This window comes from Podarcis raffonei, chromosome 5, assembly GCF_027172205.1.
Source record: "Podarcis raffonei isolate rPodRaf1 chromosome 5, rPodRaf1.pri, whole genome shotgun sequence".
NCBI lineage: Eukaryota > Metazoa > Chordata > Lepidosauria > Squamata > Lacertidae > Podarcis > Podarcis raffonei.
The window spans coordinates 37959121-38031209 of NC_070606.1; the positions used below are offsets into that span (position 1 = coordinate 37959121).

General features: G+C 44.4%; 1 protein-coding gene across 2 annotated transcripts; it reads right to left on the reverse strand.

The window, feature by feature from the left end:
* Window positions 1-11346: 11346 nt before the first annotated feature.
* HTR7 (5-hydroxytryptamine receptor 7) lies at window positions 11347-55816 on the reverse strand. Of its 2 annotated transcripts, XM_053388680.1 has the most exons (4): window positions 54580-55816; window positions 22437-23186; window positions 16939-16963; window positions 11347-13825 (listed from the first exon to the last, which is right to left on the reverse strand). In XM_053388680.1, exons 1-3 carry the CDS (start codon window positions 55188-55190, stop codon window positions 16948-16950), a joined length of 1377 nt encoding a protein of 458 aa, XP_053244655.1. In that variant the 5' UTR covers window positions 55191-55816; the 3' UTR covers window positions 11347-13825; window positions 16939-16947. The 2 variants fall into 2 exon arrangements, with proteins under 2 accessions (XP_053244655.1, XP_053244654.1); XM_053388679.1 differs by lacking the exon at window positions 16939-16963 and having other exon boundaries at window positions 54580-55814.
* Window positions 55817-72089: the final 16273 nt, after the last annotated feature.

Below are 72089 nucleotides of genomic sequence, written 5' to 3' on the forward strand. Positions count from 1 at the left end.
CTTATATACCCAATCAACCAGCGCACTCTGTAGGTGAAGGCCTCCTGTAGAGACCATCTTATAAGGAGGTCCATTCTGCACTATGTAGGAATCAGGGCTTTAGGATTGTTCCACCTGCCCCTTGGAAGTTCCGTCCCCTTGAAGATGAGGAGGTGCTGTCTTTTCAGCACCCACTGAAGATTTTCCTCTTTCAATAAATTTTATAAGTTGAGATTTTTCACTGTGTGTATCTGTAATAGGCTTAATCTAAAGATGTCCTGAAAATATTTCTAAAATGCTTTTTTATTGTTTTATCTCTTGTTGTTTGCTGCTCTGGGATCCTTTGGGAGGAAAAGTGGGATCTAAGTTTAATAAATGAATAAAAAGAACAACAACAAATGCATATACTGGAGTAAATTGTCCACAAAAGTGCTCTTTCTTCCTGTGGTTCCAATTTCCATGCTTTTGAAAGGGACAAGATGGAAAGAGTAGACACAGGCACCCTTCAAAGCTGATGAGGCCCATGTGTATCTTATATATATACTGCAGGTCTACAGCCAAGGTTGAAATATCTGAACTCTGCTGAACTGAACTTCTTGGGAAGCTGTATCAGTGGGCGCAAAGTTGCTGGGAAAGAAACCTTTCTCAGTATTTTCGAATTCTCACTGGATCAAAACAATTTCCTGTATCTTGGATTCTGGCAAGTATGGGAGCTTTAAGCAAAGTGCACTCCATTCAGAACGCCTCGCCAATTAGAAGCCTTTCCCGTTCATCTAAATTAAAAATCACCCCAAGCCAGCATCCCCACACTTCCAAGTCACGTGCCAGCCACAAGGAGAGAATTATCAAATGATAGGCTTGCATTGCCAAGTCTCCAAAGTAATTACCTTTTGTTCATTTTTCTAATTAATGCCGTGGCCTTTCCGTGAGTTCAAGCCCTGTAAGCATATGCCTGGTGGAGCTCAACATTAGCCATGCCTACATTGCCAACCTACTTACCACCTGCGATAGGAAGCTGGGCTGTGCCAATTTAGTCCTTTGGTGCAGGTCCTGGAAGGAAAGAATTCGACAGACAAGTCACTCCCAGCGAGGTCCTTCCCCTCACAGTGCCAGCCCTCCTGCCTCTCTCAGTGAGCTCACTGTCTCACCCCTAATTCCACCTGTTGCTCCTCTGTCTTCTCGCAGTTGTTGCCAGGGAGGCAGCCAGAGAGCAGGCCGGTGGCAGGAACTGCTGTTTCTTTTCCTGCCCTTCACTGCGCTGTTGCTTACTTGCTTGCTCCATCTGAGCCCAAAGGGAAGGGCAGGTGAGAAATAATGATCAGTGGATCAATGTACATATTTTTCATGCCTGGAGAACTTTATTGCAAAATCCATAGAAATGTGTATTTCAGCGCAGAGCTATATTTTGGTTTGCATATTGCCTGGGGAAGTGAAAACCAGTTAGATGCATGTTAAGAATGTCCTCGCCTCTAGTTGGAAATCATGTGCAATGCTGACAACTGAAAGGGAGGGTGTTTTCATCCGTGGGTGTACGCCTCAGCAGGAGCCTAGCTACCCAATCTCTGGCAGTGGCCCTGACTACTGTCTGCTGTGTTTGGAGTGCCTTTTTCAACAAATTCTTATGCAGAGGCCTTTCCCAGCCCAACTTCCTGTAACCTTTTTAACTGTACTTGCTAAGAATGGAAGCATAACTTCTGGATAGCTCAGTTGGTTAGAGCATGGTGCAGGTAATGCCAAGGTTGCAGGTTCAATCCCCATCTGGAGTTGGACTAGATAAAGCATGTCACTGAGGACCACGCGGATGATCACACCCACAATCGACCTGTTGGATATGCATGGACTACATGATTCTCAGTATCACTTCAAAGTGGATGCAGACTGCAGACTACCATGTGATACACACAAAATGGTTGCATTCTTCACCACAGGATCACTCCACTTTCCCAGTGGTAAGATAGACCCACAGTATATGGGAAACATGGACGGGACACAGAGTGCCAGGTTTGGTCCTTACAGAGGTGGTTGAAGTTTGCAGAACAGTTGTTCAGGGGGCACAACGTCCCACAAAGACAGCTGAGAGCTGTTGTTGCTCGTGGCCCTCAAGCTGCCTGGCATAATGGCAACAGAGAGCAATGCACAGGCATGAGCCCTCAGCCAGGAAGTCCTGCCGTGTCTGAGGGGGGGGGTCCCAGGGATCCCCAGAACTGCCATGGCTGCTCTGCTGACACACTCTCTACCCGTCCCTGGTCACTTACTCAGCCTCCTCCTTGCCCTTACCATTGCCAGGTAAATTCCATTTGTTTCACTGCCTGGCATAACCAAAGCCATTTTCTGCTGCTGGGAAATGAACAAAGAAGGGCTCGTCCATTCTGTGAGATATGTCACTGCAGCCTTTTCTCTTGAGCTGGATGTGTCTCACCTCCTGGGGGGGGGAGCAGCTGGGGGAAGAAGTGACTGTCCCTTGAACTATCTCTGTGGTACAGGCAGAGACCATTTTAAGTGTGACCGCACACATTGTGCCGAACCTGGAAGTGACACAAAAACAGCACAGAATGGGGCAGGGACAGGGCAGAGGCAGAACAGGGTATTTGCAGGCCTTTTCAATAGTGTTTCAAATATACGTGATTTCACTTGAACATGTGGTGCCAGAGAATGTAACCCCTGCATAAATTAGGAGTTGTCTGTACTGGGAAACATGGGTGGTGGTCAAAGGTTGGGCCTTGCTTCCTCTGTGAGGCATCGCCCTCTCTCTGCCTACCAACCTTAGGAAGTCCCTGCCTTGTTACATTGTTTTAAATGCCAGCTAGAAACTTTTCCATTTCGTCAATGCATATAATTTTGTTATCTGTATTGGTTTTTTAAAATGGATACTGATTTTTAACAGTGTTTTAATTATTTGTGCATGTGTACTCACACTCTCATACACATATCATGTAGTTTTTAAGTCTTTCTAAATAAATAAATGTTGCTGAGGGTCTGCACTTGTATACGCTACTTCAAATGGTGAGTTCGGTATTGTAGCCATGGGCATTCATTTAACGCTTTTCACCACGTTTACTGAAGGATTTGGGAATTAATGCAATTCTTTTCTGTTGCAGGCTGATTATATTAAGCTGTTGCGCTAATTAGGGATAAAACTAAATGTTTCATTTGAATTTCAGTCAGGAAAAAGGAATTTTTTTATACAAACACACATACATATGCAAGGTCCCAAATCGGTTCTGTTTCTGCTCATTTTCTAATGCTCCAGCTCCCAAAGATGATGGATCATGAATTCCATTATATCAATTTCTGCCCAGAGCCCAGTTCTTGTCAAATTATATCTAATGGAATATCTTTTCTTTGATGAACCAGAACTTAACATGTACAGATAATGCTGAAATAATCTCTTTTTAAAATATATTTTATTTTTCTTCAGCTCTGAACATTCTATGCAATAAAGCTCAGACAAGCCCCCATCCTCAATCTATAATACGATGCTGAAATATTAGCTAGATGCTCGTATAAATATAGAATCGAGACTGGACTGAATTGCAAGTGTGAGAGAGACTTTTATGTAGCTTTCTTCTTCGTTTTCATTACAAATTAAATGGGCCTGTTCAGAAAACTCAAGGGAGGCTTGAGATCAGAGGTGTGAAAGGAACAGAACACAGAATAAATAATCCACCGTTAGCAGAAATGTAAGGTCCACAGAGTGCACATTTTCTTCCCCCTCCAGGTAGGCTGATGTCAATCGGGTAACCATGTATACAGCCGGCCACAATCCTGCAATCATAGCAACATGCTCCTGCCAGTGCCACAATCACAGGAATTGCTGCTAGTTGTATTCAGGGTCAACTAGGCAGGACAAAAAAATCCATAGCCAGGAATGGTGGGGTTAGGGTTGAACAAATCTTTCTCGTTTCCATTCTATGTCATTTCCCAATCTGTTCCTGCAGAGGACGCTGTGGCGATTGCCCTCCATGCCGTCCTTGCACATTTGGAGCAGCGGGGGGGTTATGCCAGACTGCTTTTTTTAGATTTCAGCTCGGCATTTAATACCATTCTACCACAGCGTCTGATGTCTAAACTGGAAGATCTGGGGCTTCCGTTATCACTTTGTGGGTAGATATTGGACTTTTTGTCAGACCGCTCCCAGAGGGTTCGGTTGGGCCCTTATACCTCTAAAATGCTTAAGACTAACATAGGAACACCACAGGGATGCGTACTCAGTCCGCTCCTTTATATTCTCTACACGTACGATTGTGTCGCTGCTCACCCTAGTAATAGGGTTGTCAAATTTGCAGATGACACAACCGTGATTGGGCTCATCCCTGAAAGGGAGGGTGAAACGGACTATAGAGATGAGGTGGAGCAGCTGACAGAGTGGTGCAGAGCTAACAACTTGCTCATAAATACAAGGAAGACAAAGGAGCTTGTGGTGGACTTCAGGAGACAGAAGAGCAATATCCAGCCACTTTTGATTGATGGGGTCTGTGTGGAGAGGGTAACAACGTTCAGATTTTTGGGCATTGAATTACAAGAGGATCTGTCCTGGAGTGTCAACACAAGGGGGCTTGTGAAGAAGGCGCAGCAGAGGACTTCCGGGTTGGCGCCATCGCCGAATGGCGGACTCCCTCCGAGCTCCGGAGGGAGCCTGCTCGGCAGGGGCTGGGTCCTACCGCATCGGCGACGCGGGGACCCTTAAAAACCACGGCCACGGAGGCCGTGGACATGGAGACTCGGCTGGCACTGCTAGCGCCCTCCCGACTCGTGAAGGAGCCTTTTTAAAGGCTACGGATCGGGTGCCGGGGAGAAGCGTGGTGCTTTGAGTCCTCTGCTATCCCTGCCGAGCGAAGCCGCATGCCATCCGGCGGAGAGCGCTGACTTCTTCCATTGAGAATTCGGATTTGTAACAACAACCCGTGAGTAATTTGGAAACCGGGTTTAAAAGGAGAAAAAAAGAATTTTTTTTTCGGATTTGATACGAGCGGGGGGGGGATCCAAAAAGGAAGTCAGTCCCCCTCCCTACTGTAAACCTTCCAAAACAAGGACTGGGAAACCAAGGTCCAAAAAGAATTGAATTGCTGATAAGAACTAAGAATTCCACGATGGGAAACTACAAGAACTGTGCTGGAGGAAGAATTGAGGGAGAAGGAAAACGTAACCCCCCCCCTGGGAACCGGGGTGATTGAGGAGAGAGCCTGGCGAAAAGCGAAGGAGATTTTGACAGCTGTCAAAGTAGCTGTCAAAGTCCGAAATTTAAAGAGGACTTGATTATGAGGACTTTGCTGGTTAATTTTGCTACAATTTGTTACAATTTGTCAAAACTTGGATATAAAATGGCGAAAACATGGATAACAATCGGACTTTTGGACTAGAGAAAACAAAGTTACAACAATCCCCCTAGAGGAGTTTCGGGACATTACAAAGAAGGTCGTAAGTGGAAAAATACCATTGGAATTCTACAGGACTGGTTATCTTCTGGGAAAGCTGCGAAACGGAAACAATATTGTGTCTACCGGGTGTTTAGCTAAACAATAGAATTTTCTATTGAAGAAAGGAAGGGACTGAACGTATGTTTTTGTTCCTGAATAACAATAATCCCTGCAGACCTACTAAACTTCTGAATTAGAACGTTTTGGCAGCGGAACAAGAGGAAACTGGACTACAACTTGGAAAGAACAATGGGGGGAGCTTTATTAAAGATTGGAAATTAAATGGTTTAAAAATAACTTTAAAAATAATTATAAAAAGAAAAAAGCCAGCAAGGAATCGGGGGGAAAATGTGATTTATGGACTTTAAGAATTCCAGGCAGACAATATGGATTAGTGGTCAGGGGGAAATTAAACCGGGGACGGGGGGGGGAGAACTAGAATCCAAAGGCTTGTCAACTATTTTTTGAATTGGCTTTTTTTCATTTACTATACTTTTTATTTCTTGTTTCTTATTTCTTTATTGTGTGAGGTGTCTTTATCACTAAAAAAAAAGGGAAATTGTGGAATGGAAAGGGGGTGGGCCCTGGGGAGAGAACTCTTGTCTTTTATTAAGGGTACTGGTGAGGACTGAATAATTTTAAATTTAAATTTGAATAATGGTTTAAACAAATTAAGTTTTAATTAGAACTGAGAACTTGTGGAGCCAACAATATGATAGGGGAATATGGTAGGGGTGGGGGAAGGAGGGAGTCCCGGAAAGAGGGTGTTTGAAAAGAAGGCTTTGAATGTATTCTATTCTTTTTCTTTCTGTATCTCTGAAAATCTTAATAAATATTATTTAAAAAAAAAAAATGAAGAAGGCGCAGCAGAGACTGTACTTTTTGAGAATTCTAAGGAAAAACCATCTTCCGCAGAAACTGCTGCTTGCCTTCTATCACTGTGCCATTGAGAGCGTGCTCACTTATGGCTTATGTGTGTGGTACGGAAGCTGTACTACCCAGGACAGGATGGGGTTGTGCAGAGTTGTTAAGGCAGCAGAGAGCATTGTTGGCTGCCCACTCTCCACCTTAGAGCAGATTTATGCCACAAGGTGCCATAGGAAGGCACTGGACATAGTAAAAGATCCATCGCATCCTGGTCACTGTCTCTTCGAGCTCCTGCCGTCGGGACGGAGATACAGGACGATGAAGACAAGAACGAGCCGTCTTAAGAACAGCTTCTTCTCCAGAGCGATCTCAGCCCTGAATGGGAAGCCTGGACTTTGAAAGTCATCTAATCTTCCTTGCTGTATTATACTGTATTGTTTTAATTAGTGTTTTTATGGAGCAGTCAAGTAATTTCGTTGTCCCTGAGAGGGGGCAATGACAATAAAGATATTTCTATTTCTATTTCTATTTCATTAATCTCAGAGTGCTTTGTTTTAGTGGTCTCAAGAAGGCATGTTCTAATTTACATCCAAGTGCATGTTTCAAAATAATATGTAAAATACAATACGATGCTGAGAACTGTGTCGCAACATTCGGAGTAGCACATCATCTGCCACCTTCTGATTTGAAAATTAGTCCGAGACGTGTGGATCAGTATTTGCATGTATGGCATTCACAAAGGTCAGATTCCTCAAGCGCTACTAGGTGGGGCTGCTCACATGGAAAAGGAAATGCCTTGTGTGAAGTAGCCCTAGAATCACCTCCTTCAGCCACATCAGGGCAAAGGCCATCAGTTCCCAAGGCTACTCTGCTACATCAGGTGTGCACTGATAGGCGCCTATTGGCATCATTCATTGCAGTATGGCCAATTCATTGCAACAGTGAGAAAGACAGTGCTGAGAACTTTGACAGCTAGTGTGGCGCAGTGGTTAGAGTGCTGGACTAAGACCTGGAAGACCAGAGTTCTGGTCCCCACTCAGCCATGAAGCTCAGTAGGTGACCTGGGGCTTGTTGTGGTCTCTCAGCCCGACCTACTCACAGGATTGTTTTGAAGATAAAATGGGGAGATGGAAAACCTTGAGCTGCTTGGAGGAAAGGCAGGATATAAATGTAATAAAGAAATAAAATATAAATCAATTGGTTTGCGAAACTGCCCAACTGAAGTAAAAGTGGAAGGATCACCACCAGTTATTGTTACTACTCAAGTTATGTGAACAGGCACACATTACTTTCCTGCCCAGAGTCCCTGGCATCCCAGTCTCACTCTTCCTCTTTAAAACAGAAAACCAGATTTATTTAAAATTATTTACACTTAAATTTACAACCCCTCCTTGTATATCTAAACAGTGTTGTGTTTAAAAAGTGGATATGTACTCATTCAGTTTAAGCGCTACTGGAATGTAGTGTTTCGTGGCTGCAAGTTGAAGCCCATGCTGGAATGCAAACTGCTTCCATTCAGTTGTTTATCCAATTTCATTTTCATCCAACCAGTAGCAAGCTCATTCTCCCCGTGCTGATCCTTAGGCAGTCAGAATGGCACCACCCATGCACAAGAGGGCTGCTACGAGCAAGCTCAAGGGAATCCTATTCACCACCTTCGAGCATTTTCCTGACATGTTCCCACATTCAGTGAAGGAGGCTTCCGTGGTGCTGTGGACCTTTCTGTTCAGCATCTGATCATCACTCTGCAAAGGCAGATCCCCAGACCACAGCCCAGCAGTAGGCTGCCCTTGTCATGCAAGGTGGAATCACCAAGTTATGGTCAAGTCTAGATTGGGTTCTGACAATATGAACCACAATTTTCTCCTCCTTTCAACAAAGTCTCCTGATTTCCTTCCTGCTCTGAAAACTTTTGTAGAATTTGGTGTCCTTCTCTGGATGTAGATTTCAGAGTTTAAAAAAAACCACAATTTTGTGAAGGACTACTCTTTTGTGTGTGCTTTATTTATAAGAAGATCCTAATCATTTCTTTAACAGAAGTGCTGCATCAAGCTCAGGAATGGGGATTGGTCCTCAAGGCATTGTTGGACTCAAACTCCCATCATTCCTGACCATTGTCCATGCTGGCTGGGAGGCTGATGGGAGTTGGAGTCCAACAATATCTGGAGGGCTATGCCTGAGCTGGATGTAGCACTTCTATTAAAGAAATTAATAAGACCCACCACAAGCGGTTGGCAAGGAGTAATCTTTCCGATTCCCTGTTTCCATGGCAATCTATAAAAAAGCTAGAGTGGAGCCAAACCGGGCCACTGAGTTTTGAGAATGTTTTTTGTGCACCTTTCAAATACTCATTTTGGCAAATTTTCAGAGGGTGCTCGAAAAGTTAGGGAAGTGTTTAGGGAAGGGGAAGGGGAAAGTAGCCCTGTTGCCTTGGCAACCGAGGCAATGAAATGAAGGTAATGCAGCAAAGCAAATAGTATTAGCTTGGGGCACTCAAGTGCAGAGAAGTTGAGGTGATGTTTTAAGTGGGTAGCAGGAATGTGCCCACAAGTCACATCTCTCCCAAGCCATCCTGCACCCTGGCCACCCCCGACAGCCATGTCTTTGGCAGATGAAAGTGGCACAAAGCTGTATATGCATCTGCCTCCTTTGCCCAATCAGAACTGTTGGGCTGCATGCACAGCATATATTGAGGGCACACACCAGCTACAAAGAATCAGGGGAACTATCATTTCCACTCACAGAGTTACAATTCCTAGCAGTTCCCAGAATTCCTTGGGTGCTTTAAATGTAAGGTGTGTTGAAAGTTTGGTAAATATAGTGCAGTGGTGTACAAAAAGAGTCTGGTAAGAGCCAGTGTAGTGTAGTGGTTAAGAGCAGTAGACTCGTAATCTGGTGAACCGGGTTCGTGTCTCCGCTCCTCCACATGCAGCTGCTGGGTGACCTTGGGCTAGTCACACTTCTTTGAAGTCTCTCAGCCCCACTCACCTCACAGAGTGTTTGTTGTGGGGGAGGAAGGGAAAGGAGAATGTTAGCCGCTTTGAGACCCCTTTGGGTAGTGATAAAGTGGGATATCAAATCCAAACTACTACTACTACTACTACTACTACTACTCTTCTTCTTCTTCTTCTTCTTCTTCTTCTTCTTCTTCTTCTTCTTCTTCTTCTTCTTTTCCGGTTGGAAGGATAAAGAAACATGAGGTTTATCAGCAAACAAAGCCATTCTGAGTACAGTAGTACCTTGGAAGTCAAACGGAATCCGTTCTGGAAGTCTGTTCGACTTCCAAAACATTCGGAAACCAAAACGTGGCTTTTGATTGGGTGCGGGAAGCTCCTGCAGCCAATTGGAAGCTACACCGGATGTTCGGCTTCCGAAAATCGTTCGAAAACCAGAACACTTACTTCCAGTTGTCAGTCGTTTGGGAGCTGAAACATAGGAGTTCCAAGGTGTTCGGCAGCCGAGGTACGACTGCACAGGCTTGTTCTGCTTGTGGCTGATATGGAGGCATGAGCGCATACTATCACCTACTGTAACTGGCTGGAACTGACTTGGAGAAAAAGCAGGAAGGAAGTAAAAGCCAGAAAAGTAGTTACTATGAGAGAAGGGATGAGTGAGGAGGAAAAACAGGTTCTCTTTTTGTATATTGCCCGTGACTGGTTCAGGTAACTTATTGCAAGTGCTGTTGCTTTACTCCCAGCATGTTGTGTACAAAGTCTCGATCAGCTAGACTTCCTTGACTGGTAGAGGAGCTATGTGTGCATAAGACCCATTTCACATTAACACTGAATGTGTGCAGCTACTGGTGGTATGGCTGGTAAGCACATTCCCCTTAGTTCCCCACATTAATTGACTGCAGGGGGCAATTTGGTGAACACCTCTATGGCCTCTCCATTGATCTCAGTGGGGTATATGCTTGAATGGACATTCTGATACACATCTAGTGTGCATTCTGGAACAACTAGAGCTACATCACGACTTAAGAACTAGGACAATATGTTGCCTCTTTTTTTTGCCTTTACTGGTAAAATTCCATTGGCTATGAAACTTTGTGCATCGCCAGGTTCACTTAATGTGGCCCAGTATTCTTAGGATCATGTAATAAAAGAGAAAGGAATGGCCCTGTTAAGTTTTTTAGTGTTTTTTTTAAGCTTTCACCAAAGCTGCAGAATGAGGGATACAAGCTTTGAACAAGTAGTACAAGTTCATTTTGCACCCCTTGAAAGGACACTGTTTTGCCTTGGAAATGAGGTAGAAATCCAACACAGCCGTGATGAAATTCTGCAATTACCTGCACTTCCTGAAAACAAACTGAATATTTTTGTTTGTTTGATCCAACAAGCTTTCTCAGGTGAATGAATAGGTCTCTGCTGTGGGTGTCCATTTTGTATTGCTTTTAAAATTCCACTTCTGTTGTTTTTAACTATATTTGACCATTTTCACTATATTTTGTTCATCACCTTGTGATATAGATGTAGAATGCAATTAACAACAACAACCAGATAGCTTTCCCTTTATTGGTGCTCTTTGAATGGTCAATGATAACCGTGACAGCTGTGCAAGGACCACTCTGTGCTGAATGACCATGGCACAGATCATTCTAGCGGTGTAGCCTTTTGATTTCCTCTTTCATAATACAATAGGGTCCCCACATTTAATCTTGAGTGTGGGAGCCCATTGCAAGAAGACTGTTCTGTTGTTGTTCTCAATCTGCCTGATCAGAGCTTTCCCATTCTCCTATATGGAAATATTAAGGCTGACAGACACTCATTCTATCACTCTCACATCATGGATTCCATTCAGATCCATCTGCAATGTAACCCATTCCTTTGAGGAAATCAGTCTGAATTAGCAAAAGGCATTCATTTATGTATGCAGGAACCAGCGCAATGAATGCTGATAATGAAGTATGGATTCATTCCTGGCAAGCTTTGACAGAATGTTGTCTGGGTAATATTATTTATTGTTATCACTACAAAGGACAGATGTGACCCTCGGTCTCATGAAGTTCAAGGCAACAAACATGGTTCTCTGTGAAAAAAGGTGTATCTACACATAAGAACAGGAAATACAGTACACAGAAAGCTGCTGAAATCATACCACCATTCATATAATTTATTAACACATTTTAGCACACCCCGAAATGACATTGAAATAGGATAACAGACACATAAATTAAGGGTTGCGTTGAATATATTGGGTTTTGCTTGTTGAATCATCTGCAACGAATTCACTGTAGCCCTATATTTTCCTAATATAGTCCAGTGATCCACTATCACCATTTAAATTACCTTCTATGTCAAAGAGAAATGATTTTCCTATTTTAGACCTGATGGCTGCTTTTGAGTAGATCTCATTTTTATCCTTTTGTCCCTTCTTCTTTAGCCAGACATTGGCCAAATACAGAGAATGAACCAATTCACACAGAACACGAACCTCCCTTGGTCCTCCTGCTGGCCACACAGCTTGCAGCTAAGCTACGGTGTGCCTTCCTAATTCAGGCTCATGGTACGTCTCCTCCAGACAAAACATGAGCTGTAAACCCAAGAACAAACCTTGGTCACAGCTCATCCTTGTCTGGAGCAAGACAAACCATGTGGTAAAATGCTAAGCCTAACCATGGCTTAGCTCACAGCGACACAGCAACAAGAGCTTGAGGAAGAGCGAAGTAGCCACAATCTTCCCAAGGAGTGTATGCGTTCAAGCTATGCCTTCGTTCTCTTGGCATTACATGTCAACCAGCTCAATATCAGTTGCACTAAAGCCCAAAGGAAATCAATGGGACATGTTAGCCAAGGGTCAAACTAGATACGATGTTAACTGCATCCAAGGAGTTAATGTGCATCTTTTAAACAATTTAAATAGCTGCCATGTCTTGGGTGGGTGGGTCATTGAGCTAGGTCAGAACCAGGATGCAAAGGAAGGGGTGGTTCAATTCCACCCCAGGCGTACCACAGTTCTGACAAAAATCTTTAAATGGAAACTTCCATCCCAGGGAAGCACTGAGGATAATTTCTTACAGGCCTGAGGTGTTGGTGAGTCCTAATTCTGTTCCCTCTGCAGCAGCTAATTAAATTTTTGAAGCATGCACTTTAATTTCTTTACACACAATTAAGATCTCTTTTTGCACTATGGTTGTAAGTCTAAGCATACTTACCTGGGAGTAAATCTGGACATCCTTTTGAGTAAACGATGGTTAGGGTTGTGCTGCATCTTCTCATCTGAGACAAGCTTGGCTAACCTTTTGTGCATTGGAGCCAGCCCAGAATATTTCGCACCTTGCAGTGGCAAGCATCTTCACAACCATAATCCTTTGCTTGGAAAACATTAACAACCCTGCAAAATACATTCTGTATCATAGTCCCTTCCTGGATATTCATAGCACTAGGAAACTGATATATCTAAACCGCTGCAAGTTTATTTCCCATTTGTATTTGCAGACCATGGACAGGTTAGCAAAGCATAGACTTCCAATAAAGCTTATATAATATAAATCTAGTGGTGTCTACACTTCCTATGATTCTCAGCAACAGGACGAGGAGCAAGTTGGAAAGGAAGTGAGCAAAAAAGGGGGCTGAGGTGGAATGTGCAAAAAATAAACTAAAGCTGTGTTGTTACCCTTCCTATTTTGTCTTCCTGGTCAGAAACAAGTTGTTAAAAAACTGTAACCAAGTGATCTTTATAATTTACATTGACTGATAAAGATGAAAGGTTGCACAGACTTATATCCAATGCAGCATTAAGCAACTGTCCCATCCCCACAAGGAGTTCCACTTGCATAATGGGACTTTCCCCTCTCTCCTCCCCCTGTGCAGCCCCTAAATCTGATCTGGGGTGTCCCTCAAATCTCCAGAGCAGATTTGAGGAAGGTGGGAGGGGAAATCTAATTACAAAAATGGAAATCCTGGTGCTGAGGGAGATGATGGCTACTTAGCATTGCACTGGATACAGGCCTCAGCCTCCAGTTCCCATCTACACTTTCTTCTGTTGCCACAGCTTTTCGATTATTTCTCCTTGCGAGTGAAATATTGATACCCAGGGTGAAATTTTGCCTGCTCTTGTTGAAAGGTTTATAAAAGGGGGTGCAAGAACAACTAACAAGGATAGTTGGCAAAGTCATAGGGTTGGCAGGACAAGTAGAGCGAGCCCCTCACAATAAGGCACACCTGAGAGGGACCTCCCTCGCCATTTCAGTCATGCATCCAACTGCTTATTGCCTATGCAATCTTGTCATCTTCTCTTCCCCCCACCCCCAAACAAAGAAAATGGTTTATTTGTACACAATGGTCATCGGTTCAGCTGCAGAAAAGAAAAGGTGATCAAAAGAGATGTCACTGTATTCTGCTGAAGTACATTTAATACAATATACCAAGCTCATTGACTTTCTTTACAGTATCCCCTTCCCAAGAAGACCCTGTGTGTTTCCTGAGCCCATCACAGTCTCCTTGCAGGTTGGATCTTCAACGCTGTTCCTTGCGCAGCAGTGCCTTATTCATTATATGACTGTTTCATCTGCATCCAGTCATAAGTCATGGCTCTTTTTTCTTGAGTAATCAGAGTTCCTCCTGTTTCAAGAAATAAAAACCACAGAAATATATCAAGATGAATGTTCTTTAACTTATAATCATAGTGTACAGAAGAAGATTCCCTGTCCCTTCGGGGAGTCCTATGACATGTCAAGGGTGGGCATGACAGGTCATAGGAGACTTTTAGGAACCGGCCCTTTGAAAGATGGAGGTCAAGTAGGATACAGACAGAATTTGGTCGGTTCAGAAAGCAAGGTGGGATCAACAGGAAGCCTTCTCAGAATTGTTCAAGAACAAGTGAAGTGATCTAAAGGTTAAATGGATAGGTGAGAGACCAATGCTTAGGAGACAGCTATCACTGCAGGTTCTGATCAGAAGTTCCCACTTGATGGATGTGTCCTTTCCTGATTGATTTCTGGGAGGCTGGGGACAATCACAACACAACACAAGTGGGGGTTATTGTCTAAGGTGAAAATCAGTCAATAGGGGTTTTCTGAGTGATGACTGCAAGGGAGAAAGGGAGGAGGAAGGACAGAGGATAGAGCTGCGATGCCCCTGACTCACCCTGCCAAACATCAGCTCAGAAATGTTGCAGGCCTCTACTTATCAATGGTCTCAACCCTCACGCAGACGGGGAGTTGCCTGTATATGTGTGTGTGTGTGTATATATTCTGGTCTCTTTGTCACATTTTTATGTGACCAAGACACAGAACTTAGTTGAGGGGCTAGGACGCTGATGAGGTAGGATTCTGTAGGTATCTTGGATAACAGTGGTTCCTAGGAATTTTTGTAAAACGAAAACAAGAAAGCAGACTACAGACTGAGAAAAGTTATGGAGAAAGGAAGCAAAATTGCTTAGAAACAATCTCCCCAAATCAGGCTTAAATCCAAAATATGTTGACTTAATTGAATTTACAGTTGTTTCCTAGGCCTCCTTCCCCCAGGAGACACACACACACACACAGAGAGAGAGAGAGAGAGAGAGAGAGAGAGAGAGAGAGAGAGAGTGTGTGTGTTATTATTCAGAAGGACTTTTCAGTGGCTGGGGGCAGGGCAAAATCAGATTCAGAGAGGAGGAGGAAATGGGAAACTTTCCTTCTGTGAATTTCAAGTTAATTCGCCTTAAGATCCACACCTCTCGTTGCTTCACAGCACGTCATTCATGATCAATAGATTAAGCCTTAACCTATTCAATGTGTCTTATTAGAAACACTCTGCTTCCACAAACTTCCTTAAATGTATCTTTGGATGCAACCCAGGAATACCAATTGTGTGTTTGCCCTGTAACGCTAATGAAAGGATTACCTTTTTCAGAGTAAAATGAGTGGGATTCGCCACCTCTATATTCAACATTATAATCAGAAATACAAAGAAATACATAAGTAAAACCAAAGAACACATGAATAAAACATTCTGTGAAATATCAATAAATAATAAAATAGAGCTATGTGATCAATCTTATGAGCCACAAAAACCTTCTGAAATAGATGGGTCTTCAGGAGATGTTTAATATTTTCCATTAAACCTGTTTTTCCTCCAACTGTACTCCAAGAATAGAAATACACCCATTTTGGGGTGGAATAAACATCTCAAGATGGGCATTTATTTAGGGAAAACAGTGGTCCTGGAAGCACCTCCTCTTTGCTAATTGCCCTGCTCCTATGCTAAGCTTGACAGTCACACGTTTGGAAACATGGGTTTGCTTGTGGCAACATGGAGTTCAGCTTTCTGGAAAGTTCCTGTATGGAAAGATTTCTAGCTAGGTTGGTGAGACGACTTCCTCCCACTGAAACTAAGTGCCAACACAGAGGTGTTGAAAATTATTCTTGTTCATCTAATAATAGCATGCAAATAGTGCCCAACAATTGTGGCTAGAGCTCAAAAGATATTTAAGGCTGTGATCCAAAACATGTTTGCAAGGGATGGATTAAGTCCCACCAGACACAGTGAAACTTTCTTCTGAGCAAATGAGCACTGAGGACTTATCCACACTTCTTGTCTCACTGCTTTCTGCCAGGGAAAACTGCTCTTTGCTGCTCAGCCAGAGCAAACAGCAATTCAGGTTTCCCCCAGATTGCCAGTTGTTCTGCTCTATCACGAAAGAGCAGCTTTTCCCTTGGAAAGGAGTAGGGCAAGGGGGAAACCTCTTGGGCAAGCCCTCAGTTGTATTGCAAGGCACTTAGGAACTGGAAGTACTTTTCTAGCTCTGCTTACTGACATACGTAAAGCAACACTGTCACAATAGTGAAAGAAGACAAAGGCCAAATCCTGCCACTTTCTCCAGCGCTGGTTAAAAAACAAACCCAAGATTGAGCTGAGTCAATATGGAGGAGTATTTGCAGTTTCATGTGCAACAATATTTTGCACATAGAATCCTCCCCCCCCCCCAAATGCGACAGAGGGGTATTTGTCCTCAAGACTACCAAGTATTCTGTCATTCAAGCCTACCAATGGTCCTTTGAAGGCGGAATTCATTTCTCTCTGCTAACTTTTTTGAGGAAACAGAGGAGATGGCATGCATTCTCTGACAGAGGGCAAGTGTTTCACTGCCCAACGCCCAGCAACTTGGATGTACAGAGATTCAGGATTTAGCCCTAAGGGTAGAACTACATGCTACACAGAAAATGGGGCTTCCTTTTCTCTCCATAAACATCTGGTTTAACATGTGCTGTGCCCACAAAGTCATTACAAAGTGCATTTCCTTCCATCAGCGGATAAGTTTTGAGTGGGCTGGAGAAATGCACACTGCAATGATGTAGGGATATGAGTTAAGTTGAATGAAATGTTAAAGCCAGAGGATGGAGGATGGGGACAAGAGTCAACCCAGGGATGGTGTGTTCAGCAGCAGCTCCATGTTCTTTGTAGTAGGGTGTAGTTTTGCCCTAAAGAACACAAACAAGCAGGCATATCAGCAGGGGGAAAACTCCATTACATACACACAGTATGTTCTTTGGTACCCTCATCAGTCTAAGCATCCTACTCTGGTGGGGAAGGGCCGGAGGTGATACATGACCAAGCACATTGGGTGAAGATTTGGAACAGGCGTCAGAATACAATGCACGCAGGGTTTGGCTTTCATTTTATTAGAAAATAGACAAGCTTAAGTTTTGAAATCAAAACGAAAATAGGCATTAGAAATGAAATTAACTAACCATGTGGTTTTATCCAAGGTCAAAACTAGTTTCAGAAGGAAGGAATAATAAATAATAAAGGTCAGTAAATGAAACAAGACAAAATGAACCAAAAAGTACTCTTTTTTTTTACCGTTTTATGTTAAGAATGACTGACCATCAGTAAGAACCATATGTTTGCCTGTTAGAAATTGAAATATGTTCCTGTACAAAGCTTATCATTCCAGAAAGAACAAGCGGTGCAGTTAGGTAACTTTGCATTACTTTACTTACTACTGAAAATGTGGTATAAGCCAGCCCTGCTGCCTTCGGAGCCTTGGAAATTTGCCCCAAAGTCTTCCCCTGATGGCACCACTGGCTGGAACAGGATTCCTGGCCTACTCTAGATCTCTTACAACTCTGCACATGTTTACTCAGAAGCAAAGTCTCACGGAGGCTGCCAGCTTATGCAGGGTTACTTATTTTCCAAGTAAAACCTGCATAGGGTTGGGCTGCAAGTTCAATGGGGCTTACTCCCAAGTAATGCATGCAAATGACTGCAATCTTTTACAAAGGACAGAAGCTGTCCCCTTGGGAAAGCCCTGGTCAGCGACCCAGGCCTGAGCCCCGCAGAATCAAACAGAGGAGGAGCCAAGCCTGTGACAGCCTCAGGAAGGCAGCACCTGTAGGTTACAAGCAGAACATTCTGGGTGTAAGGCTGAGAAATTTAAAAAGAGGCCACTGCAAATCTGGAAGAACGAGCCTTTCCCAAAACTACATGGGCAGCGGGGGAATCCCTCAGCTGCAGTTCTTCTGCACACCAGGATTGTCCACGTTTCCAAAAGAAATGATAGAAGGAGCTGCAATGTGGGCTGAAACAGATTCTTTTTCATACAACATAGGTTATTTAGTTTCCCTACTTTCCCCAAACTATCTTTGAAATAAACAGTTTGGCTTGTTTACCTAAAGAGCCAAAGCATGAACTCTGCAGGATAGTAGGCCCTGATGAAGCCTTAGATTAGCAGTACACGGAGGTCCAGCGGTCCGCCAACCCCGTGGCCAGAGGGGAAAAACAATTCCAGAGACTTCTTGGTCAGAGAAAAGAGATTTATTGAGATCTGCGCAGAGGCAGCCAGTGGAGTCCTCTCCAAAGACTGGCTACGCCCAATTTCACATTTGCAAACTTTCTTATACCTTGAAAACACCCTTCCCTCCCCAAGCTTCCCCAAAACCTTCTCCAATCAGCTGGCAAGTTTTAGCTTACTTCCTTATATGGCATATGGCTATCTAAACGCCCCTCCTTCCCTTGTTCGTGTGTTCTTCTCTTGCATTACTGCATCAGAGAGCATGTGCAGAGAGTACTGCAGTTTCTACTTAGCTGAGAGAAAAAACAGGAAATGGGCTTCCCTGCTAGCCAGCAGAAAGAGGAAGTAGCTCCCAGCTTGCAAAGCCTGTCTGCTAGCCGGCAGAAAGAGGAAGTGGGCCTCTTCCCAATTCAGCAAAGCAGGATAATATGCAATTTTAACAGAGCAATTTAGAAAAGAATTTATCAGAGCAGAACAATTTACTTAAATATAAAATACAGGGAATACCTTCCCTGTCCCTTCACTGATAAATCCTACCTTTAGGACCCACAATGAATTCTGAAGCTCGACAGGAGTCATTTAGCATTTTTAAAAAGAAAACAACCACCACGGTCTTCCCCCTTTCCTGCCAACAAGTGCCTCTGATAAAGCAACGGCTTCATCCATTTAATAAGCAAATCCTCAGCTCAGTGACTGCCTGCAGCAGATTTATTTCAAATCATTTGGCACGTCTCTTACCCTGAACAAATATGGAACACCATCTGTGGAGTGGAAAATCAAAAGCTATGCTTGCATGTGGTCTAAACAGCAATGTAAACAAATAGGTGAAGATACTTTGAAAAATGAACGTTAAGAATTTCACCAGCATCCCCACTTGCATCTACATACTTTCTAGGTGATCTTCCTCCATGATGCTAAGTTTTAGGGTGGTCTCAAATAACCCAGTGGTAGGGTGGTGGTTTTTTTAAAATCTTCAATTTTATGGCATGGGTAGGAAACCTTCAGCCTGTAGGGGCCTCTGTCTGGCACCCAGGACTCTCCCAAGGCCACCCCCCACTTCCTGGCCCTGCTCCACACCTTCCTCAATTGCTTTTGCCTAGTTGGAATGTTTTCCTGAACTGTGATAATGGCTCCTGCTTAACTGGAAGGAAATATGGAGGGGTGTGTGTGTAGAAACCTCTGGCTTTTGTACAGCTGGACTAGAGCCTACTGTGCGAGGGTAAGAGTCGTATCCATTGCTTCGCTCCTCTCTGCCTCTGACCCTACCCACCACTCGCATACAGAGCCCGGATGGTTGCCCACAAAGAAATGTGGTCAATGCACTGGAAAAGGTCCCAGAACCCTAGTTTTATGGTGTACTTCTCCCTGGTATCACTACAGATGAAGGATGGGCTAGAAACTCTTATTAATAATAAGCACACCAATAGATCACTGCTGAGGTGCACCCAGGATTGTGAGGCCTGAAGAGATTATGATGGTGCCTCTCCAAGCATTGCCAGTGGCTGTGGACTTTTGGTGACATGACAAAAGCACAAAGCAGGTGAGTGAATACAAAGGTGAGCCAAGCGAAATGTCTGTTGATTTAAAGTCCTCTTCCTCACCAGGACACAGTGGGGACCCCGCTGTGGCATGCCTCATTGCCTGGTCCATGTGGAGGAAGTGAGTGGGAAAATGGAAGGTGGTGGTCATCTGGCTATGGAGTGCTATAATAAGGCAAATTTGCTTGCTGAGTGGGATTGCAAACGAGTGGGATCATGGGAAGGTGGCTGATATCCACGATAGGAAGCTGGCCGATGTCTGGCAAAGGACCCAGCAGAAGCTGGCAGGTGTTGGTGGATGGAAGCCAGTGGAGTTCACATTCGGAAGCTGCTAGGTGCCGTAAGGCGGAAGCAGGCTGATGTTTGCAGATGTAAGCTTGGTTGAAGCTCATCTTCAGAAGTCCGTTGACAGAAGCCAGTGGTTATTTGTGAGTCAAAGCCAGAGTACTAATGTGAATGAGTGGAGCATGAAAGATGAGTGCATGAGTCCGTTGGCATTCTTCATGAAGTCAGCTGGCATGTGTTTGTTTGTTTGTGTGTTGAGGCAAATCATGCGTGTATGTGCTCAAAGGTGATGTGTGGAAGGAAAGTGGTGGATATTCATGAACAGATGAAACCTGTGGACGTTGGCAGGCTGAGTTTAGTGGCTGAAATTGCCAGGCAGAAGGCAACAGGAGTGCCCAGGGGATGCTGCTGGATGGTAGCCATGCCACTCATTGTTCCCGGGATCCCCCACCCGCACCCCACTTTCTAGGGATGTCCAAAGCAAATGAGGTTTTCTGAAGACCACCCATGAAAGCAATGCAGAAAAACTGCATGTCTTAAGGAAACCAACTTGTATTTCTAAATAGACATCCTTCTAAATACATATTAGTGTTTGAAATATTTATTAACCACCCTTCATCAAAATATTCCAGAGCAGTGCACAAAAGTATAAAATAAAACTAATGCAATAAAACAACAGTAAATAAATATATCAAAATACCACAATGCAAAAGCAAATTCCTCTGCCCCCACACCCCCAAGAAACACTACCTGGGCAAACCATAAAACAAAAATGATCTGAAAGCAACAACCCTGACATCACTCCTGCCATTGTTCATCATGTTCTGGTGCCTGGTATTACTTTCACTTGATAGCTTTCATGCCCCCAATAAGGGAGAGAGGGAGAGCACAATAACTCCCTTTCTTCAGAATTATGGCTGAGCGAGAGAGCACACAGGGCCAATTTTCCTACAAAGAAGCAGATGCTCTCAGGCAAAGTCCTGCCAATAGACCACCTGAGCAAACACCTGAACAGATCACACAGGCCTCATTCCCACTAACAGCAGAGGAGGGAGACATCCTGTTCCTTATCTACGCAACATGGACAGAGGGCTGTGCAGAGAAGTTGGTATGTGCAGTCAGGCTTTTGAGACCACTGTGCTACTGAACAGATTGTCCCCCAAAAGCAGGGTAGCACCAGAAATAGCCCAGCAGAGTACCAAGTTCTGCTGCCAAAAGGAAAAGAAAGAGAGAGAAAATGATATCCTAGTGCAGGTGTAAGTCAACGTCATAGCTCCAGATTTTTTGGACAACAACTCCCATCAGCCCTGAGTAGTATGGCCAATAATCAGGGATGGTGGGAGTTGTAGTCAGCAGCACTGGCTATCTATGCACCACTGCAAGTGTGCATGTTTTTGTACATGCCTAAAAGGGCCCACTAGATCACATCATATACAATAGGACTGTGGAACCTGTGGCCCTCCTGCTGAACTCCAACTCCCATCATCGGTTACTATTGGCCATGCTGCCTGGGGCTGATGGGAGATGGAGTCTATCACCATCTGGCGGACCAAAAGTTCCTCACCCCAGTTATACAATTCACCCAGTTGTCTATGTTTGTCGTTCCAATGATTTCAAATAATAGTAACGTACCAAAGCTCTCAAGACAGCACTGCTTCTTTTTGTTAGTTTCTCAACTTCAATAGAGGATCAGCAAGGATTTTGGTCAAGGTCCCAGGGTTGAAAGATGCATCTTTAGCAACAGTTAGCCTCAGCGGACCCTGCAATCCCAAATCCACTTATTGTTCTATAAAAAGTCTTTGGGACTGACTCAAAGTAAATAATGTTGAGATTCTGCTCATAGGCTGTGATCAGCAAAACTATTGTTTATTTGGGGTCCATCTGTCCTACGAAACTCTTATGCTTTCTAAACGCATTGTCAAGCTAAACTTCAAGAAACAGTGAAAAATAAGCCTAGAAGACATCAAGCAGGCATGCACCTAATCATTTGGACAAAATGCTGCATGGATCATTCACCAGATTTTGCTGGTAATCTGAGGAGTGCAGGAAATAACAATGGGAGCCAATCAATGGCAGCATCCAATCACAAAGCAGAGCTTTAAAAACAGCTATGTGCCCACAGCTATTAGGCCTGATGGCTAGTTTGTGGTTATGCTCTCCTGGAAAAAAAAGTATAAGCAGCTACCAAGTTTGGAGTAACACAGTTTTGTATAGCTACACACTAGAAGATCTTCAGACAGAAATCCTAAATTAAGATGCTCACTATCTTTAAAAAAACAACATCCCACCCTCTTCACATATGGCTGCTTTAATACAAAGAATTTTGGTAGTGGGGTATCCAAATACTATGATGATGCTAAGCACTCACACATGAACTTATTTAGTTGTTATTCTGTCTTTCTGGGGCAACTGTAGTTGGGTAGAAAAGGGAACTCTAATTCTTAGCATTCTCTCCAGATTCTTGAGGGGAAAGCTACAACAAACTGGGATAAGACTGACAGAAATTTTCAACTAAAAGAAAATAATCTGCAATCAGACACAATCATTCTTATCTGTATTTGGTGTTACTTGGAAGAGAAAGCTTACACAAAGAACCAGCAAATAAGTGTAATAAAAGGCAAAATGACCTTACAGAACAAACTCTGGCTTTTCAGCAAGCTTCAGGGCCTCGTGCATGCCTGCGGCCGATAGCTTACGGTTGATATTCCTATATCTGCATTGCAGCAGATTGCGATAGGTTGTCCTCAGGTCCCGATTGAAGAAGGCATATATAAAGGGGTTGATGAGAGAGTTTGCATAACCCAACCAGAGAAATGTCCTCTCGACCCACAGGGGGATACAACTGCAAGACGTCCCGCAGATAAAGGGTCTGGCGGTGGAAAGTATGAAAAACGGCAGCCAGCACACCGTAAACGCCCCGACAACAATCCCCAGGGTGGTGGCAGCTTTCTGCTCTCTTTTGAAGATGGAGATGTTCTTCCGCTCGTGCTTAAGCAGCCGCGAAAAATTTGTGCACTCTTCCGATTCCTTATGCAGTTTCGCGATGCCGTTCGCTGAAACGATCCCTTCATTTTCTTCAGGGCGGGGGAAACCGGCGAACTTATGTTTGGCCGCACTCTTCTTGGCGGCTTTGAAGATCTGGTAGTACATGAAAAGCATCACAGACATGGGAATGTAAAACGCCACCGCCGTGGAATAAATGGTGTAACCAAAGTCTTGGCTGATGAGGCAAACTTTGTCGTCGTTGATATTCTGAGCCCAGCCAAAGAGGGGCGGCAAAGTAATTGAAGCCGACAGCAGCCACACGCTCAGGATCATTTTAGCCATACACTTCCCATTCTGCCTGACGGGATAGGTGAGGGGCCTGGTGATTCCCAGGTACCTAGAAAGCAGAGAGAAAGCAGAGTTAGTGTGCCTTTCGTTAGTTACAAAGTTTGTGGGCAAAACCACTGCTGTTGTAACTTGCAGCAGGGAGCCCCACAGGCTAAACTGTAGCTAGTAATAAGAATTTGACCTGCAAACAAAAGATGAAACAAGGAGTTTGCATTTCATACCAGCATGGATCTTTAAAACACCCAATTTCTAGGGTAACTAGCAAGCAGGAGAGTAAAAGGTAATGCATGCACCAACCAGATTTTATTCTCTCTCTCTCTCTTGAAACAATTCCAGTTTTTGGTTTCTTTTGTGCAGCTTTTTAAGTGTGTTTTACAGCAACCCATCTTCAGGGGTTTGGCCTAATGGGAGTTGGGAGTTGCATGATGGGAAATGCCAAAATAGGACTGCAACTGTCCAGTACTGTATACCGCTCCATACTGGTTGGCCTTTAGGTCAAAGGATCAAGAGAAAGGCTTCCACAATGTAAAAACAGGCTGAACACTGTAGCAAGTGAGAGCATACAGAAATGCTGTCTTTTCCCATTTCTACTCAGAGGCTGATTGTCTTCATGGTCAGAGCCAAACTAGACATTCAATGGGCAGGTATTATTTTATTTTTTTAAAAAAAAATGCAAATAGCATGCACTGGGAAGGATGATAATTACCAGGTTCAGAGCAAACATGGGCGCAGGGTGGGAAAATATAAACCTTTTCTTCCCTGCCTTTGTCCCGAGGATAATCCTCCTTTGAAACTGGTTTTGCCTTGGGGGGGGGGGAATCTGCATTGGCACCAATAACTATTATTTTAGGCTCTACAGAGAGGGCTTCAGGATAGTGGTGGCCAGTAGTAGCCATTGGGACTGGTAAGGTGATTGGGAGAGAGGCCAAGAGGAGGTGGAGCCAGAGTGACTGACAGGCAACATTTGTTCCCATCCTTCTTCCTGCTAAGATAGACAAGGACAAAGCTGAGATGAAGGACAGCCAAGTGCCACTCCTTAGAAAAGTTGAAAGTAAGAAGGTAGGCAGGTGGGAGCTGGCTGAGGCTGGTGGGGCAATGCCAGATTCTCCCTGATGGATCAGTCTCCACTGGTTTTGATTCAGGAACAAAGATTGGGTCCGGTTTTCATTCCAAGTTTGGTTTGAGTTCATTCTCCCTAATGCTTCTGTGGGCTTCCCCCCCCCCAAAAAAAAACACCATTTCAAACCTTGCCTTTAAAAATTTGCATGTGGGTGGAGCGGGGGTTGGGGTGTGATTCTTCAAAGCAGAATAAAGCAACAGCTTCAATGAAAATGTTAGTCTTTGGTATTTATAAATGTTCTAAATGCGGCAAAATCAATTTCAAAGAGAGTTAAATGTTTTCATTCTGCTTAAATGAATAAAGGCATTTCGCAGCATTATTGAGTCACGCTTCTTATGGGGGCTATTTTGGAACACGCAGATTTCTTCCACGGTTTGATTAGCTTACAATGACTTGAAACAAAGGAGCATTCTGTGGTCATTTCACTGCATGAAAGGGCTGCTTGCTTTAATTCTCATATCAATGGTTTTTTGTTAAATAAAATGCGTCCAAGTGTTTTTAGATTCCATCCCAGACACAGGATTAAAAAGAAGCTTTACAAGATGGAAGAATTCATGAAGCTAACACCATTTATAATGCTACTCAGCATCGGGTGGGTAACCTGGCATCTTCCATCTACAACTACAAATCCCATAATCTCTGGCTGTTGTTCATGTTGGCTGTCGCTGATGGGAGTTGGAGTCCAACAGTATCTGAAAAGCCACAGGTAAGCCCTTCCCTGCTGTTAAAGAACAGGCAGCTTTTGGAATAGGGTAAGAATAAAACAAATGCTTATGTTTCACCTGCAGTTCCACATGTTTCTCGACAGTTTTGCCAAGACAGACTGATGGGACAGTTCAACAGTTTGGAATTATGTTCAGAGGGAAAGCAGTGCCCATCTGTCCCTGCAAAAACAACCAAGAATCTTGCGGCACTTCATAAGCTAAGCCAATGTGATGCCATCTAGATGTTTTTTGGGTTCCCATCCCAGCCAGTGGTCAGGAATGATGGAAATTGGGAGTCCAACAGCATTAGAAAATCACCAGGCGCCAGGCACATTTTGCACCTGGCTGAGCCTAGGGCTTGCCAATCGGAAGGTCAGTGGTTCGAATCTCCGCGACGGGGAGAGCTCCTGTTGTTCGGTCCCTGCTCCTGCCAACCTAGCAGTTCAAAAGCACGTCAAAGTGCAAGTAGATAAATAGGTACCGCTCTGGCAGGAAGGTGAATGGCGTTTCTGTGCACTGCTCTGGTTTTGCTAGAAGTGACTTAGTCATGCTGGCCACATGACCCGGAAAAACTGTCTGCAGACAAACGTTGGCTCCCTCGGCCAGTGAAACGAGATGAGCGCCACAACCCCAGAGTCGTTCGCGACTGGACTTAACTGTCAGGGGTCCTTTACCTTTATCAGCCACTTGACTCCAAGCGAAGATGCCCAGGGACCAGAATGGCACCCAATGTCTCCACCATCTGGAGGTGCATGCTTGGGAATCCTGGGATCTTGACTGTTTTCACACACTAGCAGCACATTAGATACATTAGAATTTGGCTTGGGGTAGTAAAATGTCCACCAATCCTTTATTTTTTAAGCTTCTGTTTAGGAAGGTTAATGAACATCTAGCCATTTCCTAACTGAGTTTTATTTTTTAATATAAGTGGCCAAGGGTTAAAAACGGTCCCATTTAAGGTCAATCATATGTATATTATAGATTTCTGAAGTGCCCACCAATGAAAGTTAATGCATTCAGGTATTTTTGAGAAATCGCACAAGCAACAGAGCGACGTGATTAAAATGCATTAGATTGAGAAAGACATGTCAGTGCAAAACTATATTGGTTCTACAAAATATGCTATTTGAAATTAAAATACATTAATCTACATAAAAATACATCAAACTAGTCCCACTAATACTTCTATTTCAGCTGCAAGATAAAAACAGCATCAATTTTGTATGCCTCAAACCATTCACCTCAATATATACATTCGATTAACCTTGAAAATTAAGATTCTTCTTTAACACAAAGTAAATAATTCAATTACCTACTCTGCAGGAAGTGTGGAGAATGGCTGAACAGAAATGTATACATGTATCAGTAGGCATAAGGACGAATTTTGATTTTTGTTTGCTTTTTGATAAGAATCTACCTCATTTGCAGTTATTGAACCAATATGTGAACTGAAACACCTCTATCCTTTGAAATTCACACTTTTCCAAATTTTGCAATGCAGTTTTCCTACCATACAGAAAGTACAGAAAATGCATATATTAGGGGGAAATGTGCAAATATTGGTGTGCATATATTGGTGGAAATAATATAGAAAAATGCATTATATATATATATATATATTGGAGAAAATTGCTTGCAAAAATACATTATGTTAATCAAAATTGCATACAAAGATATGTGTATTGGGGAAAATTTGCACTGAAACACTGTTGAATTTTCATTGGGGTAGGGGCTTGGGGGGGACCACAGATTGCTGCAGAAATGTAGAACACTGTGTTTAAGACTGGAAACATGACAACTTAAGAGAACTAAAACTAGCAGATTTGTACACCCCTATATACCAGCCCCTGTGCAGAAAATCACTGAGAGAGGATCTGCAACTTGGCACATTTTCCCCCCTCCTAAAGAATCATGGGAACTGTAGTTTACCCCTCACAGTCGCAATACAGTCGTACCTTGGAAGTCAAATGGAATCTGTTCCGGAAGTCCGTTCGACTTCCAAAACATTCAGAAACCAAGTGCAGCTTCTGATTGGCTGCTGGAAGTTCAAGCAGCCAATTGGAAGCCGCAGAAGCCCCATCGGATATTTGGCTTCCAAAAATATTTTGCAAATCAGAACAGTCACTTCCCGGTTTGCAGTGTTCGGGAGCCAAAACGTTCGAGAACTAAGCTGTTCAAAAACCAAGGTACAACTGTATATATTGATTTACAGTATTTACTTCATGAGCTTGAGAGGCACCTTTTTTCTTCTTTTCTTTACCAAAATCAGACTACTGCCCATACCATCACAAACATTACAGTGGTACCTTGGGTTAAGAACTTAATTCATTCCGGAGGTCCGTTCTTAACCTGAAACTGTTCTTAACCTGAAGCACCACTTTAGTTAATGGGGCCTCCCGCTGCCGCCGTGCCACTGCTGTGCCATTTCTGTTCTCATCCTGAAGCAAAGTTCTTAACCCGAGATACTATTTCTGGGTTAGCGGAGTCTGTAACCTAAAGCATCTGTAACCTGAGGTACCACTGTATGTTCTATGGGATGATGTGCTTCCTGGACTTAGGACGGTGCAGAGTCAGTGCAAGCATGACTACCTAGAAGTGTTCAAAGTGGAAATGTAGAGTGAAGCATACCAGAATTTGTCATCACTGCCTGGTTCTGAAGTCCAACCAGTGGAGAGAGACTCTTTTTTTTTTTTTTTTAAATAATATTTATTAAGATTTTCAGAGATACAGAAAGAAAAAGAATAGAATACATTCAAAGCCTTCTTTTCAAACACCCTCTTTCCGGGACTCCCTCCTTCCCCCACCCCTACCATATTCCCCTATCATATTGTTGGCTCCACAAGTTCTCAGTTCTAATTAAAACTTAATTTGTTTAAACCATTATTCAAATTTAAATTTAAAATTATTCAGTCCTCACCAGTACCCTTAATAAAAGACAAGAGTTCTCTCCCCAGGGCCCACCCCCTTTCCATTCCACAATTTCCCCTTTTTTTTTAGTGATAAAGACACCTCACACAATAAAGAAATAAGAAACAAGAAATAAAAAGTATAGTAAATGAAAAAAAGCCAATTCAAAAAATAGTTGACAAGCCTTTGGATTCTAGTTCTCCCCCCCCCGTCCCCGGTTTAATTTCCCCCTGACCACTAATCCATATTGTCTGCCTGGAATTCTTAAAGTCCATAAATCACATTTTCCCCCCGATTCCTTGCTGGCTTTTTTCTTTTTATAATTATTTTTAAAGTTATTTTTAAACCATTTAATTTCCAATCTTTAATAAAGCTCCCCCCATTGTTCTTTCCAAGTTGTAGTCCAGTTTCCTCTTGTTCCGCTGCCAAAACGTTCTAATTCAGAAGTTTAGTAGGTCTGCAGGGATTATTGTTATTCAGGAACAAAAACATACGTTCAGTCCCTTCCTTTCTTCAATAGAAAATTCTATTGTTTAGCTAAACACCCTGTAGACACAATATTGTTTCCGTTTCGCAGCTTTCCCAGAAGATAACCAGTCCTGTAGAATTCCAATGGTATTTTTCCACTTACGACCTTCTTTGTAATGTCCCGAAACTCCTCTAGGGGGATTGTTGTAACTTTGTTTTCTCTAGTCCAAAAGTCCGATTGTTATCCATGTTTTCGCCATTTTATATCCAAGTTTTGACAAATTGTAACAAATTGTAGCAAAATTAACCAGCAAAGTCCTCATAATCAAGTCCTCTTTAAATTTCGGACTTTGACAGCTACTTTGACAGCTGTCAAAATCTCCTTCGCTTTTCGCCAGGCTCTCTCCTCAATCACCCCGGTTCCCAGGGGGGGGGTTACGTTTTCCTTCTCCCTCAATTCTTCCTCCAGCACAGTTCTTGTAGTTTCCCATCGTGGAATTCTTAGTTCTTATCAGCAATTCAATTCTTTTTGGACCTTGGTTTCCCAGTCCTTGTTTTGGAAGGTTTACAGTAGGGAGGGGGACTGACTTCCTTTTTGGATCCCCCCCCCGCTCGTATCAAATCCGAAAAAAAAATTCTTTTTTTCTCCTTTTAAACCCGGTTTCCAAATTACTCACGGGTTGTTGTTACAAATCCGAATTCTCAATGGAAGAAGTCAGCGCTCTCCGCCGGATGGCATGCGGCTTCGCTCGGCAGGGATAGCAGAGGACTCAAAGCACCACGCTTCTCCCCGGCACCCGATCCGTAGCCTTTAAAAAGGCTCCTAGTGGAGAGAGACTCTTTGTTTAGGCAGCTGATAAAACCTGGACTGGAATACCTCCAGATTCTGATGCAATAAAACCAAAACGCTGTATCAAAGCAGGCCTTGCAAACATTACACATAGGGGAGCTTTTTTCCTCCAAATCTCTCAGTTTTAGCATCAACTCCACCATCAGTTTTTTTTCCTTTCCTAATTTTAATATGATCCGCGCTGATGTCTTTTTGTACTTCCTGTGTTCTTTTCTTTGTCCCTGTGATTGTCTTGAATTCTTTTTTAATGAGTCCCCTATCTTGCAAATGGCTTTTTAAAAGCCTTGTGTGTGTGTACATATATTTACTCCATTTATCTGTCATCCACACGCTTCTCATTTGGCTCCCCTACTGCTCATGGCTTTCTATTTTCCTTTTACCTCTCTGTATGTTTCCTTGGCTATTCATTTTCCTCATTTCCGTCTTCAGAAATAAGCGTTTCATCCCTTTCGAGATCCTTCTTCATTCCGCTTTCATTCAAAAGTCGTTTATAATCTGGCAGCGGAGGTGCTTTCACAGCAGGGTTTCTCCTTTGCCCTTTCTTTCCTCAGATGCCGAGTTTTGAAACCATTTACTTCTAACTCCCAATACGTCCGCTGCAAATAATTGCTGTGCCTCCTTTCCTTATCCTTTTTCTGTTTTCTGCACTAGTGAGCTTTTCCGACCCCTCTCTTAGTCATGCAGGTGCTTATCGGTTTTTCACCATTTTTCTTGGAATATATATTTGTACAGTGGTACCTTGGGTTACATACGCTTCAGGTTACATACGCTTCAGGTTACAGACTCCGCTAACCCAGAAGTATTGCTTCAGGTTAAGAACTTTGCTTCAGGATGAGAACAGAAATTGTGCTGTGGTGGCGCGGCGGCAGCAGGAGGCTCCATTAGCTAAAGTGGTGCTTCAGGTTAAGAACAGTTTCAAGTTAAGTACGGACCTCCGGAACAAAATAAGTACTTAACCCGAGGTACCACTGTATCTCTGTTTATCATGAAATGGAATAAAGAAAATTTTTTAAACCCTCTCATAATAGACACGTCTTCATCTTTGCCCATAGATTCCCCTGCTCTGGTCTACTTATTTCTCTGTTATTCTTACATAGGAGCATGAGAAGCTGAAAACGCTTCTGTTTGCAAACCAGGAAGTGACTTCTCCAGGTGACTCTTTTTTTCTTATCTCTGCAGCTGCAATCTTCTGGGTGATACAGACACCATTAGGCAGTTGAAGGTGCATGTGTACTCTGTCCCACCCTTCCTCCATGCAGCCCCGGGCACTGGCAACCCATGTTACGCCACTGGCATTGTACATACTGACTGACTGGGTTTCTGACAGGGTTCTCTCTGTGTCCTGCCTGGAGATGCCAGGGATTGAATCTGGAGCCTTCACCATCCAAAGCTGAGCTAGGACCCTTCCCTTTCAAAGCACAAAATTCTCCACCTGCTTTCCAGGCATTTCTTGTTCACCCTTCACCACAGGTGATACAGAATGGCTTCCCTTAAGTGACAAGAGAGAGGCGATCCAATTGTGGGTTCTGCCTTGTGACACTCATCAGGAGAAAGCAAGTGGATTGTAGCCCAAGTCAAACAAGATGCAGTTGCCAAGAGTAACATCCAACACTACAAGCACACACTCCTCGAGTCCTGAGCTGTTTGAACAGCTGCCTTTGTTTAGTAGATTGTTTCAGTGCAGTATGGTTTATTGTGAAATATATGCACACAAACAATGGCATAGACAGCACACACACATACACAGAGGATTATGACTGCAGTGGTGATATGACAGACATGTGTTTCGCCAGGAAAATAATGAAGAGGCTCCTGGCCAGCTTGGCTCAGGTTCCCCCAGCAGCACTGCAGTCAGCATGCCTTGTGTTCAATGAATATTCCTGGCCCCAAAAGCAATAAGTCTAGTATATAAACAGTGTGATGCACCAACTTAGATCTCTGGGACCTGCCGTCATTTTGTTGCTCTGTCTCCCTACTATCTTAAGCACTAGCCGCACCATCTGTTAAATGTAGCTGGCCAGGACGAACTCTGCTCCACCAGATAAAGCAGACGGTGGGGAAAACTAGGGCTCAGTTGAGGCAGAACCATTTCCCGACCCCTTTGTGAAGGGGAAAGGCTATGGCAGAACATGTCAATGATGAAACAGAGGCAATTTGCCTTCACACTCATGGGGCAAAGGAGGCAGGTGGAAACCATAGAAAGGAGGGACAAACCCTTTTCTCTCAGAAATGAAAGCTGGGTTTCGAAATCTCTCTTTCGCACGCGCGCGAACACACACACACACTGTCTCATAGTCCAAGGGTGGGGAACCTCTGGCACCCCACCCCACTGGGAAAGGCTTTCAAAGCACTGCTCAAGACAGTGCTTTGAAAGGGGCTTCTGTTGACCCCTGCAGGCAGAGATAAAGGCCACCGGACATGATGTCAGGTGACTGACAGTTGGGGTGGGGAAGATAATGATATTGGGCCTACGGACCAGTTCCAGGTTCTCCCACCCCCCGACCCTTGCTTTGTTGGTAGTAACAGATTTAATATCCAACAATACTTCCTCCTTTCCTCTATATATTTAAGTTTCTGAAAGGTTAGGGGGGTGGAAATATGCTAAGACTTTTAAAAAGAAAAGTCCTTAGAATGCAAATGATGTAGGAGATGATGAATGCAGCCTTCTCAGCCTACTTCATAGCTTGGATGATAAAGCTGTAACAATATTTATCTTTGGAGAAGTGGAGTCATTTTCAGCGCGCTGTTTTATCCATTACTTGCCTTTGTTCTTCCCTGAGCAAACACAGAAAATATAAAGTCTTGAACTATGCCTGTAATTTGAGAGCCATCCATAGAAGCACAATCAACAGTGTGGAAGGCCGCAAATCACTCAGGACACGAAATAAGTGAATAAAGCAGGGAGGAGAAACTTTCCCCAATTGACAATATTCCGGGGGGGGGCAATGTTATGTCTATGACCTGAACTTTGTACAGCAGGCTACATTCCAGAGGCACCTACAACACCCACACCTCAAAGCCCACCACTGTCTAACCAGACTGATAGCAAGAGGCCTTGTCACACTTTGAGGACACATTTGAGCTGGTACAAATGCACTCAAGGAGGTTGTGGAACAGGGCTAGTGAGGGCTATTTATTGGCTTTCTTCATTCATATGGTGATCATGCTGAGATAGACTAGGTAGAGTTGCCATATTTCAAAAGGTAAAAATCCAGACACAAACGTTGCTGCGAAATTTGCCAAAATCTACACTTCCAACATGGGTTGCCATACGTCCGGATTTTCACAGGCATTGAACGATTTCTACCCAGACACTGTTTCTGATGGCCGAATCTCAGCTATGTCTGGGAAATTCCAGACGTATGGCAACCCTAAGGTAGGGGCTTTGTTTGGAATTAGCGCATGGTCATTCTTGGTTCTCAGCAGTTTGCCTCTATGACAGTTATGTCGTATTTGTTTAAAAATAATCTTTATTAATTAATCAATCCTATTTACTTCTTTATTGCATTCATACCCACCTCTTTCTCCAAGAAGCTCAAGGTGTAATACATGGCTCTCTCTCTCCTAATTTATTTCCACAACAACCCTGTGAGGTAGGTTAGGCTGAGAGGCAGTGACTGGCCCAAGGTCACCCAGGGAGCTTCATGGCTGAGTGGGGATTTGAACCTGTCAGGGAACTGCCATCAGCTCAGAAGCAAGAGATAGAGGAGGAGTTGGGTTACAGGGAGCCTCCAAAAATCTTGCGAAGCCGTTCCTCTTCCGGCGAGGAGGAAAGCCCCACCTCCAGTGGAGAAGAGGTGCAGGGACCAGAGGATGCTAGAAAGAGCCTTAACACCTGAGCAAGCCGGAGAGGAGGGAAGCACTGCCAGAACCTTTTCTACTGTTTGCTGTAAGTCACATTGATGCCTTCTGGCATATGGAAATGATATAAACAAACAAACACTATAGAAAGGGCTTTTTTATAGAAAAGGGGGTGTCGGGACTTTGCAGGGAGCGCCCACCCATAGTTGTTGAGCTTTCTTTAGGGGCTCTCTTCTTCGCCGGCTCACCCTGCCCGCTGGCCGCATTGCACAGCCCTGAGTGGGGACAGCACCACAACACTACGGGGCTGCCACAACGCACAAAATAGGTGCTGGAACACAGTTCTGGTGAGTTCCGGCTTTTCCCTGACTATAGAAGCCTGGAGATCTGTCTTGCTCCCACCCTTGGTATAAAGGGTGTGGGAATAATTGCATGGCCCATCTTTACAATAAAACAGTGTGCCTTCTTTCTATTATGTCACAGAACAGAAGCTCAATTCTTGTATCACTCAACGAAGCTGGCATGAAACTAACAGGATCGGTCATTCTGCCCCTGTACTGAGTCCCTCCAAATATAACCAAAATGGCACAGGAAGCAGACATACTAATTAGGCCTTAGTGGACAGTTGTACCTGCTCAGATACAAGGAAACTGCCTTACACTGAATCAGACCATTGATTCATCAAGCTCAGTACTGTCTACACTGACTGACATCAGCTCTCCACAGTTTCAGGCATGGACTCTCAGCCCTACCTGGAGATGCCAGGGACTTTCTGAGTCCTGCGAAAATGAAGGGTGCTTCAGAGTCCATAACTTAAGGGCCAATGATACCACAGAGTGTTGGTATTTAGATGTGAGAAACCCAGCTGCAAATCCACTTTGATCCCCATAACTCACGATGAAAGTCACACAGCCAGCATAATATACAAATTATATGTTGGCATCAATCATCCTCCAAGTGGAAAAGCCCAGCTGTTAAGAGTTGAATGGAAATTTTTCTGCTTTTACTAGAGATGTCAGCCAGAGGCATTCCACTGTCAGATGTCAGACCAGAGGGCATTTTAAGAGGTTCACAGATATATGCCATAGCTCGGGGGTCACCAACGCGGTGCCTGCAGATGCCCCCAAGCACACCTTAGCCACCCACAAAACTACTCCGTGACTACAGCTGAAAGTAACCAATAGCCACATTTGAAAACCTAGCTAGAAACCAGGCCAAAACATATTAATTGTGCTAAAACATATCAAAAGCTAAAATTAAGTCAAAGACTCATTTGGAATGCAGTCAGAGTCACCATTTGAAATTTGGAAAGAGCTTTTACGTTCATTAGCAAAAGAGGAATAGAGAAAGACGGTAATATTTTGGGATGGAATGTTTTCCCATTGTTATACATGCTGCTTAAAAGCATAATATTTTTCTAAGTGCCAATTATTGCTGTATGTTCCCATTAAAAGGCAATAAAAACACAAGAAAGCACTAAGTTAATGATACAGGAGTGCTTCGTTCCACTATGGGGAGGAAGGGAAAGGAACCCAGAAATATAACCCCAGCATCGAACAATGGTGCCATTTTCCAAATATACATAGCACAGAAAACAATACGAATGAGTGAACTTGAGACAAAATTATGCAGAAACTCCCCTACTGGAGTTAAGACTGTGCTGAAGCAACAAAATACAGGATCACAGTAGCACCTTAGTGTACATGCAGGAATTCAAAAATCTCCCTCTAGAACAGGTGTGGAGAATCTTTGAACCTCTTGGTGTTACCAGACTACAACTTCCATTCAGTCCCAACAAGCATGGCCAATGGCAGGGGAATTATGGGAGATGAAGTCCAGCAACATCTGGAGGGCCAAAGATCCTCCACATCTACTCTAGAGGCCCACTTTGTCTAACAGAGTGCCGTCCCAGAGCCCAAACTACAGGTGCCACTTTTAGAGGGATGTAGGGAGATGCTACTGTAAGCAGGGAGCAGAGAAGTGGACAGTGTTAGAAACTCAGGTATATAATCTAATCGCTAAATGGCACCTCAAACCTGGGTTACAGGTGGCTCTGGGTCTAAACCACTGAGCCACTTAGGCTTGCCAATCAGAAGGTCCGCAGTTTGAATCCGCACAACAGGGTGAGCTCCCGTTGCTCTTTCCCAGCTCCTGCCAACCTAGTAGTTCAAAAGCATACCAGTGCAAGTAGATAAATAGGTAACGCTGCAGCGGGAAGGTAAACGGTGTTTCCCTGCTCTCTGGTACTCGTCATGGTGTCCCATTATGCCAGAAGCGGTTTAGTCCTGCTGGCCATATGACACGGAAAGCTGTCTGTGGACAAACACCGGCTCCCTCAGCCTGAAAAGTGAGATGAGTACCACATCCCATAGTCGCCTTTGACTGGATTTAACTGTCCAGGGGTCCTTTACCTTTGGTCGTCTTTACCTTTACCTTTCCAATCGCCAATCTAGCATCTAGAGATCTCCACGTGGATGCAACTGGACCCACACTAGTTTGAAAACACACCTGGCGCCTGGCTAATTTCTAGCACTGGGCCTGTGGAGACTGCCTGGGAACCTTATGTCTTAAGTGCCATAATTGAATGAACTGGAGTGGGTGAAGAAAAAGAAGGAATAAAAATTAAGCTACCAACTTTAGATCAAAGGCATCAGTACTACAAAAAAAAACACTTTTAAAGTCACAGGTAGTTTCTTTGGATTGGGCCTGGCAACCCAGTAAATTGTTGAACCTTTAACTCTTGACCATTTTTCTCTTTTAAACAACAATACTTCAACACACATCCCTTTGTTTTTGTTTCCTGATGAATAATATCCCCCAGACCGGTGGAATGATACATCTCCATAATCTTACAGGATGTTTCTCCCATGCTAGAAATAATTTATTACTTTTAAAACAACCCACTGACATGTTTAATTTAAAAATATTTAATTGCTGACTGGAAATAGAGCCACAACTAGTCTCTCATCTGTACTATAACTTGGCTTTCTGTACTCCTGCACAAATGTTAAAACTGTTTTCTTACCCTTCTTCTCAGTGTAAAGAACAGTGAAAGAAAATGGGGCTGAGGAAAATCATTCCCCGTTATATCACCTAACGATTTTCTAGAATCGATCTTCACAGTTACAGCCTGGAGTTGATAAACTGAGTTTTTGGATACTTTCATAAAGAAGCCGGCTAAGGGGTATCTCAGGGGAGGGGCGTGTTGTTGTTTTTCCTTTCAGCATAGCACTAAGGAATATAGCAGCCAAGTCTTTTAAAACAAAATAAAATCAGAGTAAGAGAAATGCTAATGGCCTAGGGGTCAAATTAGACAGGGCATAAAATGCATCATGCGGGCTTTTAAAAATGCATACTGCAAAACTGGGATAAGGCTGATAGTTACTGAAATATCATTAATTATGTTTCTACATCAGGCATTGCAATTCACTTTTTAAAAATACAGTGGTACCTTGGTTTGCAACCGCTTTGGATTACAACTGTTTTGGATTACAACCACGTCAAACCCGGAAGTGTGTGTCTCCCTTTTTTTGGATTACAACCCATTTTTTTGGATTATAACCAATTTTTGGGGAGGAGGTCCCACTGGTGAAAGTGCGCGTTGGGTTACAACCTGTTTTGGTTTACAACCAGATCTCTGGAACGGATTATGGTTGTAAACCAAGGTACCACTGTGTATATATATAAAAATATGCACATCAAATGCAAAGGTGAATGTAGTCTCTGGTCTAGTTAGGTGCCAGATTGCCTGTGCAATTTATGAGGGATTTTGGAAAGAAAAAAATCCTTTATTTTGAATGGGCAGCAGAGCTAAGACTGCCCTTGGGGGGGGGCGGGGAGACACATCCAAGGCTGCTGGGCTTTTATTGCAGCCAATGTTTCCTAGCCTGACAACAAAGGAGAACAACAAATGTGGCAGGAATTAGGCAGACTCCCAAGGGGGGTGTGGGGCCTTTCCAAGAAACATCCTTGGCTTTGTGAAATGGCAAGTTCTGAGGAACGTTTTTGTTGTTGTTGTTTAGTCGTTTAGTCGTGTCTGACTCTTCGTGACCCCATGGACCAGAGAACGCCAGGCACCTCTGTCCTCCACTGCCTCCCGCAGTTTGGTCAAACTCATGCTGGTAACCTCGAAAACACTATCCAACCATCTCGTCCTCTGTCGCCCCCTTCTCCTTGTGCCCTCCATCTTTCCCAACATCAGGGTCTTCTCCAGGGAGTCTTCTCTTCTCATGAGGTGGCCAAAGTACTGGAGCCTCAGCTTCACAATCTGTCCTTCCAGTGAGCACTCAGGGCTGATTTCCTTCAGAATGGAGAGGTTTGATCTTCTTGCAGTCCATGGGACTCTCAAGAGTCTCCTCCAGCACCATAATTCAAAAGCATCAATTCTTCGGCGATCAGCCTTCTTTATGGTCCAGCTCTCACTTCCATACATCACTACTGGGAAAACCATAGCTTTAACTATACGAACCTTTGTTGGCAAGGTGATGTCTCTACTTCTCAAGATGCTGTCTAGGCCTGTCATTGCCCTTCTCCCAAGAAGCAGGCATCTTTTAATTTCGTGACTGTTTAGGCTCCTTTAAAATACCCATGGACCACCGCGACCGTGGGTGACATGAGCTGTGCCTTTCAACTGGTGCAAGTATCCCAAGTCCCACATTGGTGGTGAAAGGGTGTGGTGTAGTCAGGGACAAAGCTCTTGCAAAAGGTTTACAAAGAGCCACTATAAGTCTTGCTGAAAATGCCACTCTAAAAACTGTAACAGCATCCCCATTGTGGAAGCTGTAGTGTGTTAAGGCCATTGCTGAGAGAAGTTAGGAGACCCCTTTTCCCTCTTCCAGAGCTACAATTCCCAGAGTTCCCTGTGGTGATTAAACCACTGTAGCTCTGGGAGGGGAACAGGAACCTCCTAACAACTCTAAGCACCCTTAACAAACTACAGCTCCCAGGATTCTTTGAGGGAAGCCATGACTGTTTAAAATGGCATTGTAGTGCTTTAAATGTCCTCTGTGAATGTGGCCAAAACGTGTGTGGATAAGACTATAAAGGAGAGAAAGCTGTCAGGTCTCAGGCCTTTTGAGTGAGCCCAACCTTTGGATTGGAAGGAAGCCTGTATTATGAACTCTGTGAAGAAAAGCTGCAGCAGTATCTAGTGGTGAGGTGTTTTTAATGTTGGTTGACCCTTGTGCTACAGAGGCCTGACTGGGCTCAACCAGAAGTCAAGCACTGATAGCTGTGCTCTCATTATCCAGCCACTATTCTGTACTTGGCTCTGGCTGGTGGACCTCGGGATTCTAGTGAACATCAAAACAGATCTCACAAGCCTGAAGACTCCCTTCACTGTACCCGATACACAGAAATGAAGCAGCACAGCAATTCCATTTTACCATTGATAAAAAGAAAGAAAATTATTGTACGTAGTAGGATAACAAGACCCTCCAAGGATCATTCCACACAAACTATGCTATGGTGTGCCATTTAAGCAAAGAATGTACTAGAACAAAGTATACAGGACTAAAATGGCACAGACAGTCCCAGGAAACTCAAATGAGCTCTGGATAAAAGCTTCCCTTGGCCTCCTAAAAACAACAACAACAACATCCACCATATTCCACTTCATGGTTATTAGCCAATCCGATCTGAGAGAAAAGACTTTTCCCAACTGCATCTACATTTATGGATTAAATTACATTTCAATGCACTTAATATTGATGATACAGTGTCTATTATGCGCAGCCTTGATGGAGATTTTGGCCAAGGACAGCTAGAAAAGATCTAGATTCTCAGAATGATTAACTTTGCCAATTTAAGTGCATGAACCCTCAGTCCTTTTTCAGAAGCTTACATCCACATGCAGCATCCTAAAATAATTAGTTTTATTTTCAAGAGGTTTATGGCTCCAGTCGAACACAGAGAAGACCGCTGAAGAAAACTAGGCTAAAGCGCTCTTCATTGTGCTGGACTGTGGTCTTGTTCCAGAACATTCTGCAACAAGCTCAACCAAGTAATCAGAGCAACTGAAACTTGACAATAAAATAATATAATATTCTCTGTGCTGAGCCTTCTCCGAGCACAGTGACCTGTGAGATGTTTTTAACTTACGGTACTCTTTTCTTGGGAGTATCTTGCAAGAACATAAACCTCAATCTAAGGGGTGTGGGGAGTTTTGTCAATGGTGTGAATTCTGCAGCCCTTTCCTATCGGTCCCGTAACTTTCAAACAAGTTGGGACATCTTCATATCAATACGTACACAAAGGGCAGAGACTTGTTATAAAGTAATCATTGCTGGGAAATATCATGACCTTTCAGAGAGATAAGTGAAACCGTGGGTTGCAACATTTCCTGCCGAGCGAAATGCCTTGGCCTCAGTTTATGAAGTGTTTGCGACTATTTTTAAGCACTGCAGAAACTTAGCAATTTGTTATAGTGAGTGCTCTCGCTGCGTGGCCTGCAAGAAGGATTAAGCAAGGTGATAGTCTCATGAGCCAACTGCTGGATAGGAATCTGCAGTGCTTTCAAGTTTCAGAGCAATCTTTCAGAATGAAGAATCCAGGCATTGCAGAAGATGATCACTGAAGTGTATGCTCATGCTTATGCTTCTTCTTCCTCTTCCTCTTCCTCTTCTTCTTCTTCTTGAAGAGCTAACTGCAGTTTTTATGCTTCAGCTCCCTCCCTCCCTCCTAATGAAATCGAGTTCGAAATGCTAGTTCTTAGCATGCTTGCGAGTAAGTGCATTTAAACATCTGTACATTTAAGCACTGTTGTCTCTCTTTTGGCTTCATTTATTTAAAAAGCGGGGAGAGGAAGAGATACAGATTTGTACAGGTATAATTTAATACCAGAAGACATGTGCAGAAGAAACTAATGTGACACACCGCATCTGGAAAGAGTGGTTTTCTTTTCTCACTTTCGAGCTACCAAGGGAAAGGGAACAGCCCTTCACAGTTATTTAAAGGAGGATGCTGACAAATTATTGTTGCTGCTGCAACCCCTCAGAGATCAAGCAGAATGGCGCGTCCCCCTTCTATCTACAACAACAAGGTATCACATAAGCGTATCCCAAGGTTACCTTGACCCAGTCGTTGTGGCCTGTTTATTATCTAGGACTCTCTCTGCTGAGGCCAACAGCGAAAAGTAGCTGAAATGTGGCCTGATTTAAGAGAAGCATGACTAAGAGATACGGCTTGCGTAAAGTTACCTCAGGCAGCTGCATAACACAGAGCTCTGTTTGGAACAACATGAAACAGAAAACAGGGCTGTCTCCCTTTCTCGATAAGGACACGCTCCTGTCTCCATCCTCCAAATGGCTTTCTTTCTGGCCATAAATGGCCCATTTTGGAATAACCAGTAAACTGCTCCTTCAGGTTACAGACTCTGCTAACCCAGAAATATTGCCTCAGGTTAAGAACTTTGCTTCAGGATGAGAACGGAAATCGTGCTCCAGCGGCACGGCAGCAGCAGGAGGCCCCATTAGCTAAAGTGGTGCTTCAGGCTAAGAACAGTTTCAGGTTAAGAACGGACCTCCGGAACGAAATAAGTACTTAACCCGAGGTACCACTGTAGTATCATATCACTATGAGCAGTCTTTGGCTTTCTCCAAAGAATCCTGGGGACTGTAGTTTGTTAAAGGTGCTGAGAGCTGTTATGTGATTCCCCTATTCCCCTCACAGAGCTACAATTCCCAGAGAGGTTTAAAAATCAATCCCTCTTCACAGGAAACTCTGGGAATTGTAGCTCTGGCAGGGGAATAGGGGTCTCATAGCCAGTGGCGTAGCGTGGGGGGTGCCAGGGGTGCCGGCCGCACCGGGCGCAACATCTGGGGGGGCGCAAGTCCAGAGGGCCCAGCCGCGTCGTGCCCTCGGCCCGCCCCTATTGTCAGAGCGGCCGGCCAGCCTCCGCCTGCTCCTACCTTGCCCACCCGAGGACTGCGGCAGCGCCCGCCCCCGTGGCCACCTACCCTCGTCTCGCCCATTGGCTTGCCTCCCTCGGCCCCGCCTCTCTCCGATGGCCGCGGGGGTGTCCTGCTCGGCGCCGGTGCCTTTTTTCAGGAAGTAGGGAGGCTGGACGGGGAGGTGGGGTCGGAAGCGGGCAGAGAAGGAGGGGAGCTCGTAGCCAAAAGGGCTGCGCCGGCCGGCAAAGGGCCGGGGAAAGTTTGGAGAGGAGAAACGCACCGTCATGATTTCCTGGTGGAAGCGGCAGGATTAGGGATGGCGAAGCGTAATTACGCACGAATTTCGCTGGGTGAGAGCTTCGGGGATCGATCGGCGGAAATGGGAATCAATTGGAATATGAGAAAGAGAGAGAGAGAGGGACCATCATTCATAGGCATAGATTTGTAGGGTTAGGGGGCGCAAATCCACAGGTTAGGGGGCGCAAATTACTTGCCTTGCCCCGGGTGCTGACAACCCACGCTACGCCGCTGCTCATAGCTATCCATCTCCTGCCATCCTAATATTGACTCTGGTTTGGGGAAGGTTTGCTTTCTAACTGCTGAGAAGACAGCGTGTCTGAACAAAAATACGTGCACTGTCTCACTCAGACACAATGTCCAGTTCACAGGAGTTGCAAAACCACTGTGTGTACCCGTTTTCAAGTACTGGTATTTTGCTTACTGTGGCAAACCCTCACAATGATCAACTCCCACCTGGAAACCTATGTCCCCACTGTGGAAGGACGTGTGGATCCAGAATTGGCCTCCACAGTCACTTACGGACTCATTGTTAAAACCGTGTTTATGGAAGACAATCTTACTCGGCTACGAGTGAACACCAAAGAGAGAGACGCTTGGGCAGCAATTTTTATTCTCTCGTGCACACGCCCTTTGTGGTATTAGAAAAAAAATCAAGTAAGCTTTTGATAATCTGTTTGTATAGCAGCTAATACATAAAGATAGATACTCCACATGGTTTCAAAAAAATAGAGAGATTATGCAAACTCATAAGACATTTCTGTGGCAATCACTAATTAGTCAAGCTGATTATGGACGCAACCTCGTGCAGAGGCCATTTCTACATTTTCTTCGTAGGCAGTTCATTCCCAAAAGGCCAACAGGGTTCTGGATTGTGTGTCATCTTTCTTTGAGTTGTCTCTGATGCAATTATTTGCTAGTTACTGTTCTAACATCAACAACTGCCCTTCACTAGGCATGAAATATGCCTCTTCTGGGCACCGCCTGTTCCTCAGGACAGAAATACAAAAATGGAGTCACCAACAAGCAACCAGAAACTGTTCAAACTGGGAAGGGCTGAAATAGCTCAAGAGGTGACCCAAAACAGGTCAACTCACAGGAAGGGATGGAGGGAGGAATTTGATTCCTAAAAAATGACCAAGGCCTACATTTCCCTGGAGTTAATGCCTTGTGAAAGCGGGATGTATTGTACGGCCTGTATTCATGTGCCCTTAGAGAATACCGTGTTTGTTTTGTAATTTTGCATGGTTTGTCATTCTGAAGAGTTCCCATAAAGTGGCCTATGACTTGTCAGGGCTTGTTTACCAGATTTGGCTCCCCACAATGCTCAGCACTTGCTGCCTTTTCTGTCAACACTCAGAAATTCCGGACCTGAATTACAGTGATACCTCAGGTTAAGTACTTAATTCATTCTGGAGGTCCGTACTTAACCTGAAACTGTTCTTAACCTGAAGCACCACTTTGGCTAATGGGGCCTCCTGCTGCCGCTGGAGCACGATTTCTGTTCTTATCCTGAAGCAAAGTTCTTAACCTGAAGCAATATTTCTGGGCTAGCAGGGTCCATAACCTGAAGCGTATGTAACCCGAGGTACCACTGTACTCCCAAGAGAAGGGACGCAGAAGAAGGGGAAACATTATTCAGACACAGCACTTTCATGCTGCTGCAAGGGCACGATGGAAGAGGGTGGACAAACACCCTGTCCCTTCAACAAACAAATAAATCAGGTTATGGCTCTGGTACGCATGCAACGGCATTGCTCCAAGGGCCAATTCACACACTGCCCCAGTCTGCATTTTCTAACAAAAGAGTGTGAAAGCAATTCTCAGGATGCTGCCTCCATGCACATATTTCACATGTCAAGGTCTACATTTGATTAGAGTGGTGGTTCTCAAGCTTTTTTCCCCTCTAGGCCACACTTTCAGAATAAAAATTTGCTCACACTTCGCCGATTTTTTAATTGATACACTGGAAAACAAAAAGGAAACAACTTCTAGTGAGGCATCTGATCAAGATCTGTATTATGAGGCATCTGATCAAGATCTGTATTTTAAAATGAGCTTAAAAAATATATTTGCAAATGTTTGTATCTCTCATGCCAGGCATAAAGCAGCTGGCTGAATACTCTGGCAGCTGTTTATCTTCCTGTTCAAGGGCCCCACTGATCTATAGCAGTATTTCAGGGTTGTAAAAGGAAATTACAGGCTGGGAGCAAAAGGTCACACTGACCATACAAATTACAGAATACAATCAAGCTGCAAAAACACAATTAAGAGTTGGTAAATAGTAAGAATTATTGTGCCTCCCATTAAACTTGAGCCACATTTTCATAAGGTTAAAAGGGCAAGAGCTAATAGAAACAGCAGCTGGCTAGGGAAAGAGGCTTCTCTCTGAAGCTGCTTTGAAGCTTCAGAGAACTTAGAGAACTTAGCTTTTACTAGGTTCCTTTTTACTTTGAAAAGGCCTTTCCTTTCCTTCTAAAAAGCTATATATGTTAATGTATGAAATATATTGGCTTAAATGTAATTATGCAAAGGATTTAGAAAGTAAGAAATGTTAGATTCTTATGTTAGATTCTTATTTCATAGATGGTGTGTGAGAAGGTGAACCCAAGATCTCTTAAAGATAAAAATTAAAAAACCATGCACCATCTGTTTTAGCCATCTGTTTTGCAGTGAATAGGGAAATAGGGCAAAAGGTGAAATGTTAATTAAGGTGCCTTGTTGAGGTAAATGTAAGAAATATGGCTACTTGTCTGCCATTTATGGATAGAAGGAAATATAGCTCTTTGTCTCCCATAAAAGGTAATAGGAAATGGGTGTATCTTTTATGATTGGTTCTAGCAAACAGCCAATAGGAATTTCAACCAGGCTGATTGGACAGAGGCAGCCAAAGGAGGAGCAAGGGGGCTGGGCTGAGGAAATATAAGTGCTGACCATCAGGGCTGGAGTGGGCAGAGCTTTGGTAACCATATACCACTGTGTCTCTCATTTATTTGTCTGACAAATAAATTATTATTTTAATTTCTCTATTGCTGCGTTGAATATTTCATTCCAGCTAAGCGTTAACCACAAGCAGGGTGCTACACTAGCAGTCTTTGATTTGTAACACAGAACACAACTATTTTATACTAAGGTCAAGGGACAGTCAGAAAGCATAAAACAATGCAGCTACATAATAACATGAATCATTCCCCAAATACAAATGAATCTCTTACATATGTACCTCAAGTAGGTATGCAAAATCAGTGAGAGGTGTGAGCTTGTAATATCATATGATGTTCTTGCTCTCGTTTTGAAAATTTATCTATCCATATTCTGCACACACAAAAACTTTGATACTATACTACCCTGAAATGTTTAAACATTTCTTTGATTGTCCTTGAATCTTCCTGCCACGCTTGTCATCCTCTCCTGCCACATCAGTGTGGTGCACAACACCTTTTGAGAACCACTGGATTAAAGCAACAGCTGTAGGGAAAGTTTTTCTTCTCCTCCCCCCCCCCCCCGCACACCACCATCCTTCATCCCTGCACGCACACACACACACACACACACACAAAACCTGGCTGATATTTGTAATTTTCCCCATAGGGAAAACTGGCAGCTTCAGAGACTGGAAAGTTATTTTGGATTGAGGAAATGGCACAGTGAGAAAGAGTGAAACATAATACGCCTTCTCCCAAAACACCCTGGCCTCAGCCAAATGCAAACACTTCTTACTTAGGGTGGCCATTTATGAATTGCCAAAAAAAAAAAAAAGAGGATGATATTTGCATCTGCTAACTTACGCATATACACAATATTTTAGAAATAGCTACTATAATGCAAATGGAAACATAATCCACCTCATCATAATAAGGAAGACTGCTACCTGTTGTACAGGTGCAAACTAGTGATGGTCACCATCAAGGACCCTCCTCTTGCCTCTTATGGTGCTTTATCTCTAAACTGGATTTGGACCAAGTTACCCTTCAGACAAATACAGAGGACAATTCTCTGGGTGAAGGACACAGAACTACCCTAAGCTTGGATCCTAGAACAATAGGCAGGTAGGATCCTAGAATGCAACAACTGATTGGCTTGCAGGAGAAGACCAAGCAGGCTCCAGGAGGAAGTTAATCAGCCTATTAGGCTGGTAGGATCGTAGAACGCAACAACTGATTGGCCTGCAGGAGAAGACCAATCATGCTACTGGAGGGAAGTAGAATCAGCCAATCAGACGGGACTCGTTGTGTAAATAATGTAAAGTCGTACCTCGGGTTGAATGTGCTTCGGGTTGAGGGCATTCGAGTTGTGCTCCGCAGCAACCCGGAAGTAACAGAGTGCATTATTTCCGGGTTTCGCCGCTTGCGCATGTGCAGACACTCAAAATGACATCACGCGCATGTGAAGAAACAGCGAAAAGTGACGCGTGTGTGCGCAGACGTGCCATCACTAGTTACGTTTGCTTCTAGATATGAACGGGGCTCCGGAACGGATCCCGTTTGTATCTAGAGGTACCACTGTATATAAAAGCCTGCGGTTTGGGGGGAAATTCAATCACTGTTTTACAAGCTGCAATAAAGAGCATGAAATCACTGCAGGACTCTGAGTAAATTTCATCTTATCTGCTGAAAGCCTTGGAAAAGGTCAAAAGAACCAACCACTGGTCTCACCTGTGGTTCAGCCTTTAGGATGAACGGGGTCCAGAAACGCACTAACACATTTTTGTACCTGAAATTTTAGAAAATAAAATCTAGATGCCATTCTTCCATGTCAGTAAAGATCATAAACTAATTAGGTCAAGCTTGCCAAAGCAATAGAACAGCCTTTCTCAACCTCAGATCCCCAGATGTTGTTGGACTACAATTCCCATCACCCCTAGCGAGCAGGTCCAGTGGTCAGGGATGATGGGAGCTGTAGTCCAACAACATTTAGATGGGAACAACATTGGCAACCCCTGCACTAAAATAAGGCAGGGAAATCAGTGTGGTAGGTTTTTGTTCCCTTGCTTGTTTGCTGGTTGTTGTTTTTTTCCAGGCATTGTAAGTTTTGTGGGCTTACTTACAAGGCTGCAATAGTCTGTTGTTGCTTTTCTTTTTTCTGGACTCACAAATATATTAGATTTACTGCAGGAGTTGGCAGTCCTAGAGGCTTTGCATTTGTTCACTGTATATACAAATTGACCGTGCTCACATGATTGAAACCTTTCAATCACATGTGGAAAGCTTCTTGGGGAACTAGCATCTAAATATAAGGGGATATGAGTTCAAGGGTCTTCTCCACACCCCGTAGCAAAAAGAACACTCTGAGCTCTGAGGTTACTACCAGATAAGGAATAAGAAGAATATCCCTGCCAACCTATAAGCAAGCAATCTTTGCAGCCTTAGAGTGATTGATGCATCCATTCCAGATACCTAGAGGGCAATCTCTAACAGGCCTTTTAAAACTATTCACTGAACGCTGGAATGGTGCTACGATATGCAAAGCATGGACTTCCTTTTAGAGTCTCGGCCACCCCAGGGAAGATAATTCTAATAACAGGGATCTTAAATCCCACATCTGAATGATAAAACAGGCGCATAAATGTTGACATGCTGATCCAAAGAGCCAGAAGTGGGTATATATTCAGGGACCTGTATTGTGAAAAATCGGAGCCCAGGGGTGGAAAAGACAAATTGTAGGCTGTCTTGCATCTGATATATGCCTTGCATGCCTCTAGCAAGACAGCCAAATTACCTAGCGATGCTTTAATAAAATATACGGCCACATTAGACTATTGCCCCTCCCCCCACCCAGCCCTTCAGTATTCTTTCACTTGCTATGCACTGAGGTTCTTCTTCAATAAGCTACATATTACGCAAATATATTTGGCGCCATTCTTCCCTCTCTAGTAAATAGGACCCCTTGCATTTCACGTATCAGCAAATGGCTTCACTTGGGAACACAGGTGTTAACTATGCAGGGCCCTGGGTGCCCAGGCACCTACAATTTTGAACGAAATTTTGAACCCCCCAAAGGTTCTATGCCACAGGACAAGCTGACATCACAAGTGTATGTCGCGGTGACATCAGCACACACCGGGCACCCACAGTTGTGGGGGGCAAGGCAGCCCATCTGCTTAGGAAGCATTATGGTACTTCAAAAAGAAAAGCTTTGCCAAGACCCAAAGTCAAGATCCAAATCTGCAAAACCTAACCATGTGCATGTTTGCTCAGAAGTAAGCCCTCAGCCCCTACCAAGATCAATGGCATCTACAGCATGGTTAGGAAACCTAGATTCACAACATTCGACTGAACTTCGAAGTCAGGGTTTGCCAACCTGGTGCCCTTCAGATGTTTTGGACTATACCTCCCATCAGCCCCAGCCGGCATGGTGGCCGTGCCAACTGGGGTTAATGGGAGTTGTAGCTAGGGATGGTGGGGTATCAATTATGTTTGCATTTTAATCAGAAACTGCTAGCAGTCACATTTCTCAAACCAATGAGCAAAACAAGCACAAGCGCACCACTGTCCTCCAAAATTTGCACCTCTCCATATTATATGTTGCAGTTCTCCATTCAAACAATGTGTACAAAAAAAAATTGCCTCTGTTGGAAGAAAGCGTACATAAAAATATTTCCCTGGAAAATAAAATAATGCATTAAATTAAGGAGAACTGATGGAGCAAAAAAGGTACATATTAGTCCAAACTGCATACCAAAAAAAATGTGTACATATTAGGAGAAATTCACACCAAAACTGTTGATGAATCTTCTTTTGTTAAAAGAAATACTCAACTTGATGTGAAAATGTGGAGAACTGAATTTCAGACTGGGAAATGGGATCCTGAGAAAGAAACAAAAACTGACAGATTAATTTATACCCATCCACATTTCAATACCTCAAAGACCATCTCTCCACATATGAACTGACTCAAACCCTGCGATCATCATTTGAGGCCCTTTTTCATGTGCCCCTTCATGAGAGGCCAGGAGGGTGGCAACACGAGAATGGGCCTTTTCTGCTGTGGTTCCCCATTTGTTGTATGCTCTCCCCAGAAAAGCTCACCTGACGCCTTCATTATGTATTCTTAGGAGGTAGGCAAAAACATTTCTCTATAACCAGGCCTTTTGCTGATTAAACCTTTTGTGGCCTTTTAAATATGTTTGTGGGAAGAGGGTTATTGGTTTGCTTTATGTTTTATTTCACCTTCACATTTTGTACTATGTTGTGAACCACCCTGTGAAGGGCAGCATACAAACTTAATACTTAATAAATAATTTGTAAAAGCACCTGGGTTGGCAAAGCCTGATCTGCGCATTAGCACAAAGTTGTCACTTACGTGAGACACAAGCTTTGCAAGCAAGCAAACTATGATTATTTATACAGCACCATCCATCTGCTGTGTACATAAATTGCTATGTACTATTGAATTTCACATACACCTCCCCTCCCCAAATGTCGCATTTGTTTCGGGGGCAGTGGGGGAGGTAAGAGGGATAAATGTTAAGTTTCTTCTCTCCTGTTCCCAGTTGCCCTTTTTGTTATGACTTCCAAGCGCAATTAATCAGAAGTGCGATCTTTTCAGGTGGATGCACATGCGATCTCTTTGCTGGGGTGTGGGGGTAGGTGCAGGTCAAGTGGAAGTGCAAGGAAATGGGCAGCAGCCAGACATAGCAGCAAACAGAGGAAAACGCTCCAAAGTGATGTTGTGAATGGAGCCGCCGAAGTACGTCTGTGTGTCACGACAGGCGAGGGAAGAGAAGCCCCAGATTAAGCATGTCCTTTGTTTGTATTTTCTTCTTCCTGCCTCGCTAACAGCTGCCTCTTGCTCTCCAGCAGATGTATAAGCCACAAGAGGCCATGGGTGCCTTTGGTCCAAGAATATGCTGTTCTTGTCGCTTTTATAAAGAAAAACAGAAAACAGGATACCCATGAACAGGAGTTGTGTTATGTACTGAGTTGAATAGGATCCAAACTGCAGCAGTCTGATTGGTCCTAGAACAATAGGATCCAAATTGCAGCAGTCTGATTGGTCCTAGAACAATAGGATTCAGAATGCAGCAGTCTGATTGGTCCTAGAGCAATGCAGCAGTATGATTGGTTGGCAGGAACCACCCAATCATGCTCCAGATATAAGTGAATCCACAACCTGATTGGCTTACAGTAGAATTCCAGAATTAGCCAATCATGTGCAGCCCATTGTGTAAATAATGTATATAAAGCAGATACTTTGAGGGAACTTTCATTCATTCCTCCTCACCACTATGAGCTGAATAAAGAGCATGAAATCACTTTGCGACTCTGAGTATATTTCAAGTTGTATTTCAGAATAGCTATGGTTTGAAATGAACAGCTTCACATTCCATTTTTCTCTGCCACCAGTCAGTACGTAAATTCAGATTTGCTTTGAAGACTGAAAAATGTGGGGTGCCAAAGGGGAAGCATGGTTTGGCTCTGCCCTATGAAAACCCCCAGGGCACAGGCAGTGCTATGGGGCCACATCAACCCTTCAATGGTTATGCGAAATGTTTCCAACTTTTGCATTCACTGGATTCAAATCATGCATCTATAAAGTGCACTTTAATCAATCTTTTAAATCCATCAATGTAATTTAAATAGTTAATTAGTAGGCAAGCAACATTTAGTCAATCAATTTTTGATAATTACTAAGGTGTCTCGGTCAGCAGAGGCATACCTAAGGGTTGGTGAAACAGGCCCAGGAGGTCACAAAAATCAGCTGTCAGACTATTGAGTATAATAATAATTATTATTATTATTATTATTATTATTATTATTAATAATATTATTATTATTTACTATTTATACCCCACCCATCTGGCTGGGTTTCCCCAGCCACTCTGGGTGGCTTCCAACAAAATATTAAAACACAATAAAACATTAAACATTAAAAACCTCCCTAAACAGGGCTGCCTTCAGATGTCTTCTAAAAGTCAGATAGTTGTTTCTTTCCTTGACATCTGATGGGAGGGCGTTCCACGGGGTGGGCGCCACTCCCGAGAAGGCCCTCTGCCTGGTTAGTAATGTGAGTTTTCCAGAAAATTTGGAATTGCAAATTAGTGAAATTTCATAGGGTTATTTCCCATCAGTGAGTTTTCAGTTTGCATTGGATAACATTCTGATGCCCTAGAGTAAACTAATTTAGCATGCTTAAAGGTAAACACTTTGAAACTGCCAAGCTGGCCTCAGACTGGATTTGAAACTGGCATATATTCGTTGTTACAAACCTATGGAACAGGAAGTTTTCTGCGGGAAAGTTAGGCAGCGGGAAATTTTCCTCTATGCAGCACTTCCCAGTAGCAGCTGGTATGGAGGGAGATGCCCTCTAAACACCAGCCTTGCTATAGCTTAGCTTGATGAGGCTGGGGCAGGACGGGAGCAAGATCAGGGCTGGGCGGACACACCAGCGGGAGCACCAGCCTTGACCTCACAATTGGCCTACTTCATCGCCTCCCCATCCAAAGAAGCTACAGAAGCACACATGTTGGGAGGGCGGCTCCAAGGCTCTGCCCTACTATAGCAGCTGCTATTGGCACAACCTGCTGTTTGTCAAGCAGCTGCAGTTTGATTGGCCATGGAGTGGAGACTATTGCTATGTAGCAAACTCAAGCTCCTTTGGCAGCAGAATCTATTTTCTGTCTGTCTCATACTCCATTCTCACCGGATCCTGCCACTCCCCCCCCCAGCCCCCTATTCCCAAAACTCTGACTGACCTGCTTTCTAGTTCATTCTCATTTTCCAGAGAACTGCATGCAACAACTGCATGCTGTCTGGAATTCTGGCGGTTGTTTGCTTTGTCTGCGATTCTTCGGACATCATCTTCCAAAACCTGAAACGGGCTGGGGGCCTCGAGGTCATGTGGAATTTCCTTTAGGCTTTTCTTAATCCTGAGATTGGCTCTAGCCCAGGACTCTGAGGCCTGAGCCCCACTGAAAGTAGCGGAGGAAAATTTGACCACCTGTGCACTGGAGTAAACAAACCACAAGGGATTCGTTTCTCCAGAATTACTCTTCTTTCGTGGAAGCAATTTTTATTTACGCAAGACAAAAAGTAATTGCACTGTCAGCAATATGACATGTTCATTCCTTTCTACTTAATTAGGAGATGTTCTGTAGGTTTGCAGCTGAAGCCCAAGCTCTAGTTCAGCACAATAAAATTAAAAAGCCACTTTCCCCACTACCGCTGTCCATGGCTTCGGCACAACAATATTTTGTTAGATTAAAAGATAAACAAAAAAGCTGTTCTGACAATTGATAGGGGCTGCAGGATTGCACCCGTAAGCAACACCTTCCAGTGTGTTCACTGGCCAGAGGTTATACCCTCAGCAGCTTGGCTTCAGCATGAAAGAGGGAATGTTCATGTAAAGATTTATGTGGTCAAAGCTTCTCCATGGGACTGAGGAGGATCTGCGTACAGCTACCCTAATATTGAATGAGTTTAAAGTTTATCTCATTCATGTTGATGTCAATTCCACTGAATTCAGTCCAGATGAGCATTCACATACTGGAGAGAACAAGCATACAGAATTCTTCCAGGGTTTCACCAGTCCTGATTTTTCTAAAGCAGCAAATACCCGCCTGCTATCCAAATCTGTTGTTCCCCCCAACTTTGCCTTCTTCCTCATCGCTAACATTTAGACTAAGCTCCTTTCAGGAGCAAGGATCCATCTCTTTCACTTAGGAAATAAAAACATACACATTGATTCTAATAAATAAATAAATATGACTAATGCACAAGCACTACCCACCCTCCAATCCATGTGTGTGTGCATGCACAGAATAGTACTAGATTGGGCCTAGGAGTAAGTATAGTGGTACCTCGGGTTACATACACTTCAGGTTACATACGCTTCAGGTTACAGACTCCGCTAACCCAGAAATAGTACCTCGGGTTAAGAACTTTGCTTCAGGATGAGAACAGAAATTACGCAGCAGCGGCATGGCAGCAGCAGGAGGCCCCATTAGCTAAAGTGGTGCTTCAGGTTAAGAACAGTTTCAGGTTAAGAATGGACCTCCGGAACGAATTAAGTACTTAACCCGAGGTACTACTGTATAAGGCTAAATAATAAATCTGGATTATTATTTTTAACAGTACAAAATAGCTTTGGATCCAGAACCAGATATTTCAAGGACCGCTTCTTCCTCCATGAACTGGCTCATCAATTGCATTCCACCATCAAGGCAAGTGTGATTGGCAAGGGCAAAGTGCAGTGCCTTTTTGGTTGTGGTGCCCTAACTATGAAGCTCTTTCTCAAGGGAGGTTTAACTGGCCCCTTCTCTGTTGTCCTTCAGGCAGTGGATCAAGACTTTTATTTTTCTTCCACCAGACTTGCAATGATTATTTGCTTATGGTTTCCTTTATCTCTTTTAAAATGGGCTGTAAATGCTCTTTTTAATTGATGCTGATATTTTATTTTTGTAAGCTATTGTGAGGGCTTTTTCTATCGCCAAAATGTTGCAAGAGTAAAACCAAGCAAATCCTTACACTGGAAAGGAAGCAGTTCATGAGTCAACTGCAATTAGCCATTTACTATCAGCGTAAGGGGAATAACCTAGATACTTTTGCTTTGAAACATTCCTACACAGCATCCTAGTACTAAAAGGTAACCCAATGCACCCAGGATGATTTGTAAACAAGTGCAGGTGTCAAAGATTTAGTAGCTCTTTAGGGAGTGCCACATGTTGCCTTAGTATAAATGGAGAAATCGTTCTAACAGACTGCAGCCCCATGCAGAATTAGGCAGGCTTAAGCCCACTGATTTAACGGGCTTGGGAACACCTAATTGCATGATGGGGCTGACAGAAAGACCCTGTTTACTATAGAATTATGCAAAGTTGGGAGGCCAATAGGAGGCAGAGGCAGGTAGAATCAACTAAAGGCTCGCCCATACTGCGGTTTAAAGTGACTAGCAAGCTTCCAGGACCTCCATTAATTCTCCCTTGTCTTCATGAGGTCCTCCTGCAAAGCACTGCCTTTGCCCACAATTCCCCCTTTCCTCATTCTGGATTTTCTCATATCAGGGATACTCCAGAAAGAAGTGGAAATCAGATTGAGGGAGGGGAAAGTGTGAGAGGGCAGAGATTTGCAGGAGAACATCATATGGGTGACAGCAAATTAATGGAGGTATGGGAAGCTTGCTAGTCACATTAAACAGCAGTTTGTTTGTTTGGCCTGACTTTTTACACAGTGTATCTGTTCTTTTACTTCTCAGGTACGAGGATAAACAAAGCAAAAGTGACCCCTGCTGGAATGGTTGTAGAACCTGCCTTTCTGCTCCAGTCAGACAATTTACTACTTCATTCAGTTTTTAGAGCCTTGTCGTAATGCATCGGTTAACTTCGCTCAAGGTCCCTCCATCAGTCTTGGCAACGCAGTATCACAAAGCTGTGATTAGTCCTCATGCCTCAATAGGGGCAACTTTTTTAAAAATGGGAAACGTAAAATGCACACAAGCCGAATCTCTAGCCATAATGTGAAGGGTGGGCTTTATTTAAAAGGTAGGAAAGCGACTGTTCACACAGATGCCTTAGACCAAAGGTTTCCTGCTTCTGGAAACAGAACAAATACTTTACCACAGCAGCCTGGTTCCAAGCCTTTTTTTATTCTAGATTAAATTCCTCCAGAACGATTACTCTCAATTCAGTTTCTCCCTAACAAAGCTTGGAATCACCTCTCCACGTAAGACACACGGATAAAACCCACCTTGTGCAAATGTGTTAAGGGTTTGGTTGCTCACCTCAAATGTTTCTGAGCAATTTCCTTCACAACTTACGCAGAAAACAAAGGTCAAGTGATCCTTTAGAACAGCTTGCTATTGCTAAAACAGACCAGAGCCACCAGTCGACATAAAAGCATGGGGAGACCGGTGAGAAATCCACTCTCTCTCTCATCATTCTTAAAACCACATTGGAAATGTATATCAGAATGAAGGTCAGCAAGCAGAGTAAAGAATCTACTTCAAATCCCAAAATCCTCAGTATGGCAACACGTGTGTTTTTTAATTAGGCCAACCAACATACCACAAAATAGTGATCAATTTTCTGAGTTCTTCAGAAAAGAACTCTCATCCTAAAGATGAAGCCTGCCATTATCCGAACTTAATCCACATTCCCGAGTGGATTAAGGAACAAACTCCTCTCTAACCCTCTCATGATATTCCTCCTCTACTCCGAATCGGAATTTCAGGGTATCTTCCCATCTGCACGCCGATCCACGGGAAAAAAACCGCGGCGTCTGAAGCGGTGACCTGATCTGCTGCTTCCCACACTGCAGCAGCCTCCTGAGGCGCTCGCACGTGTGAACGCACCCGCCGGCTGTCCCGCGAGCAAGTTTTACAAACACACCCAGCGTCCCGAGCCTGAGCTGCTTCGACGCGAAGCCCCCTCCCCGGTTCCCTCGACGGCGCGCCGCCCGCTTCCCGCTCACCTGTCGATGCTGATCACGCAGAGGGTCATGATGGAGGCGGTGCAGCACATCACGTCCATGGCGATGAAGACATTGCAGAAGACGCTGCCGAAGATCCACTCGCCGCCGATGAGGTCGGTGACGCTGACGAAGGGCATGACGGCCACGGCCACCGACAGGTCGGCCAGCGCCAGCGACACGATGAGATAGTTGGAGGGCTGCCGGAGCTTCTTGACGAAGCAGACGGAGATGACCACCAGGCAGTTGCCGGCGATGGTCAGCAGGGTGATGAGCGACAGCGCGGCCCCGATGACCACTTTCTCCACGTTGCCGTAGCTCAGGATCTGCTCCCCGCACTGCGTGTCGTTGTCCGCGAAGCCCGGGCTGGGGCTGCTGCTGCCGCTGCCGGCGCCGCTACCGCTGCCCGCATGGCCGCCTCCCCCGGGGCTGGCCGTGACCCCCTGCAAGAGCTTGCCGCCTATCCCTAAGCGGGGCGGGTGCAGCGAGCCCGAAATCATCGCCGCCGCCGCCGCGCCGCCAGAGCCCAGCTGGCGGGGAGCGTGGGGCGCGAAGCAGCGCCGCGGGCTGGAGACGAGCGGGCAGCTGCCGGCGCCGTGGACGTCGAGGACCATATTGAGGAGGGCTGCCCACCAAGCCAGCAGCAGCCAGCCCCCCGCATGGCCGCCTCTCCGCGCCGCCGCGGCGACTCCCAGCGCTCTGGCGGCGGCGGCGGGGGGCTCCGCCTGCCCGGGCAGGGAGCTCTCCCTCTGCCTCGGCGCCAGCCACCCCCGCCACGCGCCCCCTCCCGGGCTGGGATCCCGCCGCCGTCACCGGCACGATCCCCGCGCAGATCCCGCCGCTGCCCCGGCGCCGAGGGCTCTAGCATAGTCCGCTCGGCTCCCGCTCGACGCTGAGGTTCGCCTCCGCAGGGGGCAGTGTGAGCCCCGACACAGCCCAGCCCATTGGCTCAGCCGCAGGCGGGACGCGACAGCCCCACACGAGCCGCTCGAGGTCCGGCCGGGAAGTTTCGAGGCAGCGACGGCGCTGCTGCAGCCCTGTGCTCAAGCAGCCGCGTCCCTCGACGGAGAGCACCGTCGGAGGCGTGGTCGTGGCGCGCGCTCTGGCCCCAGGGGCAGGGCTCCGTCGAAGGCAGGGCTGCCTGCCTGCCCCCCACCCCTGAATAGATCTCGCGTGTCGCCGACGTTGCACTCTGGGACACGCGCACCGACGGCACTGCGCGCTCCTGGGAACTCAGAGCGCCGTTCCGTCTCCGCGCCTGGTTCACGCGTTCGCGTTTCTGGATTCCACACGGTGTATTGCAGGCGCTGCCGGGACTATTCACATGCGGCTAGGTGGGGCCGACTGCTGAGAAGATGTCGCGCGATTCAGATGTGAAGTGATCCTGTCTTGGTACCCATACCCCCCTTCCCCGCCTGATTCCAGGGCTTTGGACAGGCAGAAAACCAACAGGGTGTGCTTATTCACACCACTGAATCTCCTCCCCAGATACTAGGCAAGGGTAACAGAAGGTGTGAGTTCCAGTCTTTTCCTTTAAAATTGCCCTCTGTGTGTGCCTAAATGGGCCAGCACCATCCCATTTTATTGTCTTCCAGCCTTCCGTACTTCCATTAATTCTCCGTTGTCCATATGAGGCTCTCCTCCAAATTACTGCCTTGCTTCACCTTCCCTTCCTTCAGTCCAGGTTTTCCCATCTCCTTTTCCCAGTGTCCATGGAACACACAGAAATCCAGAATAAGGGAGAGAGAGAGAGAAATCCAGATTGTTTGCAGGGATACTGGACAATGTTTGCTATTTAATGAGCACTCACCCTGAACTTGCGGGTATGTGACTGAATCTCACCTGAAAATAGAAACTCTCTTAATTACCTTTGTGGTGATTCCGCTGCCTCACCCCAGCACCCCACCTTCTCACACCCCTGCCAGCTGCCGAAGACCAGGGTGCGAAGGAACTGGAAGTAAAGAACAATGAAGGCAGAGCAGTGCTGATTCACTGCAATAAGAAAAAGGAGAAATGGCGAGGCTATATTTGACAAGAGGCCTGCCACTGGATGGACACAGCATTTTCAGAGGCAAAGCTGCTCGCACTGTTTGGAGGGTGGGAGCAAGATGGCTCCATTTCAATTTAGGCCAGGTTCAGTGACCTCAAATAAAGAGTGTGGGGATCTTTATTTTTTTATTATTTTAAGCATAGCTGAAAAGGGGTTGGGGTGGCATCTGAGCCTCAGAGCTGCTTTTAGGCCCCCTCTTGCAGTTTTTTATGTGAGTGTATGGGCTTCAGTAATGCAGAATAGGAGGAAGTGGAAGGGAGGCATTCAGAATTCAAATGCGCTTTCTGGCTAATGGCAGTTTTAGATTCTCTTGTGTAAAGCTGCACCGATCATCTACGTGAGCCAGGAGTGCAGACCTGGAGCGATTAGGAAGAGAATGAAACGCCATTGAGAAGGTTCAGAGAACCTTTTCTCACATCACAACCAGCCAGCCTGGCTGAATGGGGCCAAATCTAGTCCAGTGTTTCCCAAACTCACGTCACCAGCTGTTTTTGGACCACAACTCCCATCATCCCTAGCTAGCAGGACCAGTGGTCAGGGATGATGGGAACTGTGGTCCAAAAACAGCTGAAGACCCAAGTTTGGGAAACACTGACCTAGTCCAGTTGCCCTGTTCTTACCCATGGAAAGCCCCCCAAGCAGGACCTGAACGCAAATACCCATCTCCCCACTTGTGATTCCCAGCAGCTGGTATAGGGAGGCAGCTTGCCTCCAGCAGCAGACGTCGACTATGCAGGCAGTGAGTGGGGATAGATCTGGGCTCAGACACTTCAGAAATCATTTAATCGTACAGATTTTATTAGTTATCTGTGCCACCAGATGACTACGTTCACAGGGCTGCTTGCATCAAATGCATGAAGATAAAATTGCTCCAAGCACCTCTGCCAGCAGAGCCAAGAGGGAGGGAGGGAGGGGTGGGAGTTGGAGTCCAACTGGCCACAGGTTTCCCATCTGTTTGACATCCCAAATTAGGTGCTGCTGCCGTAGCAGAAAAGGGTTGCTTTTTCTATTGAAAAGTGTGGCTTTCCTAAAGGAGCAGCGAGTGAGCTTCCTGCTCCGTGTTAAGCTGTAATAGAAATGGAATGTTACATCTATCTTCACCTGAATATCCCCTTTGCGCCTTGGGCTACTTCTGTGCTCTGTGTAGCAGCAAGGCATGTGGAGAGAGAGAGAGACCTGCAGTTCCCTCTCTGCGGTCTGGCAGGGAACACCAAAACAGGCTGGCGCAAGGAAGGGCCATAGCTCAGTGGCAGAACATCTGCCCTTGCTTGCAGAAGGTCCAAACTTCAGTTCCCAGCATCTCCAGATAGGGCCAGGAATGACTCCCTCCCTGAAACCCCACAGAGCTGCTACCAAGCACTGTAGACAATACTGAACTAGATGGACCAATGATTCTGACTTGGTATAAGGTGGTTTGCTGTCTTCCTTTTTAAGGTGTGCACAGACAGTAAGCACTCTAATTTCTGGAGTGCTTCTTTCTGAAAATTGGATAGGATTTTGAAGGGTGCAAGAGAGAGAGAGATGGGAACTGTTTCTGAAAGGGAAAAAGAGACAGAAGTACATGGGTGTATGGGGAGCCAGCCTGTGCCTCCTACATCGTTGCTCAGAGAGAAGACACTTAAATGAAATATTCCTCATCGCCGTAAAGCGGATGGCATACTCCAGTTAGAATGAGGTGTGGGATTTCACAGCCTCGGGAGCCTTGCACTACATTTGGCAATTTGCATTGAGCCATGTGTTTCAGCAACATTTCTAGCACTTCATATAAATGGATCTGTTCAGGGCTTGCTTCTCCAATTCCCCATTTTTAGCTGCTCTCATTTTTATCTGCACTATGAGAGTTCAAGGAAGCTTACCACCTACCACTTTGAAGTTTGATGGGCTGCCGATTCAGGTTTCCCCTCCTGCCTTGCCCTGGACAGCAGTGGCTCTTATGACTCCAAACCTAGAGAGGTAAAACGACTGTTCTTTGTGTCAGCAGCACTGCATCTGTGTGAGCTTGGGTGGGGAAACCTTTATATTTGAGATTTTTTTAAAAAAAAAAATCAGCTCCATCCTACAGAAGCAAGTCCTATCAGTTTCAATAGGCCTGGTCTCTTGAGGCGACCTTTTTTTCTTGAAGAAAGAGTTAGCTGCACGACATTGTGTGATTTATTGCTGAGCTGCTCTTGGCACCTGCTCCTGACACTAAGTAAAATAATTATTATTATTAAGTCCACTTGACAAGCAGGTTAGGATTTTATGCTCCCCACGTGGACATTACAGTAATATGTTTCAGGGAATCCCAGCATGACATGACCAGCCAGCAGACTCTACTGCCAGAAGTGGAACAGCAAATGTTGCCCTCCTGCCCACCCAGTGAAGGTGCATGATACCCAAGACAGGTCAAGTTATTTTAGTACCTGAGGCACAAAACCCTACAAGTGCAGTAAAAATACAATAATAAATAACCAACAGTTAGCTAATACGTGGTTGGGATTGCCCTACGGCATTGCTAGTTTCCTGGGAGGACAGACTGATTCTGTTTCTTTATCAATGTATAGGTTGAATCGATGGGTAGCAAGGATGCTCACAGGCAGAGACAGTGCCAGCCTCAGAACAGCATCGCTTCAGTCCCCCAAGAGCCTAAAAAGCCAGCAGGAGGAGCCTCTTTGCAAGGCAGACAGGGTCTCTCTCTGGCAAAGCTGAAAATGCATCTTTCTCTGCTTGCATCGTAATCCCAAGACAGGCTTTCAGCAGCCACCTGTACGGACATTCCTAGCTGAGCTGTTTTCACACAGGAGCACTTGGTGACCCAGCACAGACCAAGATGTCTATGGCTGTTGGACGAGGAAGGAAAACGGATTGACTGTTACTGTGTGTGTGTATTTTGCTCTGCTTTCAGGCCAGTTGAAGGAAGGAAAGTGAGAGGAAAGGCTGTCTTTCTCACCCACTCTCCAGATACCCCCTTTTTTTATTTCAGCAGTTTGGACTCCTAAGAATAAGACTGATCAAAGATGCACACGTCACACCTGGTCATGATGCAAAATGTGTGATTCCTTATAACTAGAAAGATATACTCTACCATCTCAACTACTGCATAGCTTAAGCCTCACATGAAGTATGAGGCACTGACATCCACATTTACGACCTTGTAGCTGTTATGGCCTCTCCCCATTTTCCCTGGTAAAATAACTTCTCTCCAGGAGCACATGTACGTTATTAAAATTTGGTGCAGAATCTTTCTGCAGATCTCGGCTGCAGCCCCCCAAGCTACTCTGAATCCATCTGCCTTAACTCCTTTGAGACGTTTGCTTTGCGTGAGCCCCGTCAAAATGAAGGGGAGCTGTCCTCACGGTGCCCTTCTCTCTACAGCTGCATTTTGTTTAAAAGAAAATCCTTGAATGCTGAAGATATTTAAAATCCACTTTGCTCCTTCCCAGGAGGCAACTCTCTGCTGCCTCCGCCTCCAGAAATGTAATCGGACCATTGCAGACCTCAAGTTTCACAAAGCTCCTGAAGCAGAATAATCTGTTAATGTTCCAGCAAGTTTACCAAATGCTTCTCCTGGCTCACAGCGAATAAACCCAGCTGCATCTTACCATGTGGAGAAGGGGACTGAAGACTCTTAACAGTGTGGAATACTGCCAAGTTCTCCCCCCAAAAGCTGTTCTCCATCCTGTGCCAAGCAACACTCCCCATAGAGAAGGCATTGGCGTCTCCAGTTTTCTCCAGCATCAAATCGAGCTATGTCAACCATAATAACTAAAATAGCATCAAGTGTTTGGAGGAAGCCACTAGGATTCTTGGCTCCTTTCAGCTTCATGGTGACATACCTCAATAAGGCAGAAAGAATAATATCCAATTGCTACTCAGAATCGAAACGGAAATCAATGTTTTGCCCCATTCCTACCCTGCTCGTCTTTCTTTAAAACAAATATGGAAAGGTAGATTTCTACATTGCAGGGGTTGGACCAGAGGACCCTTCTATTAATAATTCTAAGTTCAAGAAGAAAATGGCTGCCCAGCCTCGTAATCTCTCAGTTCTGATGAATAGAAGGCACTATCTTCTTCTAGATCTTTTCCTGCATGGGATGCATTCAGATTAACAGCATGCCACATGACAAGTACATGACCGGCCACAAACATGCATGTCTGAGTTGGCCCTAACAGGACAAGTGCCCCTAAAGACCTAGCCTCTTTCACTTGGCTGCTTGTTGAAAAGGAGCTGCTTGTTGAAAAGGCTGCTTGTTGAAAAGGAGCTTGGCTGCTTGTTGAAAAGGTGTATAATGAAGGCGCCAGGCGAACTTCCCTGGGGAAAGCATTCCACAGATGGGGAGCCACTGCAGAGAAGGCACGTTCTCGTGTTGCCACCCTCTGGACCTCTCAGGGAGGAAGCACATGAAGGAGGGCCTTAGAAGGTGATATCAGGGTCCAGGTAGGTTCATATGGAGAGAGGTGGTCCTTGAGGTATTGCGGTCCTGAGCCATTTAAGGCTTTATAGGTCAAAACCAGCACTTTAAATTGGACCCGGAAACTATTTGGTAGCCAGTGCAGTCAGACCAGGATCAGCGTAATATGCTCAAACTCTCTTGTATAGGATTTGGAAGTGGTTCCACTGGTGTAGCAGAGGCTTCTCTCCAACCAAACCTGGCATTTATGGGATTGTTTGGTAATTCATGTCCCTTCTTTCAGTGCAACTGCTTCCCGGTTGCTAGCAATAGACAGATAACTAGTGTCCTTTGCAATATACTTCCTTATAGGTGCTAGCATAATGTACTTAAATGCCAAGAACATTGTCTAGTCTCAGGTGGGAGTCTTACTATCATTCCACAGACTGCCCCCCACTCTATGTGAAGGTGACCCAGTTTGTCCTCTGTCTCGTTCTTACTTCATTTCCTCCTTTGTTTGTCCTATCCCTCTTTCCCTTTTTCTGACAACAAACAACGTAATCTCTACAATTCCTTTTAAAGTTATGTAAATTCTTGCCATTATGAGCTGAAAACAACAAAAAATCTGTGCTGGAGATACGTTGTCTAAATATTTATCATTTTTAAAAAATGAAAGTCTTAAGTAAGTTCTGAAGCTGTGTCATATTTTAGCTTGATATTGATTCCCACCATGAACTGTTTATCAAATGCAGCTCTTGTTTGACTTCCAGGAGAGATGTTGCAGCTGCTGTCTCCTGTGCTGCCATCTCTGTGTTTTGCACAAATAAATCTCCGTCACTTTGCAGCAGAAGGAGGCGGCAATAAAACTCACTTCTCTGGCACTGTCAAAATACATTTCAACGTCTTGACAATTTAAATGCGGAATAAAGGTTTTGCTGATTTAAACAAATTCTGACTCAGTGTGTAGGAATGGGAAATCAAAATATCTTTTTATGGATTTGAGACGAGGTCATTTTTCTATGTATCAATTTCTCTAGGTGCCTGGATGGAGACATCTGCACATAGTGTGCATACTTCAGAATACTTTCAGGTAATAGTTTGCAGTCATCAATACTGCAATCCGTTGTGCTCTCTTAAATTCATGTAAGAAAAATAAATGCAGGACCCTAAATCTGTGTCTAAGAACACAGGAAGAGCCCTGCTAGATCGGACTACGGGACCATCTAGTCCAGCACTGAAAGGTGTTGTAAAAGGCATCTGACTCAATGCAAGTATTATTTTCACTATCTGGCATGCTCCAAATTAGAATGCCGCCTGATCCGAAGCGCTGAACGTTTTGACAGCATAAAGAGGAAATGCAATTTCCCCATGAATTGTTTTAAAGGCTATTTAGCAGTAGTCGTTTTAGTGTCTCAAAAGCACACAATAGCAAAAGGCATTTGTGTACATAGGCATGATTAAGAAAAAAACAACAACCATAAACTTAATGATTGACTTGAGTTTGGAACAGAGGAAAGTGAAAGCGCACCTAGTAGCCTAAGCTGGATAGAGAAGCCAACTTCTGATAAGCTTCCACAGCAGTGCCGGATTTACATATAAGCTAAACAAGCTATAGCTTAGGGCCCTACTCTTTTGAGAGCCCTCCAAAAATATACTTCTTCTTAATTGTATTTCACTATTAATATACTTCTTCTTGTATTTCAGTTCAACAGTTACTTTGATAAAATACATATCTTCTAAATGTGTAAATGGCTTTAGATACCTATTAGGTCCATAACTTACCATGTAGCATATATTCAACCCAAAAAACAGTGCCAAGTTGTTGTTGACAAAGGACAGCGGGACATATAAAGGGCCCCATTACCTTCATTAGCTTAGGGCCTCATCAAACCTAAATCTGGCCCTGCTCCATAGGAAAGAGTTCCAAAGTCAGGGGTTCTGTCCACACACTTATCTAGCCAAGGACTATCCATTCATGACGATGGCAGTAGCTATGTGCCCTGTTCCTCATTGTGCACATATGGCATCGTGTAAGCCTGGAATTCCACACAAAGCCCTATGTACGCGCACAGCATAAAGCATAGGCTAAGCCTATCTACCCCAAATTTAATCATATGATTATGTGAACTGGACCTTGGCACGTATGAAAGCATGCATGCACACAACATCTGCCATGGCGGTGGTTTGCGTGTGTAAATCGGCCCTAGATCCATCTGTGGTGAATGCTTTGGCTTCAGCAGCGCAGGATGTCTACTCAGATGAAAGCCGCACTGAGTTCAGTGGGCCTTACTCCCAGGTAAGGATGTGTGGAGCTATAGTGTTTTATCTAGGCAGCCAGGGCTCCTCCGGATGACAAGATCTTTCTGCACCAGGTCAGTGAGGACCACTTGCTTTTTAAACTTCTCCCATATAGGCAGAACTTCCTGTGTGCCTTTTGGGTTGTATCTGTAGGTTCCCCCCTCTGTGTCAAATAACTGGGGTCAAATAAGTGTGGTTTACTTTTTATAACCTATGGAAGATGGATCTCCCTTGGGCGGTTCCAGACTCTCCTTCCTTGAAGGTTTCTAAGCAGAGGTTGGATGGCCATCTGTCATGGATGCTTTAGCACTAGAAATATGACCCTTGGGTTCCCTTCTACCTCCATGATTCTATGTTTTTCTGCTTCAACAATATTTCATTATGTTCCTATCATTTTAAGTAATTGGATAATTATTTAAAAATTCTTAATAAAACATGTTCTATTTAGAAACAAAAAATTTAAATAGCTGCCTTTCTACTGATATGATGGAGAGGGGCATGGGCATAGCCAGGATTTCTGTTAGGGTGCATGCTTTGTGGGGGAGGGCAGAACCTCAGATTTGTATTGATTTTTACTGATTTTTACTTATTGGGGGCAGTTGCCCCCTGCCCCCCTGGCTACGCCCATCGGGTGGCACAGAAAGGAAACAAGGTCAGAAGGGGGCCATGGTCAGAAAAAGGTTAGGAAACACTGATATAAACCATCAATCAGCCCCAAACTTGTGCTGAAGAAGTGCTCCCATCTCCTGTGAGTCTCCAGAAGCCTATTTCTGTACCTTGCTTCACAGGGTGCTATCCGTGGTCCTGACCCTTAGCAGCTTGGGTTTCATTTTCCCCATTGTTGCTTGACTACCACCCTCAGGAGGATGTCCCGCTCCCATGTCTCCAGTGATTACTTCTTTAAATTTTTATCCCACTCTTTGACTCAGAAGGCTCCCAGAGCAGCCTTTGACTTCCGTAATGAGATGGGTTTGCAATCTAACAGACACAACACAAAAAGGAAATGGATCGGGAGTGGGGAAGAAACAAATAAAAGCGCATAGCATCCAACCCACCCAGAACATGCAAATGAAATTCTTGAGTGATACAAATGCTGCAGAATGATTGCCAGGATAACTAGATCACACTACTTCCCCTTGTTGCATTTGCCTACAATGATGCAGGACATGCCAGCCACATGCTGGATTAATTTTTGCTAGTTATGATTTTCATATGCAACTCAGTCCACCACAATCTGGGTTATCTGAGGCTGCATGCTGTGTTTAAAGCAGGAAAACAGGATCTCTGCACATGTTTGGACGAAGCAAATTGCTCTGCTCCTAGGAGTTTATGTCAGTCCTGTCCACCTGTTATAAATTCCCAGGACTTTTATCACGTAGGGCAGCCACACAGCACACTTTGCGTTTGCTCCTGCGGTATATGTCTCACAAAGGCGGCCTTTTGTAAGTATTTCTGTGTTGCTGAGCATAGTAGGGCAATCATAGAAATGGTAAAATCCTCTTTAGTGCCAAAAGCATAGCAATTACGTATGCTGACATTTTCATCCCAAATAAAAAGAGGCATTTCATCCCAGCATGCAGAATAGATTGGAGTCAGAAGAAAAAGAAAGAGAAAATGCTGGCTTAACAGAAATCTTAAAAAGACTAACCTTTACTTTGTTGAAAAGAGGCAATTATGTGGATCCATTTCAAATGGGGTTTGGCATAGAAAGAGCCTTGGATGTTCTGATGGAAGGCCAACGCCAGGAGAGGGAGGGAGGGAGGGAGGGAGGAAATGTGTGGTCTTGCTAATTTTCCAGGACTTCTCAGTAGCTTTCAGTACCATTGACCATGGTATCCTTCTGCACTGAGAGGTGGAGGGTCAGTGTTTTGGTGACTCCGGAGAGCCAATTCATAATAATAAATCTTGTGCCAGTAACAAGATTCTGTGGCCACCCCAATCTCTGAGCGGCACAAGATTCCAGGGGTTCCAGGTTCTTACTCGGGGTTCATGTTTCCTTTGGAATGAGCAGAGACTGTGGTGTCTTTGTGATATATGGTTTATTTACACATATATACCTGAACCTACAGTGGAAGGGTTCATAGCATTAACATCCCAAGAGGGTCTTGCTTCTCCTATAGCCACAGCTATTGGTGGACCTACATTTTGGGGGCTCTGAAGCTTGAACTGTCATGGGGGCCCCTTCGCAACCAGCAACAAGGTCTGGGGTTGTTCTGCAGAAGATCACCACACCTTTACAACATCTGTGCTACTGACTCTCAAACTTTGGGATTGTTGAAATATATATAACAAAAACATAATCAGTTTGAGATGTGTGACTCAAACTGGGTCTACTAGAGCCCCAAATTTTAAGCAACATGGAACTAAGTCCCTTCTGGGGCCCTGCTAGGATTAGGGGCCCTAGAGCTTAAGCTTCATAATTTCATCTGCCCCTGGCCACAGCCTTAGATGCCAACAGAAATCAGGCATAGCCTTGTCTTCCAGCTGCCCAGCCTGCCAGCTTCTGGCCTTTGTCTTTCTAACTACCAGCGAGTTGAAGGAGGCAGTGGCCCAACACTTCCTTTGTTACCTTAATGGCCCATGTTTAGAGGGCCATAACCTCACCAGGATGCTAATCCCTGCTTGATCTAGGAATTGGAAGGGGGTTCATGAATAAAGCCTACCCCCTCCACAATTCATAACAACATCATTGTGGGTTTTTCAGCCTCCAAACTATGCAGGCTTTTAAGCAGGCAATCCACCATATTTGAAACAACCACCATTGACCATCATTTGATTACTTGGAACTATGGTAAAGGTAAAGGACCCCTGGATGGTTAAGTCCAGTCAAAGGCGACTATAGGATTGTGGCGCTCATCTCGCTTTCAGGCTGAGGGAACCAGCTTTTGTCTACAGACAGCTTTCCAGGTCATGTGGCCAGCATGACTAAACCACTTCTGGCACAACAGAACACTGTGGCAGAAACCAGAGTGCACGGAAATGCCATTTTCCTTCGCACCACAGCGGTACCTATTTATCTTTTTGCATTGGTGTTCCTTTGAACTGCTAGGTTGGCAGGAGCTGGGACAGAGCAATGGGAACTCATTCTGTCACAGGGATTCGAACTGCTGACCTTCTGATCTGCAAGCCCAAGAGGCTCAGTGGTTTAGACCGCAGCTGTCTATGTGGTACAAAGTGTTCTGGGATCATACATGGTACAAAGTGTTCTGGGAGTACACTATTGGCGATCCCACACAGAGGCAAGCGAGTCTTTCACTTTGTTGGTTTGGCACTGAAGCCACTAGCCAATAATCAAATTTGAGGGCTTTATTGATTCTTGTGAGGATCAGTGACATTGTGCCTCAGAAGCATTGAGGGCAACCATCCACAGCACATTTTGCAAAAAATCTTTCCATGAACTGAAAAAAAAGTCACTGAGCATCCTTGAAAGAGAATTGGCATTAAGCCTCACCACCTGCTGAAGTGAGGGTGCTGGTTGCTAGCTTACAGACATTTGCAGATGCATCTGAGGTCTCAGCGACTCCAAAACCTGGAGTAACGTAATTATAGCTATAATGCAAAATCAGACAAAAACAACCCAGTTTTGCAGGATCGCAGGGAAGCTTCTAACTGTGGAAGAAGCGTTTAGATGTGTGAAGGAGTTTTGTAAACCTAGACATACTATTGACTCCAGATATCGTTTGTGGTAATATCAACAGAAGTAGGTGATTTGTCTATTATGAAACTACACAAAATATTACTTTTCACATCCTCTACTCTCCTTTCTCACATGAAACGGATAGAACAGGTTCTGGGCACAACACCTGTATCAAACAACCATTTTGTGTGGTTACTTTGCCCCCTATCATTGTATGAGAAGATGTCTTGATTTTCCTAGACATTCCAATGGGGGTGGAATGTAAGATATAAGAGTAAAAATGTATGTGTAAAAACAAAATTTCACTAAATTAACGGAGGGGAACTGTTGCGGTTACTGCTATTATTATTAATCTTTATTTTAGATCTTATTATTATTTATGTAGAAATTGTTCAAATTTGGTTGTGTACTTTTTGATGTTTTGTTTATTGTTTGTTACTGCTTTGGGTTATGTTTGCAGTTTTGTGATCCCCCCCCCTTCGATGTTGTAAGCTGCCTTGAACATGGTTTGAACTATGGAAAGCATACAAATAAAATGATGTATGAGACTATTTGGATTTCAGTGCAACTGCCCACAGCTCTGGCTCTGACAGAAGAAAGGACAAGTTCTGCAGGATAAATATATTTGCAAGAATATTTCATCAGCACTGCTATTTGTATGACATGCATGATCTTTCCTCAGATGATTCACCATCTTTTCTTCTTCTTTTTTTTCTTAAAAAGTATGGACCTCAAGTGTTAGGAAGGAGGGAATCAAGGTAAATTTTGGAGTTATATAAATTAGTAATCCTCAGCGTGGGAGAAAGTAGATGGCATGCTGTTTGCTGCCCTTTATCAACAGCAAAGGCTCTGAAAAACATCCATCTACCTCCTGACTGCAAAACATTGATTCTAGCAGAAACCTGGAAACTTTTTCCACATTCCCGAGTATGGTCCTCAGAGACTGCCGTTTCTTGCTGCTGCAGTGTCACAGTGAAGGATGAGGAACCGAACAATAACATAGCCAACCTTGCCTTCCCATATGGCTCCAAATAGGACTCATAAAGGTCTTTTCTAGATTGCCTAGTTTCCCAAGCTACAAAATTACTCCTCCTCAAAAGGTAAATGAAATTGAGCTATGAATTGACACAAACAAGGAACAAGGAACAAGGAACAAGCACTGTCCATCTTAAGTATTCACTGCCCCCCCCTTTTTTCCTTTACTGATGTCAGAATTTCCAGTCAGAAGCAAGTCCAATAAAACTCAGTAGGGCTTATTCCCAGGTAAGTGGGATCTGTATGCATTCTTTTGCAATACAGATTACCGTATTTTTCGCTCTATAACACGCACCCGACCATAACACGCACGTAGTTTTTAGAGGAGGAAAATCCGTAGGCATGCCACCCGTAGGCATTCCCTCCATAACACGCACAGACATTTCCCCTTACCTTTTAGGAGGAAAAAAGTGAGTGTTATGGTGCAAAAAATACGGTACCACTAGGTGGCTTTAATTCAGTGCTAGATTGGGAACAACCATAAGTGCTTTGATATTAGAGACTAAGAACACAATAATAGGTTGCTGGTTCAAGCCATTGGCCCACCTTGTCCAACATCCTGTTCTCACAGATGCCTGTGGGGAACCAGCAAGCAAGATTCAAGCACAGGGTCGACTAAACACGACTAAACAACAACAACAGAGATGGAGAGCAGAGACTGGGGAAAGAAATGGCCACGTGCCCGTGGGTATTCAAGTAAGAGATTCATTCCATGGCTGAACCAGGATTTGAACCAGGATATCCCCAGCCAGCAGTGGACCAGCCTGGCTCTGACATACTCACAACACAAACACTTTCTTGAGACAACATCATTGATGGAAAGGTATCCTGTGAGCCAGCTCTGAGGATGCCGTGCTGGAGAAGAAATAATCGCTTGTGCATAGAGTTTGAAGCATGCTGTGCTTCCGGAGGGAGGCAGTTTTCTGCCCTGAAAATCACTCTCAATCACAATCAAGCATGTGTTCAACGGAAACAAGTTGTCTGCTCTTCCCAAAGGCAAAGATACCATCTGGTTTGTTTGTGTGTTGTTGGGTTTTTTGCTGAAACAACACAGCGACATGGAAACCTGTTGCTGTCTCTTCTTTCCCCTTGAGCTATATAGATAGAGAACACGGCCAGGTCGCAAGGAAGGATTAACAAGATGCCACTGAACTGGACTGGAACCGAAAAAGGACATCTCACGTAAGGCAACAATAAAGAGGGTGCAGCAAGACAATACCAATTTTGAAAAAACCAAGGCAGTTGGCTGTTTTCTAGTGGCATCTGGCCTGCACCAAGAGACTAGAGACTGAAGAACGATGTTAATTCTTGTGCCATAAGTTGATCAACTGATACCTGTGACACTTGCATTAAACTGTCATCGGTAAAACCAGCAGATTTGTGTGTTTGTTGCCATAAAATTGTTCCATGTGTCTGCAAGGTATGGACGTTATCCCTGTGGATTCCTCTGTGCAGTGGAAAGGTGATTTTCAAATGTTATCTGAGGAAGACTTAGCGTAGAAATAATTTCACTGTTTTGTACACAGTGGCGGAGCGCAGGTGGGGCAGGGCTGGCGCACTGCCGGTAGGGGCGTGGTGCCCAGCGCGGGAGGGGCGACAGCCACGATGGCACCCCGCCGAGATCGTGCTGCCAGGGGCAGTGGGCACCCCCCACATGCCTCTTCCTCTGCCAGTGTTTGTGCATAAACTCACGTATAACACATATGTTATTTCTGACTTCATATCTATACTAGATCATCTCTCTGGATTCCTTGCTGCTGGGGGCATTGTGCACAGCCATGAAACACATGAAGCTAACGGGTGAGGGGGTGGGAGGGGGAAGCAAAACTGGCAAGAAGAATCCCAGTGAAGGGGGTTTCAGATTTATCCCTCTAATTTCCTTGTCTTTTCTTAAGAAGGGTTTCCAGCGCCGTAATGAATAACAGTGGCAACAGGGGGCATCCCTGTCTAACCCCTCTCTCGATATCAAATCCCTCTGTAATTTCATTAACTTTGTTTTTTGCTTTTTATAGATAGCTTTAATTCCATTCATTATTCTATTTCCTATTCTCAAACTTTCAAATGTCTCCGTCAGGAAACTCCACGAGATACAATCAAACGCCTTTTTGGCATCTACCAATAACATTACTATTTTTTTACTCAGGTTCATTTCAGCATATTCCAATAGGTCGATAATTATCCTAGTGTTATCTTTTGTCTTTCCGGTAGGAAACCGACCTGGTCTTTCCTTATAATTCTTTTAAAAATGATTTTCATCCTATTTCCTAAGACGCCAGTAAAAATTTTATAGTCTATATTCAACATGATGAGGCCTGAATCCCAACTGGAAGGGATCCAAATGGCCCGCTTCTTCCAGGCGTGCCTGGAGTTGTTCAGCAACCACTCGCTCAATCACCTTGCCCAAGAATGTAAGATTTGAGACTGGGCGATAGTTGGCTATATTGGCTGGGTCTATAATTGTTTTTTTAAAAAGCGGTTTAATGACTGCCTCTTTCAGCAGGTCTGGGAAGAATATTTTCCTGTCGATGTCTATTCCAGTTCTGGCCACGTAGGGTCACTGTGTTGCTTCTTGGCTCTTTCTCTCCTCGATGCCTCTCTTCCTTTACAATCTTAGTCTGCTTTTTGGCGTCTTTTCCAGTTCTCACTCTGTCCCTTCAGCCTATGGCAGTTCCTCTGTATCTGCTATGACTGTTTTAGCAAACTCTTCAGCATACCTTTTGGGTGGTTTACCCTTTGTGGCCCTTTCAGAACTGTGTACTATACACAAGTCTTCCATGCTGGGCAGGCCGGGTCGTCCTCTTATATACCTGCTGGGATTGACAAGGCATCTGACCCTCACCTGAATCTCTTGGGGGAAATACCGGTAATTAGCATCACACATCATGTGCATGGAAGTTGCTGAACCAATTAACCAACTAGAAGGATTGCTGTTAATAGCACCAGTTTTCCTATAACTTGATATTGCTAGATAGTTTTGATGAACTGCAAAAGCATTTTTAGTTTGCTTTCTGTTGCCACCCTGGAACTTTTCTTTATTAGTGCCACTTTGTTTTGTTCGATTCCTTGCAAATGAAGGAAAACAACTTTTCTGCTTGTATATGTTGATAATATAATTTTGGTTACTGAGGACAAACAAGATTATACAAAAACAAGATTGGGTGCAGGCCTGGCCAGGACATAGGCGTCCTGACTGTGACAAAGGTGGCCTGTGTGCTTGCTTGCTTGATTAACAGCTGTTGGGAACTTCAAGGTCCCTGCTCTCCCTTCTTATGGTCTGTGTACTGGACCTGGAGACTCCAATGGAGAGCATTCCATGTCAAGAAGGAGGGCAAGTGGCCACTCTATCAAATGACAGGACAAGAGTTACACGGAGGAGGGCCTTTTCACTGGTGGTGTCCATTGTATGCCTTGCTCTTCCCAGACCTGCTCTCTTTTGGCCTGTATTTTGGAGCTTTATAATTTAGGAAGACTTTGGAAGAACTGGTTGACAAGTCTTATCAGTCGCTGACGTATGAGCGGATTTTATTTGCTGCTATTCTGTGCTTCTGGTGCACCAGGGTTTACACCAGTGTAATAGAGTTGGCCAGGATGCCAGAAGGGATACAATTTATGAGCTTTCTCCATTATCTGCACAGCAGGGGGTGTTCAGTCAACAGTGCAAAGGCTGAGCTTTCAGCAATAGGGGTCGCTGTCTGGTAGTACCCAATTGGTTAGCTGTCAGTTTCTAGAGCTCCCTGTTGGTGGCTCTTAGGTAATTCACAAAACACAGAGTCAATTCATAAAACACAGTGTTCGTTCATAAACCAGTAACATAAATTTCCATTGCTACATATTGGGTGTATGTTTCAGCAGTTGAACGTACAGGTTTATGGCCATGCTGTTGTGTAGTGCTTATGCGACTGTGAATAAAAGGTGGCTGGGCTCATCATCCCGGGGGTTTTTTTGGGGGGAGGGAGGTGACAAAACTGATTTCCAATAAGTGCCCCCCCTTTATTTCCAAAACAAGTCCTTGACTCTGTACTCTGAATAGTGACACCAGGGACCTAGAAGGTGCAGGGCTTGTCAGTCCAACCCCTGCACAGTCTCATCAGACCTTAAGGCAATTGAAGCAATTGGGCCAAAT

What these genes read in the sequence shown, in the direction of transcription:
- HTR7 (XM_053388679.1), bottom strand. Translation starts at nt 55,190, where the DNA reads ATGGTCCTCGACGTCCACGGCGCCGGCAGCTGCCCGCTCGTCTCCAGC. An exon ending in TGCGTGATCAGCATCGACAG is followed by an intron (nt 23,187 to 54,579) that starts GTGAGCGGGAAG and finishes TCTGCTTTCTAG; the next exon opens with GTACCTGGGAATCACCAGGC. An exon ending in GAAAAGCCAGAGTTTGTTCT is followed by an intron (nt 13,826 to 22,436) that starts GTAAGGTCATTT and finishes TTCTTGAAACAG; the next exon opens with GAGGAACTCTGATTACTCAA.